The 71,118-nt window shown below is 47.6% G+C and overlaps 3 protein-coding genes across 21 annotated transcripts; 1 reads left to right on the top strand and 2 right to left on the bottom strand.

Annotated features, from left to right (window-relative positions):
* The first annotated feature begins 29,424 nt into the window (after positions 1-29,424).
* Positions 29,425-34,828, top strand: LOC102704339 (exosome complex component RRP41 homolog). Of its 6 annotated transcripts, XR_001550362.2 has the most exons (13): positions 29,425-29,645; positions 29,718-29,764; positions 29,880-29,940; positions 30,421-30,462; positions 30,540-30,607; positions 31,060-31,138; positions 31,230-31,266; positions 31,577-31,693; positions 31,773-31,858; positions 32,266-32,355; positions 32,521-32,578; positions 32,929-33,076; positions 33,154-33,510. XR_001550362.2 is itself a non-coding variant. In XM_015837601.2 (12 exons), exons 1-11 carry the CDS (start codon positions 29,589-29,591, stop codon positions 32,563-32,565), a joined length of 729 nt encoding a protein of 242 aa, XP_015693087.2. In that variant the 5' UTR covers positions 29,425-29,588; the 3' UTR covers positions 32,566-32,578; positions 34,810-34,828. The 6 variants fall into 6 exon arrangements, 5 of the variants coding, with proteins under 5 accessions (XP_015693087.2, XP_015693086.2, XP_015693085.2 ...); XM_015837601.2 differs by lacking the exons at positions 32,929-33,076; positions 33,154-33,510 and adding an exon at positions 34,810-34,828; XM_015837600.2 differs by lacking the exon at positions 32,929-33,076.
* On the bottom strand, positions 33,912-53,325 carry LOC102704062 (putative pentatricopeptide repeat-containing protein At1g19290). 14 transcript variants are annotated; one of them, XR_005811880.1, is made up of 6 exons: positions 51,641-53,325; positions 50,367-51,538; positions 49,833-50,035; positions 45,104-45,231; positions 44,483-44,548; positions 38,477-39,051 (listed from the first exon to the last, which is right to left on the bottom strand). XR_005811880.1 is itself a non-coding variant. In XM_040524181.1 (2 exons), the coding sequence occupies exons 1-2, from the start codon at positions 53,301-53,303 to the stop codon at positions 51,733-51,735; spliced, it is 1,470 nt and encodes a 489-aa protein (XP_040380115.1). In that variant the 5' UTR covers positions 53,304-53,325; the 3' UTR covers positions 51,685-51,732. The 14 variants fall into 14 exon arrangements, 1 of the variants encoding a protein (XP_040380115.1); XR_005811881.1 differs by having other exon boundaries at positions 38,489-39,051; positions 50,367-51,749; positions 51,851-51,941; XR_005811873.1 differs by lacking the exon at positions 38,477-39,051 and adding an exon at positions 33,912-34,168 and having other exon boundaries at positions 50,367-53,325.
* On the bottom strand, positions 34,888-37,768 carry LOC102719205 (pentatricopeptide repeat-containing protein 10, chloroplastic). Its single transcript, XM_040524182.1, has one exon. The coding sequence runs from the start codon at positions 37,591-37,593 to the stop codon at positions 35,209-35,211; it is 2,385 nt and encodes a 794-aa protein (XP_040380116.1). The 5' UTR covers positions 37,594-37,768; the 3' UTR covers positions 34,888-35,208.
* Positions 53,326-71,118: the final 17,793 nt, after the last annotated feature.

Below are 71,118 nucleotides of genomic sequence, written 5' to 3'. Positions count from 1 at the left end.
CGAAGAAGATCGTTTCTGACCGAGGAAGTCAGTTTACTTCAAAGTTTTGGCAGAAGCTACAAGAAGAATTGGGAACCCGACTGAATTTCAGTACGGCTTATCCACAGACAGATGGTCAGACGGAAAGGGTAAATCAGATTCTTGAAGACATGCTCAGAGCTTGCGCTCTCGACTTTGGTGGAACTTGGGATAAGAATTTGCCGTATGCAGAGTTCTCATACAACAACAGTTATCAAGCCAGTCTGCAGATGGCACCTTTTGAAGCATTGTATGGGCGGAAGTGTCGTACACCCCTCTTCTGGGATCAAACAGGAGAACGTCAAGTTTTCGGGACTGAAGTTCTAAGCCAGGCGGAAGAGAACGTCAGAATAATCCGTGAAAGGTTGAAAACGGCCCAAACCAGACAGAAGAGTTATGCAGATAATCGTCGAAGGGACTTAGCCTTCGAAGCAGGAGACTATGTGTACCTCCGCGTCACACCTTTGCGAGGAGTACACCGGTTTCAGACCAAAGGAAAGTTGGCACCACGTTTTGTGGGACCATATCGAATAGTGGAACGAAGGGGAGAAGTTGCGTATCAATTGGAACTCCCCGCAAACATGGCCGGAATCCATGATGTGTTCCATGTGTCGCAGCTCAAGAAGTGTCTCCGTGTGCCTGAAGAACAGACCAACTCCGAGCACATCGATCTACAGGAAGATCTGACTTATGTGGAGAAGCCAGCACGGATTCTGGAAACCAGTGAAAGGAAGACTCGGAACCGTGTGATCAGATTCTGCAGAGTTCAGTGGAGTCACCACTCAGAAGAAGAAGCGACATGGGAAAGAGAAGATGAGCTCAAGGCCGCCCATCCGCACCTCTTCGCCAGTGCCTCCGAATCTCGGGGTCGAGATTCCGTTTAAGGGGGTAGGTTTGTCACACCTGGAGTTTCGTCCTAAGCCTAAATCATAAAAAGAAATTCGTAAACAACAATTGGCTTAATTAACTCAGGAAGAATCCCTCTAAAAGAACCTAATTCAATTAAATCGAGGCTCGCAAATCGACTAACTGGATTTAAATTCAAATTGCAGAAGTATAAAATTTGGCCAAACAAATTAATTTAAAACTCGGCAAAAGTGGGGTTTTCCTTTTTCCCTCCTTTTTCCTTTCTTTTTTTCCCTTCTTTCTCAAATTGGGCCGAAGTCCAATTTTCCTCCCTCCTTTTTCCTTTTCTTTTTCTTTTTCTTTTTCCCCCTTCTCGGGCCGGCCCAGCCGAGCCGGCCTACTCCCCCTCGGCCGGCCCAGCCGCACCGGCCGCTTCCCCGCCCTACGCGCGCCCCCGCCTGGGCCGCCGCTCTGCCCAGCTCGCAGCGCCACGCCCGCGCCCGCAAGTCCGCGCCGCCTCCCTCCTCCCTCGCGCCACTGACAGGTGGGGCCCACCTGTCAGTGACTGTTTCCCCGCCTCTGCGCCAGCCCGCGCCGCGCCGCCTCCGCGCCGAGTCCGACTCCGCACCGCCGCCGCAACGGCCGCCGCCGAGACCGCGTCGTCCCTGACTCGGTCTCCAACCTCCGCCCGCCCTAGCCGGTGCCGCCACTCTATAAATCCCGAGTCGCCGCGCGCCATCGCCCACTTTCCGCCTCCACCCGAGCCGCCGCCGTGCTGCCGTCGTTCGCCACCGCCGGTAGATCTCGCCGTCAGCCGCGGGTCGTCGCCGTCCAAGCTCCGCACCACCTCCGCGCCGCCGTCGCCGACTTGTTGCCGCCCTCGTCGTTGCCAGGGAGCTTCCCCAGCGCCGCGTGTTCCCTCTCCGCCGGTCGCCGCAGCGCCTCGTCGCCTCGCCGTTGCCCGTCGATCTCCGTCGCCACCGCCGATCTCCCGCTCCTACCCGCGTCGCCACCTTCGCCTCGGTCTCGCCGACCCGCCCGCGCTCTCGCCGCCGCCGGTGAGCGCCTCCATCCTCCTCCCCTCTCTCTCCCCCTTCTCGGCCGACCGCCACCGAGCCGCACGCCGTCGCCGGACGGGTGTGGAGCTCGTCCTCGCCGTCGGCTGCTGCGGTCGTCGTCCCCTTCGCAACGCCGTCGTCTAGCCGCCGTCACTTGCGCTCGTGCATGCCCGCGTTCGCCGCTCGCCAGTCGTCGCCGTGTCAGCCGTCGCCGCCGTTCTGCCGGGTTGCGCCGCGTGCGTCGCCGCCTCAGCCGTCGTCGCTGTCGCGCCGTCGCTAAACGCCGGTCGTCGTCGTCGCGCCGTCGCCGTCGCCCGCCGCTCCCGCCGGCTGCCGCCGTCCGCCCGAGCCGCGCGCTCTGCTCCCCTCCTCTCTGTTCCTCTCTCGCTGACGAGTGGGCCCCACCAGTCAGTCACGCCACCGCGCCTCCCTTCCTCTCTCTCCTCCCCGGGCCCGCGTGTCAGTCTCTCCCTCCCCCCTCTCTCTCACCGATAGGTGGTCCCCACCTATCAGCCGTCAGCTTCCTCTCTCCTCGCTGACGTCAGCAGCCCCATTAATTGCGCAATAATTGATTTAGGACTTTTCTGTTTAGCTAAAAAACCCAGAAAACTTCTAAAATTCATAAGTAATTCATCTAGTCTCCGTTTAGGTCCATTCAAATTTCATTAAATTCATAAGATTGTCAAGAATCCATTAAAAATAGTTTCTTTTGCTGTTTCAGTAGAGTTTGTGCCTGTTTTATTTATTTTTGTGCTTGGTCGCTTAGATTCGGACCCCGCCGAAGAGCCGGTTTATTTCGAGATCGTCGCCGAAGTTCCCCAAGGGCCAGAGCAAGGCAAGTGACACTCATCCTTGAACATATTGAACCCATTATTGCAAATTCCCCGCTTTATTATTTCAAATATGCATTGTTTTAATTAAACTATTTACTTTATGTTATTTTCGGGTAAACCTTATTATTATGTCGTTGTTTATCCAACTTTATTCACTGCTGGACCAGGGGGTAACTTGATTAGAGTTAGGCCTAGGTCAATGCTTAGCGATGCTTAGAACATGTAGCTCATCGGATCACATTTAATCATGCTTAGTTCTGAATAGCTGAGATACTGATTCATTACCTGGTTAATTGTGATTCATTACCTAGTTCGGGTTAATGCCAACTAAAATGTTGCTAATGGTGGGTTGTGGGTGCATGGTTTTGAGAGTCGCACCCATGGCAATTAAGGACCGGTTCACGGGAAACCCTGGAACTAAATACAAGTGTACACTTCGTGCTGAAAACAACTTCGGTAGCAAAACTACCAAGCACGAACGGTACCTTTGGATTCCATCAACAACTTCACCATTCACGCAAAGTCGACCAAGGTTCAACTACGAACATTGGGATAACTACACTAAAGGTGTATCCACATGGTTTACACTTTGTGCTCGAACACAACTTCGGTAGCAAAACTACCGAGCACGAACGGTACACTTGGATTCAATCAACAACCTCACCATTCACGTAAAGTCGAGCAAGGTTCGACTATGGTGAATGGTGAAGTTGTTGATGGACTCCAAGTGTACCGTTTGTGCTCAGTAGTTTTGCTACCGAATTAGTGTTTGAGCACGAAGTGTACACTATGTGGATACACCATTTATGTAGTTATCCCAGAGTTCATAGTTGAACCTTGCTCAACTTTGCGTGAATGGTGAAGTTGTTGATGGAATCCAAATGTACCGTTCGTGTTAGAAAGTTTTCCTACCGAAGTTGTGTTCGGGCACGAAGTGTAAACCATGTGTATACACCATTTGTGTAGTTATCCTAGAGTCCATAGTCGAACCTTGGACGACTTTGCGTGAATGGCGAAGTTGTTAATGGAATTCAAGTGTATCATACGTGCTCGGTAGTTTTGCTACCAAAGTTGTGTTCGCGCACGAAGTGTAAACCATGTGGATACAACATTTGTGTAGTAATCCTAGGGTTCATAGTCGAACCTTGTTCGACTTTGCGTGAATGGTGATGTTGTTGATGGAATCCAAGGGTACTGTTCATGCTCGGTAGTTTTGCTACCGAAGTTGTGTTCATGCACGAACTATAAACCATGTGGATACACAATTTATGTAGTTATCCCGAAGCTCTGGGTTGAACCTTGGTCAACATTGCGTGAATGGTATCCAAGTGTACCGTTCGTGATCAGTAGTTTCGCTGCCGAAGTTGTGTTCGTGCAGGAAGTGTAAACCATATGGATAACCAATTTGAGTAGTTATCCAATAGTTCATAGTTGAACCTCACTAAACTTTGCGTGAATGGTGAAGTTGTTGATGGAATCCAAGTGTACCGTTCGTGCTCGGTAGCTTTGCTACCGAAAGTGTGTTCGAGCACGAAGTGTACAACATGTGGATACACCATTGGTGTAGATATCCCAGAGTCCATAGTCGAACCTTGGACTACTTTGCCTGAATGGCGAAGTTGTTGACGAAATGCAAGTGGACCGTACGTGCTCCGTAGTTTTGCTACCAAAGTTGTGTTCAAGCACGAAGTGTAAACCATGTGGATAGACCATTTGTGTAGTAATCCTAGAGTTCATAGTCGAACCATGCTCGACTTTGCGTGAATGGTGATGTTGTTGATCGAATCCAAGTGTACCGTTAGTGCTCGGTAGTTTTGCTACCGAAGTTGTGTTCGAGCACAAAGTGTAAACCATGTGGATACACCATTTGTGTAGTTATCCCAGAGTTCATAGTCAAACCTTGCTCAACTTTGCGTAAATGGTGAAGTTGTTGATGGAAGCAATGTGCACCATTCGTGCTCGGTAGTTTTGCTAATGAAGTTGTGTTCGAGCACGAACGGTAAACCATGTGGATACACAATTTATGTAGTTATCCCGAAGCTCTGGGTTGAACCTTGGTCAACATTGCGTGAATGGTATCCAAGTGTACCGTTCGTGATCAGTAGTTTCGCTGCCGAAGTTGTGTTCGTGCAGGAAGTGTAAACCATATGGATAACCAATTTGAGTAGTTATCCAATAGTTCATAGTTGAACCTCACTAAACTTTGCGTGAATGGTGAAGTTGTTGATGGAATCCAAGTGTACCGTTCGTGCTCGGTAGTTTTGCTACCGAAATTGTGTTCGAGCACGAAGTGTACAACATGTGGATACACCATTGGTGTAGATATCCCAGAGTCCATAGTCGAACCTTGGACTACTTTGCCTGAATGGCGAAGTTGTTGACGAAATGCAAGTGGACCGTACGTGCTCCGTAGTTTTGCTACCAAAGTTGTGTTCAAGCACGAAGTGTAAACCATGTGGATAGACCATTTGTGTAGTAATCCTAGAGTTCATAGTCGAACCATGCTCGACTTTGCGTGAATGGTGATGTTGTTGATCGAATCCAAGTGTACCGTTAGTGCTCGGTAGTTTTGCTACCGAAGTTGTGTTCGAGCACAAAGTGTAAACCATGTGGATACACCATTTGTGTAGTTATCCCAGAGTTCATAGTCAAACCTTGCTCAACTTTGCGTAAATGGTGAAGTTGTTGATGGAAGCAATGTGCACCATTCGTGCTCGGTAGTTTTGCTAATGAAGTTGTGTTCGAGCACGAACGGTAAATCATGTGGATACACCATTTGTGTAGTTATCCCGAAGCTAAGAGTAGAACCTTGGTCAACATTGGGTGAATGATGAAGTTGTTGATGGAATCCAAGTGTACCGTCGTGCTTGGTAGTTTTGCAACCGATGTTGTGTTCGAGCACAAAGTGTAAACCATGTGAATACACCATTTATGTAGTTATCCCAGAGTTCAAACTCGATCCTTGGTAGACTTTCCGTGAATGAAGAAGTTGGTGGAATCCAAGTGAACCATTCGTGCTCGGTAGTTTTGCTACCGATGTTGTGTTCCAGCATGAAGTGTAAACCATGTGGATACACCATTTGTGTATTTTTCCCAGAGTTCATAGTCTAAGCTTGGTAGACTTTGCATGAATGGAGAAGTTGTTGATGGAATCCAAGTATACCGTTCGTGCTAGAAAGTTTTGCTACCGAAGTTGTGTTCGAGCACGAAGTGTAAACTATGTGGATACACCATTTGTGTAGTTATCCCAGAGTCCATAGTCGAACCATGGACGACTTTGCGTGAATGGCGAAGTTATTGATGGAATCCATGGGTACCGTTCGTGCTCGGTATTTTTGCTACCGAAGTTGTGTTCGTGCACGAAGTGTAGACCATTTGTGTAGTCATCCCAGAGTTCAAACTCGGATCTTGGTAGACTTTTCGTGAATGGAGAAGTTGTTGATGGAATCGATGTGAACCGTTCATGCTATGTAGTTTTACTACCAATGTTGTGTTCAAGCACGAAGTGTAAACCTTGTGAATACACCATTTGTGTAGTCATCCCAGAGTTGGATAGACTTTCCGTGAATGGAGAAGTTGCTGATGGAATCTAAGTATACCGTTCGTGCTCGGTAGTTTTGCTACCTAAGTTGTGTTCGACCACGAAGTGTAGACCATGTGGATACACAATTTGTGTAGTTATCCTAGAGTTCATAGTTGAAGCATGGTCAACATTGCATGAATGGTGAAGTTGTTGATAGAATCCAAGTATACCGTTCGTGCTCGGTAGTTTTTCTATCGAAGTTGTGTTCGACCACGAAGTGTAGACCATGTGGATACACTAGTTGTGTAGTTATCCTAGAGTTCATAGTTGAAGCATGGTCAACATTCTATGAATGGCGAAGTTGTTGATGGAATCCAAGTGAACCGTTCGTGCATGGTAGTTTTGCTACCGATGTTGTGTTCAAACACGAAGTGTAAACCATGTGGATACACCATTGTGTAGTTACCCAATGTTCATAGTCTAAGCTTGGTAGACTTTGCATGAATGGCGAAGTTGTTGATTGAATGAAAGTATACCGTTCGTGCTTAGTAGTCTTGCTACCGAAGTTGTGTTCGAGCATGAAGTGTAAACCATGTGGATACACCATTTGTGTAGTAATCGTAGAGTTCGTAGTCGAACCTTGATCGACTTTGCGTGAATGGTGATGTTGTTGATGGAATATCCAAGGGTACCGTTCGTGCTGGGTAGTTTTTCTACCGTAGTTGTGTTTGAGCACGAAGTGTACACTTTGTGGATACACCATTTAGGTAGTTATCCCAGAGTTCATAGTTGAACGATGCTCAACTTTGCGTGATTGGTGACGTTGTTGATTGAATCCAAGTGTACCGTTCGTGCTCGATAGTTTTGCTACCGAAGTTGTGTTCGAACAAGAAGTGTAAACCATGTGGATACACCATTTGTGCAGTTATCCAAGAGTTGATTCTCGAACCTTGCTCGACTTTGCGTGAATTGTGATGTTGTTGATGGAATCCAAGTGTACCGTTCGTCCTCAGTAGTTTTGCTACTGAAGTTGTGATCGTGCACGAAGTGTAATCCTTGTGGATACACAATTTATGTAGTTATCCAAGAGTTGATTGTCGAACCTTGCTCGACTTTGCGTGAATTGTGATGTTGTTGATAGAATCCAAGTGTATCGTTCGTCCTCGGTAGTTTTGCTACCGAAGTTGTGATCGTGCACGAAGTGTAACCCATGTGGATACACAATTTATGTAGTTAACGTGAAGCTAAGTGAAGATCCTTGGTCAACTTTGCGTGAATGGTGACGTTGTTGATGGAATCCAAGTGTACCGTTCGTACTCGGTAGTTTTGCTACCGAAGTTGTGTTCGAGCACGAAGTGTAAACGATATGGATACACCTTTGTGTAGTTATCCCAGAGTTCATAGTTGAACCTTGCACAACTTTGTGTGAATGGTGAAGATGTTGATGGAATCTAAGTGTACCATTCATGCTCGGTTATTTTGCTACCGAAGTTGTGTTTGAGCACGAAGCTAAGAGTAGAACCTTGGTTAGCTTTGCATGAATGGAGAAGTTGTTGATGGAATCCAAGTGTACCGTTTGTGCTTGGTAGTTTTGCAACCGATGTTGTGGTCGAGCACAAAGTGTAAACCATGTGGATACACCAGTTGTGTAGTTATCCTAGAGACAACCTTGAACCTTGGGAGACTTTCCGTGAATGGCGAAGTTGTTGATCGAATCCAAGTGAACCGTTCATGCTCGGTAGTTTTGCTACCGATGTTGTGTTCAAGCACGAAGTGTAAACCATGTGGATACACCATTTGTGTAGTTACCCAATGTTCATAGTCTAAGCTTGGTAGACTTTGCATGAATGGCGAAGTTGTTGATTGAATGAAAGTATACCGTTCGTGCTCGGTACTCTTGCTACCGAAGTTGTGTTCGAGCACGAAGTATAAACCATGTGGATACACTATCTGTGTAGTTATTCCAGAGTTCATAGTTGAACCTTGCTCAACTTTGTGTGAATGGTGAAGATGTTGATGGAATCCAAGTGTACCGTTCGCTCGGTAGTTTTGCTACCGAAGTTGCGCTCGTGCACGAAGTATAAACCATGTGATTACACAATTTTTGTAGTTATCTCGAAGCTAAGAGTAGAACCTTGGTCAACTTTGCGTGAAAGGTGATGTTGTTGATGGAATCCAAGTGTACAGTTTCTGCTTGGTAGTTTTGCAACCGTGTTGTCTTCGAGCACAAAGCGTAAACCATGTGGATACACCATTTGTGTAGTTATACCAGAGTTCATAGTCAAACTTTGCTAGACTTTGCATGAATGGTGAAGATGTTGATGGAATCAAAGTGTATCATTCGTGCTCGGTAGTTTTGCTTCCGAAGTTGTGCTCATGCACAAAGTGCAAACCATGTGGATACACCATTTGTGTAGTTATCCCAGAGTCCATAGTCGAACCTTGGATGACTTTGCGTGCATGGCGAAGTTGTTGATGGAATGCAAGTGTACCGTACATGCTCGGTTGTTTTGCTACCAAAGTTGTATTCGAGCATGAAGTGTAAACCTTGTGGATAGACAATTTGTATAGTAATCCTAGAGTTCATAGTCGAACCTTGCTCGACTTTGCGTGAATGGTGAAGTTGTTGATGGACTCCAAGTGTACCGTTCGTGCTCGGTAGTTTTGCTACCGAATTAGTGTTTGAGCACGAAGTGTACACTATGTGGATACACCATTTATGTAGTTATCCCAGAGTTCATAGTTGAACCTTGCTCAACTTTGCGTGAATGGTGAAGTTGTTGATGGAATCCAAATGTACCGTTCGTGTTAGAAAGTTTTCCTACCGAAGTTGTGTTCGGGCACGAAGTGTAAACCTTGTGTATACACCATTTGTGTAGTTATCCTAGAGTCCATAGTCGAACCTTGGACGACTTTGCGTGAATGGCGAAGTTGTTAATGGAATTCAAGTGTACCATACGTGCTCGGTAGTTTTGCTACCAAAGTTATGTTGAAGCACGAAGTGTCAACCATGTGGATACAACATTTGTGTAGTTCTCCCAGAGTCCATAGTCGAACCTTGGACTACTTTGACTGAATGGCGAATTTGTTGACGGAATGCAAGTGGACCGTACGTGCTCGGTAGTTTTGCTACCAGAGTTATGTTGAAGCACGAAGTGTCAACCATGTGGATAGACCATTTGTGTAGTAATGCTAGAGTTCATAGTCGAACCTTGCTCGACTTTGCGTGAATGGTGAAGTTGTTGATGGACTCCAAGTGTACCGTTCGTGCTCGGTAGTTTTGCTACCGAATTAGTGTTTGAGCACGAAGTGTACACTATGTGGATACACCATTTATGTAGTTATCCCAGAGTTCATAGTTGAACCTTGCTCAACTTTGCGTGAATGGTGAAGTTGTTGATGGAATCCAAATGTACCATTCGTGTTAGAAAGTTTTCCTACCGAAGTTGTGTTCGGGCACGAAGTGTAAACCATGTGTATACACCATTTGTGTAGTTATCCTAGAGTCCATAGTCGAACCTTGGACGACTTTGCGTGAATGGCGAAGTTGTTAATGGAATTCAAGTGTACCATACGTGCTCGGTAGTTTTGCTACCAAAGTTGTGTTCGCGCACGAAGTGTAAACCATGTGGATACAACATTTGTGTAGTAATCCTAGGGTTCATAGTCGAACCTTGTTCGACTTTGCGTGAATGGTGATGTTGTTGATGGAATCCAAGGGTACTGTTCATGCTCGGTAGTTTTGCTACCGAAGTTGTGTTCATGCACGAACTATAAACCATGTGGATACACAATTTATGTAGTTATCCCGAAGCTCTGGGTTGAACCTTGGTCAACATTGCGTGAATGGTATCCAAGTGTACCGTTCGTGATCAGTAGTTTCGCTGCCGAAGTTGTGTTCGTGCAGGAAGTGTAAACCATATGTGTCACGCCCAGAAATTTACACCAAATTTTCTAACAATAGCATGTATTAAATCTCGGTCCAGGCATCAGCCCAAGTACACACTATGACAAATCAATACACAGTTCCACGACTTAAAAACAAGTAAAAACAATTATCTATCGAAATGCAGCGGAAAAGGAAAACAAACTAAACCATCTAATCTTCAGCTTCAGCTGGTGAAGACGGCTCCACACCACAGGCATTCTCGACGGCGGATTGAACCTTACTTCAACCTTCGGAACAACCTTCTTCTGACACCGGCTCTGGCACTTGCTCTGGTGGGGGAAAAATTAAGCAAGGCTGAGTACAAACCACCGTACTCAACAAGTAACACCCAAGAGGGGGAGAATAATGAATGCAACAGGGTATCAAGGATAGGCTAAGGTTAACTTGCACAAAAGCTGCAGTAATTTAGCAAAACAGTAAATAAAATAAACTGAAATAAAAGTAAAGTAAACATTTAAAATAATCATCCATTGTCCAACGTTACACCACGTTGCAACAGGCCCAGACCACTGTCGAACGTTACACCACGTAGCGACAGGGTCAACCCTCTGCCCAACGTTAAACCACGTTGCGACAGACCCAAACCACTGCCAACGTTACACCACATTGCGCAGGGTCAAACCAGTTCCAAGATTAATCAGGTTATTAAAGGGGGTTCAACTAATCCCAGTGAGTCTGTCAGTTCACCCAATAACCGCGGGCACGGCTATTCGAATAGTTTTACTCTGCAGAGGTGTACAACTTTACCCACAAGACATGGCTGCCAAGCATGTTACCATGCCCCAACGTATCACCACGATACCTCAGTACGGAAACCATGATAAGACCTTTCACCTAACCCTCCCTAGACAATCGCACCACACTTCAGGTTTCACCCCCTCCTTTACACCAAGTCGGGCAGTCCCCTCTTGTGCCTTGGTAGATCCGGAAGCAGGAGAAGCTTTCGTTACACCACGATTGCCCGTCCATACTCCATCACGCCTACCCTTGCCTGGGTACGTCGAATAGGGACAAGCTAGATTACGAGTCTCACCGTTGCCCATTCTGGCTTGTGGTTAGTACGTGTAAGACTTTCAGGGTTTCCTGAGAACCGGTCCTTAATTGCCATGGGTGCGACTCTCAAAACCATGCACCCACAGCCCACCATAAGCAATATTTTAGTTGTATTAATCCACATCGGGAGATTAATAATGATCAAAACCATTAAAGGTCTATCAAAGTTTAATCAATAATCAAATAAGAATTGGTGAGCTAGTTGAACTAAGCATGGCTAAGCATTGACTAACCCTAATTCTAGTCAAATTAACCCTGGGATGACAATAATAAATGGGAATCAACGGATATATAAGTAATTGCCCAACAGATAAATACAATAAATAGATTTGCATAAAACAATGCATATTTGAATGTAAAAGCGGGGGATTTTATAATCATGGGTTCAATATGATCAAAAAAGGGTGCCACTTGCCTTGCTTAGACCCACGAGGAACTTCGGCGACGACTTCGAGAACGAACGGCGCTTCGACGGGGTCAACACCTACGACAAACAAGGCAAAACAAACAAAACAGGCTATAAAACTACTGAAACAGAGAAAGAAACTATTTTTAATGGATTCTTGGCATTTTTCTGGATTTAATGAAACTTGAATGGACCTAAACGGAGACTAGATGAATTACTTATGAATTTTAGAAGTTTTCTGGGTTTTTTAGCTAAACAGAAAAGTCCTAAATCAATTATTGCGCAATTAATGGGGCTGCTGACGTCAGCGAGGTGAGAGGAGCTGACGGCTGACAGGTGGGGACCACCTGTCAGTGGGAGAGAGGGGAAATGGGCGGCTGACACGCGGGCCCGGGGAGGAGAGAGAGGAAGGGGCTGGCAGGGAACGGCTGACGGGTGGGACCCGTCGGTCGGCGACCGCGGAACAGAGCGGAGGGGAGCGGGGTCTGGCCGGGAGAGGGAGAGGGGCGGCGACGTCCGACGGCGGTAGACGGCGACCGGCGGAGGACGGCGGAGACGGCGAGGGCCGAGGAGAAAGGGGAGGTGGCGGTGGCGATGACCGGCGGCGCGAGGGCGTCGACGTCGGCGACATCGACCGGCGACCGAAGGGCGACGACGGCGGACGGCAAGTACTGGCGCGAGGCGACGGGCGGCGGCGCACGGCGAGGCAGGGGTCACGGCGAGCGGAGCGGTGGCGGCAACTGAGGAGGTGGCGATGGCGAAGGTGGTGACGAGAACGGCGACGACGAGTCGGCGCGGAGGAGGCGGAGATAGCGACGGGGTGCCGCGGCTCGGAGCGGCGACGAGCGGCGGGAGGGAAAGACGGTGACGGACGCCGGCACGGGGAAGAGGCGGCGACAACGCGCCAGGTTCGGCGGCGCTCTAGCGACGGCGGGGCCACCACGGCGACGGCGCGGCGACGAAGACGGCAGGTGGAGGGGCGATGGCGATGGCGCCGGAAGGTGGAGGCGACGGAGGGCGCCGGTAGCGAAGGCTTGGTGGCCGCGCGACGATGGTGGCGAAGGGCGGAGATGCAACGGCGAGCGCCGGCAGCGCCCGACACCAAACGACGGCTCGCGGGATCGGGTGGCGGCGGAGGACGTCGGCCGACGGCGAGCGGCGGGGCGCACTTGCGGCCGCACGAAGAAACAGAGGAAGGGAGGAGGGCGGCGGCGAACGGCGACGGCAGCCGGGAAGCGGGAACATCGGCGTGCGAGCAGCGGCGCAGAGGATCTAGGCGGGAGCACGAGGGAGGAGTGAGGTGGAGTCGGCCAAGCAGCGACGCAGCTTGGCGGCCGAGCAGCGGACGCGACCGGAGCGGCGGCGCAACCGGAGCAGTGGCGCACGGCGGCGATGGCGAACGGCACGGCAACAACGGCGTGACGACGATGACGAGAAGGCGACAAGCGGGCGACGCGGCGGACGGCGACCGGCACTTACTGATTGCACGGGGAGGTCGGCAGCGGCGGCGAAGAGGGAAGAAAGAGGGAGAGAGGAGCGGAGCGCTCACCAGTGGCGACGGGGAGCGGCAGCAGGTCGGCGAGGAAGAGGCAGAGGTGGAGACGCGGACGAGCGACGGCGTGCGACGTTCGGGGGCAGATCGGCCGACGGCGTCGAGACGACGGGGCACGGCGGCGGGAGGGACGAAGGGGCGGCGACGAAGCTCGGCGACCACCGGTGGCGACGAGGGCCGGCGGAAGGTCGGCGAAGCCGAGACGGAGGTGGTGACGCTGGTGGGCGGCGACGTCCAACGGCCGACGGGGAAATCGGCGGCTGACGGCGACGGAGGGGAGCTTCGGGCGGAGAGGGGAAAGTGGCGGCGGGGCGGCGGCGCGAGGATTTTATAGGCGGTGGCGCCGGCTAGGGCGGAGCGGCCGGTGGAGACCGAGTCGACGACGCGGCGAACTCGGCTGCGGCGGTTGCGGCGGTGGTTGCAGCGGCGGCGCGGCGGAGGACTCGGGGCGGCGGCGGACTCGGCTGGCGCGACGCGGCGCGGGCGCGGGCTGCTGACGGAACCTGGTCGCTGACAGGTGGGCCCCACCTGTCAGTGGCGCGAGAGAGAGGAGGGAGGCGGCGCAGACTCGCGGCGAGCGCGGGCGCGGACGCGCGAGCGAGCTGGGCCGAGGCGGCCCAGGCGGGAGGAGCGCGCGCGCGCGGGGACGGAGCGAAAGGCCGGCTCGGCTGGGCCGGCCGGGCGGGGAGAGGTGGGCCGGCTCGGCTGGGCCGGCCCGGGAAGGAGGAAAAAGAAAAGGAAAAAAGGGAGAGGAGGAAAATTGGACTTCGGCCCAATTTGAGAAGGAAGGGAAAAAGAAAGGAAAAAGGAGGGAAAAAGGAAAACCCCACTTTTGCCGAATTTTAAATTAAATTTGTTTGGTCGAATTTTATACTTCTGCAATTTGAATTTAAATCCAGTTAATCGATTTGCGAGCCTCGATTTAATTGAATTAGGTTCTTTTTAGAGGGATTTTTCCTGAGTTAATTAAGCCAATTGTTGCTTATGAATTTCTTTTACGATTTTAGGCTTGGGATAAAACTCCGGGCGTGACAATATGGATAACCAATTTGAATAGTTATCCAATAGTTTATAGTTGAACCTCACTAAACTTTGCGTGAATGGTGAAGTTGTTGATGGAATCCAAGTGTACTGTTCGTGCTCGGTAGTTTTGCTACCGAAATTGTGTTCGAGCACGAAGTGTACAACATGTGGATACACCATTGGTGTAGATATCCCAGAGTCCATAGTCGAACCTTGGACTACTTTGCCTGAATGGCGAAGTTGTTGACGAAATGCAAGTGGACCGTACGTGCTCCGTAGTTTTGCTACCAAAGTTGTGTTCAAGCACGAAGTGTAAACCATGTGGATAGACCATTTGTGTAGTAATCCTAGAGTTCATAGTCGAACCATGCTCGACTTTGCGTGAATGGTGATGTTGTTGATCGAATCCAAGTGTACCGTTAGTGCTCGGTAGTTTTGCTACCGAAGTTGTGTTCGAGCACAAAGTGTAAACCATGTGGATACACCATTTGTGTAGTTATCCCAGAGTTCATAGTCAAACCTTCAAAGACATTGCGTGAATGGCGAAGTTGTTGATGGAAGCAATGTGCACCATTCGTGCTCGGTAGTTTTGCTAATGAAGTTGTGTTCGAGCACGAACGGTAAATCATATGGATACACCATTTGTGTAGTTATCCCGAAGCTAAGAGTAGAACCTTGGTCAACATTGCGTGAATGATGAAGTTGTTGATGGAATCCAAGTGTACCGTCGTGCTTGGTAGTTTTCAACCGATGTTGTGTTCGAGCACAAAGTGTAAACCATGTGAATACACCATTTATGTAGTTATCCCAGAGTTCAAACTCGATCCTTGGTAGACTTTCCGTGAATGGAGAAGTTGGTGGAATCCAAGTGAACCATTCGTGCTCGGTAGTTTTGCTACCGATGTTGTGTTCCAGCATGAAGTGTAAACCATGTGGATACACCATTTGTGTATTTTTCCCAGAGTTCATAGTCTAAGCTTGGTAGACTTTGCATGAATGGAGAAGTTGTTGATGGAATCCAAGTATACCGTTCGTGCTAGAAAGTTTTGCTACCGAAGTTGTGTTCGAGCACGAAGTGTAAACTATGTGGATACACCATTTGTGTAGTTATCCCAGAGTCCATAGTCGAACCATGGACGACTTTGCGTGAATGGCGAAGTTATTGATGGAATCCAAGGGTACCGTTCGTGCTCGGTATTTTTGCTACCGAAGTTGTGTTCGTGCACGAAGTGTAGACCATTTGTGTAGTCATCCCAGAGTTCAAACTCGGATCTTGGTAGACTTTTCGTGAATGGAGAAGTTGTTGATGGAATCGATGTGAACCGTTCATGCTATGTAGTTTTACTACCAATGTTGTGTTCAAGCACGAAGTGTAAACCTTGTGAATACACCATTTGTGTAGTCATCCCAGAGTTGGATAGACTTTCCGTGAATGGAGAAGTTGCTGATGGAATCTAAGTATACCGTTCGTGCTCGGTAGTTTTGCTACCTAAGTTGTGTTCGACCACGAAGTGTAGACCATGTGGATACACAATTTGTGTAGTTATCCTAGAGTTCATAGTTGAAGCATGGTCAACATTGCATGAATGGTGAAGTTGTTGATAGAATCCAAGTATACCGTTCGTGCTCGGTAGTTTTTCTATCGAAGTTGTGTTCGACCACGAAGTGTAGACCATGTGGATACACTAGTTGTGTAGTTATCCTAGAGTTCATAGTTGAAGCATGGTCAACATTCTATGAATGGCGAAGTTGTTGATGGAATCCAAGTGAACCGTTCGTGCATGGTAGTTTTGCTACCGATGTTGTGTTCAAACACGAAGTGTAAACCATGTGGATACACCATTGTGTAGTTACCCAATGTTCATAGTCTAAGCTTGGTAGACTTTGCATGAATGGCGAAGTTGTTGATTGAATGAAAGTATACCGTTCGTGCTTAGTAGTCTTGCTACCGAAGTTGTGTTCGAGCATGAAGTGTAAACCATGTGGATACACCATTTGTGTAGTAATCGTAGAGTTCGTAGTCGAACCTTGATCGACTTTGCGTGAATGGTGATGTTGTTGATGGAATATCCAAGGGTACCGTTCGTGCTGGGTAGTTTTTCTACCGTAGTTGTGTTTGAGCACGAAGTGTACACTTTGTGGATACACCATTTAGGTAGTTATCCCAGAGTTCATAGTTGAACGATGCTCAACTTTGCGTGATTGGTGACGTTGTTGATTGAATCCAAGTGTACCGTTCGTGCTCGATAGTTTTGCTACCGAAGTTGTGTTCGAACAAGAAGTGTAAACCATGTGGATACACCATTTGTGCAGTTATCCAAGAGTTGATTGTCGAACCTTGCTCGACTTTGCGTGAATTGTGATGTTGTTGATGGAATCCAAGTGTACCGTTCGTCCTCAGTAGTTTTGCTACTGAAGTTGTGATCGTGCACGAAGTGTAATCCTTGTGGATACACAATTTATGTAGTTATCCAAGAGTTGATTGTCGAACCTTGCTCGACTTTGCGTGAATTGTGATGTTGTTGATAGAATCCAAGTGTATCGTTCGTCCTCGGTAGTTTTGCTATCGAAGTTGTGATCGTGCACGAAGTGTAACCCATGTGGATACACAATTTATGTAGTTAACGTGAAGCTAAGTGAAGATCCTTGGTCAACTTTGCGTGAATGGTGACGTTGTTGATGGAATCCAAGTGTACCGTTCGTACTCGGTAGTTTTGCTACCGAAGTTGTGTTCGAGCACGAAGTGTAAACGATATGGATACACCATTTGTGTAGTTATCCCAGAGTTCATAGTTGAACCTTGCACAACTTTGTGTGAATGGTGAAGATGTTGATGGAATCTAAGTGTACCATTCATGCTCGGTTATTTTGCTACCGAAGTTGTGTTTGAGCACGAAGCTAAGAGTAGAACCTTGGTTAGCTTTGCATGAATGGAGAAGTTGTTGATGGAATCCAAGTGTACCGTTTGTGCTTGGTAGTTTTGCAACCGATGTTGTGGTCGAGCACAAAGTGTAAACCATGTGGATACACCAGTTGTGTAGTTATCCTAGAGACAACCTTGAACCTTGGGAGACTTTCCGTGAATGGCGAAGTTGTTGATCGAATCCAAGTGAACCGTTCATGCTCGGTAGTTTTGCTACCGATGTTGTGTTCAAGCACGAAGTGTAAACCATGTGGATACACCATTTGTGTAGTTACCCAATGTTCATAGTCTAAGCTTGGTAGACTTTGCATGAATGGCGAAGTTGTTGATTGAATGAAAGTATACCGTTCGTGCTCGGTACTCTTGCTACCGAAGTTGTGTTCGAGCACGAAGTATAAACCATGTGGATACACTATCTGTTTAGTTATTCCAGAGTTCATAGTTGAACCTTGCTCAACTTTGTGTGAATGGTGAAGATGTTGATGGAATCCAAGTGTACCGTTCGCTCGGTAGTTTTGCTACCGAAGTTGCGCTCGTGCACGAAGTATAAACCATGTGATTACACAATTTTTGTAGTTATCTCGAAGCTAAGAGTAGAACCTTGGTCAACTTTGCGTGAAAGGTGATGTTGTTGATGGAATCCAAGTGTACAGTTCCTGCTTGGTAGTTTTGCAACTGTGTTGTCTTCGAGCACAAAGCGTAAACCATGTGGATACACCATTTGTGTAGTTATACCAGAGTTCATAGTCAAACTTTACTAGACTTTGCATGAATGGTGAAGATGTTGATGGAATCAAAGTGTATCATTCGTGCTCGGTAGTTTTGCTTCCGAAGTTGTGCTCATGCACAAAGTGTAAACCATGTGGATACACCATTTGTATAGTTATCCCAGAGTCCATAGTCGAACCTTGGATGACTTTGCGTGCATGGCGAAGTTGTTGATGGAATGTGTCACGCCCGGGGTTTTATCCCAAGCCTAAATCGTAAAAAGAAATCCGTAAGCAACAATTGGCTTAATTAACTCAGGAAAAATCCCTCTAAAAAGAACCTAATTCAATTAAATCGAGGCTCGCAAATCGATTAACTGGATTTAAATTCAAATTGCAGAAGTATAAAATTTGGCCAAACAAAATAATTTAAAATTCGGCAAAAGTGGGGTTTTCCTTTTTCCCTCCTTTTTCCTTTCTTTTTCCCTTCCTTCTCAAATTGGGCCGAAGTCCAATTTTCCTCCCTTCCTTTTCTTTTTCCTTTTTCTTTTTCCTCTCCTCCTTCCCGGGCCGGCCCAGCCGAGCCGGCCCACCTCTCCCCGCCCGGCCGGCCCAGCCGAGCCGGCCTCCCGCTCCAGCCTCCTCCGCCCGCGCGCGCCTCCGCCTGGGCCGCCGCCCGGCCCAGCTCGCTCGCGCGTCCGCGCCCGCGCTCGCCGCGAGTCCGTCTCGCCTCCCTCCTCCCCTCGCGCCACTGACAGGTGGGGCCCACCTGTCAGCGACCAGGTTTCGCCAGCGCCCCCGCCTCCGCGTCGCGCCAGCCGAGTCCGCCGCCGCCCCGAGTCCTCCGCCGCGCCGCCGCTGCAACCACCGCCGCAACCGCCGCCGCCGAGTTCGCCGCGTCGTCGACTCGGTCTCCACCGGCCGCTCCGCCCTAGCCGGCGCCACCACCTATAAAATCCTCGCGCCGCCGCCCCGCCGCCACTTTCCCCCTTTCCGCCGAAGCTTCCCTCCGTCGCCGTCAGCCGCCGTTTTCCCCGTCGGCCGTTGGACGTCGCCGCCCACCCGCGTCACCACCTCCGCCTCGTCCTCGCCGACCTTCCGCCGGCCCTCGTCGCCACCGGTGGTCGCCGAGCTTCGTCGCCGCCCCTTCGTCCCTTCCGCCGCCGTGCCCCGTCGTCTCGACGCCGTCGGCCGATCTCGCCCCCGAACGTCGCAGGCCGTCGCTCGTCTGCGTCATCACCTCTGCCTCATCCTCGCCGACCTGCTGCCGCTCCTCGTCGCCACTGGTGAGCGCTCCGCTCCTCTCTCCCTCTTTCTCCCCTCTTCGCCGCCGCTGCCGACCTCCCCGTGCAAACGGTAAGTGCCGGTCGCCGTCCTCCGCCGCCACCCGATCCCGCGAGCCGTCGTTTGGTGTCGGGCGCTGCCGGTGCTCGCCGTTGCATCTCCGCCCTTCGCCACCATCGTCGCGCGGCCACCAAGCCTTCGCTGCCTGCGCCCGCCGTCGCCTCCACCTTCCGGCGCCATCGCCATCGCCCCTCCACCTGCCGTCTTCGTCCGCGCCGACTCGTCGTCGCTGTTCTCGTCACCACCTTCGCCTCCGCCGACCACCAACCGCCGCTCTGCTGTCGAGCCGTCGCCGGCCGTCACTGTCCCCGCGCCGCCGTCGAGGCCGTCTCTCCTCTCCTCTCTCGCTGCCACTTGGCCGCTCCGCTCCACCGCCGCTCAGCCACCCTCTCCCTCCGCTCTGCTCCGCCGCCGCTCCGAGCCGCGCCACCCCGCCGCGGTCTCTGCCTCCTCCTCGCCGACGCCGTCGTCGCCCTTCGGTCGCCGGTCGGTGTCGCCGACGTCGACGCCCTCGTGCCGCCGGTCATCGCCATCGCCACCTCCCCTTTCCTCCTCGGCCCTCGCCGTCGCCGCCGCTCCCGCCGCCGCTGCTCGCACGCCGATGTCCTCGCTTCCCGGCCGCCGTCGCCAATCGCCGCCGTCCGCCGCATACCCGCCGGTCCGCGCCGCCGTCCGCCGGTCGCCGCCCGCCGCGCCGTCGCGCCGCGAGCCGCGAGCCGCGCGCTCTGCTCGCTCCTCTCTGTCCTCTCTCGCTGACGAGTGGGACCCACCCGTCAGTCGTTCCCCGCCAGCCCCTTCCTCTCTCTCCTCCCCGGGCCCGCGTGTCAGCCGCCCACCGCCCCCTCTCTCTCACCGACAGGTGGTCCCCACCTGTCAGCCGTCAGCTCCTCTCTCCTCGCTGACGTCAGCAGCCCCATTAATTGCGCAATAATTGATTTAGGACTTTTCTGTTTAGTTAAAAACCCAGAAAACTTCTAAAATTCATAAGTAATCCATCTAGTCTCCGTTTAGGTCCATTCAAGTTTCATTAAATCCAGAAAAATGCCAAGAATCCATTAAAAATAGTTTCTTTCTCTGTTTCAGTAGTTTTTTAGCCTGTTTTGTTTGTTTTGCCTTGTTTGTCGTAGGTTTTGACCCCGTCGCAGCGCCGTTCGTTCCCGAAGTCGTCGCCGAAGTTTCTCGTGGGTCTAAGCAAGGCAAGTGGCACCCTTCTTTGATCATATTGAACCTATGATTATAAAATCCCCCGCTTTTACGTTCAAACATGCATTGTTTTATGCAAATCTATTTATTGTATTTATCTATTGGGCGTTTACCTTTATATCCGTTGATTCCCATTTATTATTGTCATCCCAGGGTTAATTTGACTAGAATTAGGGTTAGTCAATGCTTAGCCATGCTTAGTTCAACTAGCTCACCAATTATTATTTAATTATTGTTGCACTTTGGTACACCTTCAATGGTTGTTATCATTATTCATTTCCCGATGTGGTTTAATACAACTAAAATATTGCTTATGGTGGGCTGTGGGTGCATGGTTTTGAGAGTCGTGCCCATGGCAATTAAGGACCGGTTCTCGGGAAACCCTGAAGGTCTTACACGTACTAACCACAAGCCAGAATGGGCAACGGTGAGACTCGTAATCTAGCTTGTCCCTATTCGACGTACCCAGGCAAGGGTAGGCGTGATGGAGTATGGACGGGCAATCGTGGTGTAACGAAAGCTTCTCCTGCTTCCGGATCTACCAAGGCACAAGAGGGGACTGCCCGACTTGGTGTAAAGGAGGGGGTGAAACCTGAAGTGTGGTGCGATTGTCTAGGGAGGGTTAGGTGAAAGGTCTTATCATGGTTTCCGTACTGAGGTATCGTGGTGATACGTTGGGGCATGGTAACATGCTTGGCAGCCATGTCTTGTGGGTAAAGTTGTACACCTCTGCAGAGTAAAACTATTCGAATAGCCGTGCCCGCGGTTATTGGGCGAACCGACAGACTCACTGGGATTAGTTGAACCCCTTTAATAATTTTATTAATCTTGGAACTGGTTTGACCCTGCGCAATGTGGTGTAACGTTGGCAGTGGTTTGGGTCTGTCGCAACGTGGTTTAACGTTGGACAGAGGGTTGACCCTATCGCTACGTGGTGTAACGTTCGACAGCGGTCTGGGCCTGTTGCAACGTGGTGTAACGTTGGACAGTGGATGATTATTTTAAATGTTTACTTCACTTTTATTTCAGTCTATTTTATTTACTGTTTTGCTAAATTACTGCAGCTTTTGTGCAATTTAACCTTAGCCTATCCTTGTTACCCTATTGCATTCATTATTCTCCCTCTCTTGGGTGTTACTTGTTGAGTACGGTGGTTTGTACTCAGCCTTGCTTACTTTTTCCCCCACCAGAGCAAGTGCCAGAGCCTGTGTCAGAAGAAGGTTGTTCCGAAGGTTGAAGTAAGGTTCAGTCCGCCGTCGAGAGTGCCTGTGGTGTGGAGCCGTCTTCGCCAGCTGAAGCTGAAGATTAGATGGTCTAGTTTTGTCTTCCTCTTTCCGCTGCATTTCGATAGATAATTGTTTTTATTTGTTTTTAAGCCGTGGAACTGTGTATTAATTTGTCATAGTGTGTACTCGGGCTGATGCCTGGACCGAGATTTAATACATGCTATTGTTCAGAAATTTGGTGTAAATCTCTGGGCGTGACAAGTTGGTATCAGAGCCAATCTTGACCGTAGGATGAGCCAAATGGAAACCCTAGGAGCCTTCTTTCATATGCATTAGATTTTGCAAAATTTGAGTCGTTTAAAAAAAAGAGTCGAGTCTTTTGGTTTTGAAAATTTAGCTGAGCATACTTGCTTCTCAAACCTTGATCTCTATAGATGTGTGTCATCCCATCGACGAGCCCGTCCCTTCGTCGCAGCAGTCGACAACGACTTCAGCTGATCAAGTGTCAAGACCGAAGAGTCAAGTTCTTCCAGAGGTGAAGAGTCAGGTCTGCGCTACTCCAAGCGTCGCTCTCAAGTTGAAGACAAGTCGTTCAAGAGTCAAGCTTTGCTTCTTCAGTCGTCGCAGCCGTTTCGAGCCGTAGACGTTACCCTAGCATCGCCTTTTAGTCGTTGCTTGGTAGTTTTTGTGTGTGTAGGTTTGTTTTGGGGTTAGCGGTTCACCATAACAAGTGGAGGCGTTATGGTCGTACCACCAGGAGTTGAGTGCTCTTTTAAGTGTTTTAATCCAGATCAGAAAATTTCACTCGAGTAATTCAAGAAAAGCCCCTTTGATTTTCTCCTCTGCCTTTGTTCTCTCCTTCTGCTCTGAAGATGGTGAACACAAGGAACAGTAACCGCAACAACAATGGAGCAACTGGAAGTCAAGAAAACCATGAAGGTTCGCGCAATGGACCGCCACCGCCGCAACAAGAGGACCCGATGATTGCCCAAGTTCTAGCCAACCAGGCTCAGATGATGACCATGATGATGCAACAGATGCAACAACAACACCAACAGGTGATGCAGCTTTGGATGAATCAGCAGCAAAATCAACACCAAGGACCACTGCCAGCACAATCAAGGTTATCAGAGTTTCTTCGAGTTCGACCACCGACGTTTGCGAGCACAACCAACCCGATGGAAGCAAATGACTGGCTACATGCAATCGAAAAGAAGCTGAATCTTTTGGAGTGCAGTGATCAAGAGAAGGTCGCTTTCGCGACTCACCAACTGATGGGACCCGCCTCCGTTTGGTGGGATAACCTTCTGGCTACTCGGACTGCCACTACAGATATCACTTGGGACGAGTTCTGCAATAGTTTTCGGAAAGCTCATGTGCCGGATGGAATAGTGGCACAGAAGAAGCGAGAGTTTCGTGATCTACAACAAGGGGATATGACAGTTACAGAGTATCTCCATGAGTTCAACCGCCTAGCACGTTATGCCCCGGAAGATGTGCGCACCGATGCTGAAAGACAAGAGAAGTTTCTCGAAGGATTGAATGATGACCTGACCAAACAGCTGATCTCAAAGGATTTCGCGGACTTTGAGAAGTTAGTGGACAAAGCAATCTGCCAGGAGGACCAGTGCAACCAGATGGATCGCAAGAGAAAAGCGGAACAAGTCAACACAGGAAAGAACCAGAAGCCACGTTTGCACTTTGGACAACAACAGGGGTCTTCGACACTGATTGTTCGTCAACACCGACCTTTCAACCCAAGCAACTACAACCCCCATGACAACGACAGCAATGGAGGACCACTGCAGCCCTTATCAGCACTGCCACCGCCAAGCCGGGCAACACCAGCTCAGAAGCCAGGGGTTTGTTTCAACTGCAACAGACCGGGTCACTTCGCCAAGGAGTGTCCACAGCCAAGACGCAACAAACCAGGATTCGTGCAAGCCCAAGTCAATCAAGTCTCAGCCAAGGAAGCTCAAGCCGCACCCGAGTTTGTTCCAGGTAAGTTCTGCCAACTCTAGGCTGCTTGTCTGCACCTCTTTAACAGCTCCTCCGAATCTCGGGGACGAGATTCTGTTAAGGGGGGTGGATTTGTCACGCCCGGGGTTTTATCCCAAGCCTAAATCGTAAAAAGAAATCCGTAAGCAACAATTGGCTTAATTAACTCAGGAAAAATCCCTCTAAAAAGAACCTAATTCAATTAAATCGAGGCTCGCAAATCGATTAACTGGATTTAAATTCAAATTGCAGAAGTATAAAATTTGGCCAAACAAAATAATTTAAAATTCGGCAAAAGTGGGGTTTTCCTTTTTCCCTCCTTTTTCCTTTCTTTTTCCCTTCCTTCTCAAATTGGGCCGAAGTCCAATTTTCCTCCCTTCCTTTTCTTTTTCCTTTTTCTTTTTCCTCTCCTCCTTCCCGGGCCGGCCCAGCCGAGCCGGCCCACCTCTCCCCGCCCGGCCGGCCCAGCCGAGCCGGCCTCCCGCTCCAGCCTCCTCCGCCCGCGCGCGCCTCCGCCTGGGCCGCCGCCCGGCCCAGCTCGCTCGCGCGTCCGCGCCCGCGCTCGCCGCGAGTCCGTCTCGCCTCCCTCCTCCCCTCGCGCCACTGACAGGTGGGGCCCACCTGTCAGCGACCAGGTTTCGCCAGCGCCCCCGCCTCCGCGTCGCGCCAGCCGAGTCCGCCGCCGCCCCGAGTCCTCCGCCGCGCCGCCGCTGCAACCACCGCCGCAACCGCCGCCGCCGAGTTCGCCGCGTCGTCGACTCGGTCTCCACCGGCCGCTCCGCCCTAGCCGGCGCCACCACCTATAAAATCCTCGCGCCGCCGCCCCGCCGCCACTTTCCCCCTTTCCGCCGAAGCTTCCCTCCGTCGCCGTCAGCCGCCGTTTTCCCCGTCGGCCGTTGGACGTCGCCGCCCACCCGCGTCACCACCTCCGCCTCGTCCTCGCCGACCTTCCGCCGGCCCTCGTCGCCACCGGTGGTCGCCGAGCTTCGTCGCCGCCCCTTCGTCCCTTCCGCCGCCGTGCCCCGTCGTCTCGACGCCGTCGGCCGATCTCGCCCCCGAACGTCGCAGGCCGTCGCTCGTCTGCGTCATCACCTCTGCCTCATCCTCGCCGACCTGCTGCCGCTCCTCGTCGCCACTGGTGAGCGCTCCGCTCCTCTCTCCCTCTTTCTCCCCTCTTCGCCGCCGCTGCCGACCTCCCCGTGCAAACGGTAAGTGCCGGTCGCCGTCCTCCGCCGCCACCCGATCCCGCGAGCCGTCGTTTGGTGTCGGGCGCTGCCGGTGCTCGCCGTTGCATCTCCGCCCTTCGCCACCATCGTCGCGCGGCCACCAAGCCTTCGCTGCCTGCGCCCGCCGTCGCCTCCACCTTCCGGCGCCATCGCCATCGCCCCTCCACCTGCCGTCTTCGTCCGCGCCGACTCGTCGTCGCTGTTCTCGTCACCACCTTCGCCTCCGCCGACCACCAACCGCCGCTCTGCTGTCGAGCCGTCGCCGGCCGTCACTGTCCCCGCGCCGCCGTCGAGGCCGTCTCTCCTCTCCTCTCTCGCTGCCACTTGGCCGCTCCGCTCCACCGCCGCTCAGCCACCCTCTCCCTCCGCTCTGCTCCGCCGCCGCTCCGAGCCGCGCCACCCCGCCGCGGTCTCTGCCTCCTCCTCGCCGACGCCGTCGTCGCCCTTCGGTCGCCGGTCGGTGTCGCCGACGTCGACGCCCTCGTGCCGCCGGTCATCGCCATCGCCACCTCCCCTTTCCTCCTCGGCCCTCGCCGTCGCCGCCGCTCCCGCCGCCGCTGCTCGCACGCCGATGTCCTCGCTTCCCGGCCGCCGTCGCCAATCGCCGCCGTCCGCCGCATACCCGCCGGTCCGCGCCGCCGTCCGCCGGTCGCCGCCCGCCGCGCCGTCGCGCCGCGAGCCGCGAGCCGCGCGCTCTGCTCGCTCCTCTCTGTCCTCTCTCGCTGACGAGTGGGACCCACCCGTCAGTCGTTCCCCGCCAGCCCCTTCCTCTCTCTCCTCCCCGGGCCCGCGTGTCAGCCGCCCACCGCCCCCTCTCTCTCACCGACAGGTGGTCCCCACCTGTCAGCCGTCAGCTCCTCTCTCCTCGCTGACGTCAGCAGCCCCATTAATTGCGCAATAATTGATTTAGGACTTTTCTGTTTAGTTAAAAACCCAGAAAACTTCTAAAATTCATAAGTAATCCATCTAGTCTCCGTTTAGGTCCATTCAAGTTTCATTAAATCCAGAAAAATGCCAAGAATCCATTAAAAATAGTTTCTTTCTCTGTTTCAGTAGTTTTTTAGCCTGTTTTGTTTGTTTTGCCTTGTTTGTCGTAGGTTTTGACCCCGTCGCAGCGCCGTTCGTTCCCGAAGTCGTCGCCGAAGTTTCTCGTGGGTCTAAGCAAGGCAAGTGGCACCCTTCTTTGATCATATTGAACCTATGATTATAAAATCCCCCGCTTTTACATTCAAACATGCATTGTTTTATGCAAATCTATTTATTGTATTTATCTATTGGGCGTTTACCTTTATATCCGTTGATTCCCATTTATTATTGTCATCCCAGGGTTAATTTGACTAGAATTAGGGTTAGTCAATGCTTAGCCATGCTTAGTTCAACTAGCTCACCAATTATTATTTAATTATTGTTGCACTTTGGTACACCTTCAATGGTTGTTATCATTATTCATTTCCCGATGTGGTTTAATACAACTAAAATATTGCTTATGGTGGGCTGTGGGTGCATGGTTTTGAGAGTCGTGCCCATGGCAATTAAGGACCGGTTCTCGGGAAACCCTGAAGGTCTTACACGTACTAACCACAAGCCAGAATGGGCAACGGTGAGACTCGTAATCTAGCTTGTCCCTATTCGACGTACCCAGGCAAGGGTAGGCGTGATGGAGTATGGACGGGCAATCGTGGTGTAACGAAAGCTTCTCCTGCTTCCGGATCTACCAAGGCACAAGAGGGGACTGCCCGACTTGGTGTAAAGGAGGGGGTGAAACCTGAAGTGTGGTGCGATTGTCTAGGGAGGGTTAGGTGAAAGGTCTTATCATGGTTTCCGTACTGAGGTATCGTGGTGATACGTTGGGGCATGGTAACATGCTTGGCAGCCATGTCTTGTGGGTAAAGTTGTACACCTCTGCAGAGTAAAACTATTCGAATAGCCGTGCCCGCGGTTATTGGGCGAACCGACAGACTCACTGGGATTAGTTGAACCCCTTTAATAATTTTATTAATCTTGGAACTGGTTTGACCCTGCGCAATGTGGTGTAACGTTGGCAGTGGTTTGGGTCTGTCGCAACGTGGTTTAACGTTGGACAGAGGGTTGACCCTATCGCTACGTGGTGTAACGTTCGACAGCGGTCTGGGCCTGTTGCAACGTGGTGTAACGTTGGACAGTGGATGATTATTTTAAATGTTTACTTCACTTTTATTTCAGTCTATTTTATTTACTGTTTTGCTAAATTACTGCAGCTTTTGTGCAATTTAACCTTAGCCTATCCTTGTTACCCTATTGCATTCATTATTCTCCCTCTCTTGGGTGTTACTTGTTGAGTACGGTGGTTTGTACTCAGCCTTGCTTACTTTTTCCCCCACCAGAGCAAGTGCCAGAGCCTGTGTCAGAAGAAGGTTGTTCCGAAGGTTGAAGTAAGGTTCAGTCCGCCGTCGAGAGTGCCTGTGGTGTGGAGCCGTCTTCGCCAGCTGAAGCTGAAGATTAGATGGTCTAGTTTTGTCTTCCTCTTTCCGCTGCATTTCGATAGATAATTGTTTTTATTTGTTTTTAAGCCGTGGAACTGTGTATTAATTTGTCATAGTGTGTACTCGGGCTGATGCCTGGACCGAGATTTAATACATGCTATTGTTCAGAAATTTGGTGTAAATCTCTGGGCGTGACAGAATGCAAGTGTACCGTACATGCTCGGTTGTTTTGCTACCAAAGTTGTATTCGAGCATGAAGTGTAAACCTTGTGGATAGACAATTTGTATAGTAATCCTAGAGTTCATAGTCGAACCTTGCTCAACTTTGCGTGAATGCTGAACTTGTTGATGGAATCGTTGTGTACTGTTCGTGCTTGGTAATTTTGTTATCGAAGTTGTGTTCGAGCACGAAGTGCAAACCATGTGGATACACCATTTGTGTAGTAATCGTAGAGTTCATAGTCGAACCTTGCTCGACTTTGCGCCAATGGTGAAGATGTTGATGGAATTTTGGTCTACCGTTCGTGCTCGGTAGTTTTGCTACCGAAGTTGTGTTCGTGCACGAAGTGTAAACCACATGGATACACAATTTATGTAGTTATCCCAAAGCTAAGAGTAGAACCTTGGTCAACTTTGCGTGAATGGTGATGTTGTTGATGGAATCCATGTATACCGTTCCTGCTTGGTAGTTTTGCAACCAATGTTGTGTTCCTGCTTTGGCTTCTTTATCCATCTCCCGAGCGACTGGGGACGGCGAATCTACGAGCAATCACGCCTTGGGAGGCCGTCGCCCTACGAGTGGCTAGGAAGCAGAAGAGAGAAGGGGGGATGGTGGCAACGGACCTCACCGGGTGTGCCTCCGCCGACCCGCGCTCCGCCCGCAGCCGCCGCGTCGAGCTCCGCCCATCGCTGTCCCGCGCTCCCCCGCAGCCTCCGCGCGGTTCGCGCTCCGGCCGCGCCGCCGCTCCGAGCTCCTCCCCGTGTCGCCCCAAGCTCCTCCCGGTAAGGTACGCCGTCGCCCTGGCTCCGCCTCGGCCGCGCCGCTGCCGGATCCGCGCTGAGAGAGAGAGGGGCGGGGAGAAATTTAAGATTTTGCCGCTGCTTAATGTTAGTTATGCTATCTCACAAATGGCTCACAAATGGGCTTCGATAAACAGTCACGTTTAATCGGGTGGGCTTCAATATTTTGCCATTTTAGCCTATTTATGGATTTTAAATTTATTTTTGTGAAATTAATTGATTATGTGACCGATTTACCCCTGTCTCTATTTTGCTGGAGCTGTGGCGACGTCGGCGTACGTGGCAAGTGAGGAGCCCGAGCACCGGCAGCGGAAGGCGCGGCGGCGGAGGAGGGTGCTGGCAGCGGGAGGGTCTCGGCGCGGGCGGGCGGCGTCGGCTGGGCCGGAGGGGGCGACGAGTTGGGCTGGCCCGAGCGTCCAGCGAGAGGCGCGACGGCGGAGGAGGGCGCCGACAGCAGGAGGGTCTTGGCGTCGTCGGGCGACGTCATCTGGACCGGAGGGGCGGGGAGTTGGGATGGCCCGAGCGCCAACAGCGAGAGGCACGACAGCAGAGGAGGGCGCCAGTAGCGAGAGGGTCTCGACGCGGGCGGGCAGCACCACCGGTCGCTGCTCTGGATCTCTCTCCTCTCGTTTATGATTTTTTGGTGCGGTTCAATGAGAAAGACGGGGGCAAAATAGTACTATTTGTAATTAATTTCATAGAAAATACATTAAAATGCATAAATGAGCTAAAATAGCAAAACATCAAAGCCCACCCAGTTTAAGCATGGCTCTTTATCGAAGTCTATCTGTGTGATGGTATAGCGAAATCTCAAATTTCTTAGGGGGAGGGGAGAGACGAGAGAGGGCGAGAGGCGGTCGGATTGAGGATTAGAGAGCAGTGAATGCGCCTGGCAGCCTAGCTGTAAGCTCGCGATCGCAACGGCTATTATCTTTTCGACCTTGGGCTGCAAGGCACGTGTTGGTGGGCCTTTTTGGACGGCCCACGGTTAGACAAGTACTCAGTATCTTTTTGCTCGCCTCTTGCCATCATCTACTCTACGCTGCGCCGCCGCCGCCCCGTCTCGCGGTTCCGCCACCGCCACAAAGGCACACCCGCACCCGCAGCGAAGAACCCTGCAAGGCGAGGCGAGCTTTTCGTCCATAACCCGTGCGGCGAATCCCTCTCGCATCCTCCCCCGCGATCGCCAACAGAGGCTGGTGACGGGATCGTCCGGCGATGGAGTACGTGAACCCTCTCACTGGCTTCCGCGTCGACGGCCGGCGCCCCAACGAGGTGACCCTCCGCCCTCTTTCCCCCTCCACTTGTTCACCCACAATACTATCTTACACTGGCCGGGTTTCGCAGATGCGGCAGCTCAAGGGTGAGGTGGGCGTCGTTGCTAGGGCCGACGGGTGAGAGAAACTCCTATGCGAATGGTTTCAGAACTATCAGATTGTAGTTTCGTTGCTGGTGTTCGTTGTGGCTTCTGATTGGAGCGTGTAATTTTGTGCTTGTTTGTTTGCGCAGGTCGGCAATGTTCGAGATGGGCAACACCAGAGTCATTGCCGCTGTCTATGGCCCTCGAGAGGTTGTTTGCTTAATCTGATTACCGTGGTTTCTCGTGCATAGACGGTAGGCCATGTGGATGACATGTTTGATGAAATGCCCACGTGGTATTTACTGTCGATGTCTAGTCTATCTTATACTCAGAATTAAGATGATTGACCGACTTTGCCGTGTTTTTCAGAATGCATGATAGGATGGCTTGATGTTTAATTAAGTTAAGACTTAAAAAAAAAACCTATAACATGTCTGAGGACTCAAAACCAATGAATTGCACTGTAAGACATGTGATATGGTTCCCCAATGGGACACTATATAGCTGAAAATGATTATCGTAGGTTGGAACCTTTTGCTAATGGATGCAATTGATACCTCCTGTGGTATTCCATTGTGTTGCTCTGCTATTGCTTTTCTAATTTCTCTTACCCCCAACCCAAAAAAGATCATGCGCACACACCTCTTTGCTAATTCATCTCATGAAATGTTTGTGCTTTTGGGCTTTCAGGTCCAAATCAAAGGTCAACAAGTCAGCAGCGAAGAGGCTTTGGTAAAGTTTCATTGTCCACACACATTCATCATCAAAACTCTTTTTCTAGGATGCATTCCTGAGAAATGTGTCTGCAGGTGCGTTGTGAGTATAGGATGGCAGATTTTAGTACTGGGGATCGAAGGAGAAAACCAAAGGGTGACAGGTATGTTCCAGATTGAATAACAAAATCTGACGAAAAGTAACTCATCTTTTCATAGTAATAGGTTGTTTTTTACTACTGAAATTTGATAGAAGTAATGGGCATGTGATGCCATTTCCAAAATATCGCAAATGCTCTTTCATGTGAAAACTTGAATATTCTAAAGAGCTCCTTACTTAAACGTTGCACTAGCTAATTTTGGTATTTTCAAATTTTGGTAAGGTTGATTTTGGCATCAAACTAAGCATGCCCAATATTTTTTGATTATTTTTATCCTGTTTCCCCAAAAGTATTCTCTAATCAAACTGTAAGTGTTCCCTTTTGGGGCCTCTAGCATATCAAATGTGGCAAGTAAAACAGTCTTAATTTGGATTGCATAAACATGTACTGGATGTCCCATTTTACACAACTTTAGTTGTAAGCTATAGACTATTAAGGCTGCAATCATGTGACAGGCGATCAACAGAAATTTCACTTGTTATCCGGCAAACAATGGAGGCAAGCATTTTAACACATTTAATGCCACGTTCACAGGTTAGTTCCTTGGATTTAGTTATTCTTCAAGGAACTTAAATTTTCAATGACATCTTGATCCACTATCAATGCTTATTGTTCTTGTTTACAGATTGATATATTTGTCCAAGTTCTTCAAGCTGATGGTGGTGAGTGCACTTTCAGATCATTCAAGCTCCGATCTCCACTCTATATAACTTGTGTTCCGTCCAATATTTATGCAAGAACTTTCTTTTTTTTTTCTTCCTTTGGCAAACTGCAAAACTATCTTCTTGTCCAGACAAGAGGCTGATAAATCTATGTTTTTCTACCAAATAACGATACATACACTTGGAAATTGGAATGCCTACCAATTCCAGTGTCTTCTTTTTTGTTGCTTAGTCCAGCTACAGCACATTTGCCTATTTATGAATGCTTTTGATTTCTGACATATCTTGAACATGACTCTGTGCTTAACAGGTACAAGGGCTGCATGCATCAATGCTGCAACACTAGCACTTGCAGATGCTGGAATTCCCATGCGAGACATCGTTACATCTTGCAGTGCTGGTTATCTGTGTTCTACTCCATTGCTCGGTATGACATTGTTATACAATCTCTCTAGAAAGAATCATTGGACATAAGAAGCCTCAATCATTTTAATATGCTATTTCAGATCTAAATTATATAGAAGACAGTGCTGGAGGTCCAGATGTCACTGTTGGCATTCTTGCAAAGATGGACAAAGTTACTCTTCTGCAGGTCACAAAATATTGTTGGTTACTTTTGATTACTGCACGTTTTTTTAATGAGATTTGTTCCGGTCCAATAAAAAGTATCTCGAGGTACCGGTACCTCGAGGTACCAAATCATTTCTCATCATTGGATCTAGCTGAGTAGGATGTGCGCTTTTAGATCCAACGATCAGAAATAATTTGGTACCGTTACCTCGAGGTGCTTTTTGTTAGACTGTAAAATTGCTCTTTTTTAATTCTCCTAGTTCTTTCATCTATACACACAAACAGCACAACCACAATTCTTCATACAATGTGCTCTCTCATGGAACACTTCTCATGCCATTTTTATGCTGAAGAGCATAGATTTTTTTTTTTTTGGGTAAGACTTCTAAGAGCTCAACGCAAGGCTAATGCTTAAAAGTTAATTTACAGATGGATGCAAAACTACCAATGGATACATTTGAAACTGTAATGGAACTTGCAATTGAAGGCTGCAAAGCTATTGCAAAATACATCCGAGAGGTAAATAATACTTTGTTCCTTAGGCCCATTATTGCTGGTTGCATTTATTTATCTTGAGCTTTTTTGCATTGACTTATCCACCCACCATTGGCACAAAGCAGCTGACCAGTTTCCTTTATGTGATAGTCAGGATTTTACTTACTCATGTCCACTATGATGAAACAGGTGCTATTGGAGAACACAAAACGGCTGGAGTGCCAGCGTGGTTAGTTAAAGCTCGCAGGTGAAGCCCTCTTCTATCGAGCTGCCTTTGACTGGTTTTCTGATAATCAGGTTCCTTAGAGATTCAAAGATTAATGATGTGATCCAAATACGTAATGAAGATAACCAACACATCACCCGAATTCAACCTATGCTGATTAAGAACAATTTCTTTCCATATATTTGCCATCGGTTTCAAAATTATATGGAGCTGGAGGTTGCAATCATCATTGCTTAACTGTTTAAATTATTCCCTTGCATTTTCTGGTCAAATGGTACAAATCCGATATGGAGTTTTTTGCTGATCATTTTCTGTTAGTACTTGATATCTCAGTGTTCATACCAGTGATGATCAAGTCTCACGTGCTTCAGGTGTTATCTTCATTATAAATTGCGTCATGCATGCTATCACGTAATTATCAGCCATTGGATATAAGTCTCAATCTATCAATGTCACGACCCAAAGTCTCAATTTATTTGTGAATGGCACTAGGCAGGATTTGGAGTTTTCAGACCCACAGTACGGTTCCATCTATTTCAACTTGCTTGTATATTGCTGATCACATAATTCAGGTCTCAGACCAGACTTTGTATCAGGTCACTTCCTGCAGCAGACATACATGTACCGTGCCATTTTTGTTGAAATCAAAGCCTACAAGGCTGCATTCGGAAGTGAGGATTGACTGGAGCTTTCTTCGTGAGGCGGATCATTAGCATATGATTAATTAAGTAAACCACTCCTGGGACTGGATGTCACCACCCCTACTCAAACATCTCATCCAGACTAGTTCCCGTGCCAATCAAATAGCAAGAATAATATGAGTATATTACACATAGCGAGATATTAGTACATTGTTAAAAATGATTACTAGTAGTTATTCATAACCATTTCATTATAAAGGATGTTAAGTATATTATCTGAGTGATTATAATAATCATCGTAATCTTGTTCCATCCGCCTATTTTTATATACGCTAATTGAAGGCTCTCCTATGTGAAATTTTTATTTATTTCTTGTACTTTTTAAAAACAATATTTTATTAATAGATCCTGCAAAATTTTATTTCAAAAACCGAACATTTTACATGGCGTGGCATTTGACTATGGCAAAAAAAATCACAGGAACCAAAATACAAATGCATGTCACAGCATCCATTCCATCTTTTTTTCCTTTTCAAGTAAAACATATATGGAGGGCTCAAAAATAAACTCAAAGGTGTACTGAATAATATTTAGGAAAAAAATTCTAACATAGCCATGTTACGACATTATATGGTTTGGTTTTATAATTAGAAATACATTCCTTGCAAAATATGAATAACTTGTTCTACTAAAGTTCCACATTGCAGCAGAAGAGATAAATAATATTATTACCACCAACTAAGGACATAATATGTATACAAACAATTGTTGTAGTATTCTTAGTCAATTTGAAAAAAAAATACAAAATTGGAACTAAAGAAACAAGTTCTCTTACATTTATCGAATATGTGGCTCCAAGAATAGGGTAATAAAAAAGAGCCAGGGACAGATGCTCCAACCCAACAACACATTACACATCCACCAAAGCTCTGCAAGACGCATTGAACATGCCCTGAATCATTCTGACATACTAAGAGACAAAATAAACGAAATAATTAGAGCTCTTGATAAGTTAGCACAAATGCAGAAGGTACAAAAAAGTAGGGGACAAATGCCTTAAAATTTTAAAAAGTGAAGGATATTCTACTCTTTGTAGCCTTGCATATGTATATGTGAGGAAGGGAGTACTTCATTATACTAATTATTTGAATATGGTAATTAATAAATTTTATGAAGTGCCTGTCAACCATGTGTAACTTTTCTCTGTTGTTCTGTTTTAGCTCTGTCAAAATAATGCACTGGCTACACAGGCTGACATTAAAAAACAATAGTCAAACAACTAATTAAGTTTTATATTTGAGGTGCCAATTTTCAGCATTTCATGACCCATATATATCACTGGACCAAATAAGCTTATTGAAGAGAGTAGCAAACTCCCTGTATGCTAGTGGGAGAGTTGGCTTGTTAACCTGAAGAGAGCAATATTACCTTCCAAAACAGTTTGGAAGAGATAGCTTGGAATACTCATGTATGTTAGTCGGAGAAACAGTTTGTATAAGTTTGTTGTTTAATTGTCAGGTAATTTATTACTCCAATATAGACTTTTATTATCATTATCAATGGATAGTTCAAAAGACCAATACAATATTCTACAACATTTTTTATAAACAGGTTTGCTGTAGAAACCCAATATTCAAGCATAAACAAGTGGCCCAGAAGTCAAAAAAACATGGACAGTTCACAGTTCAGTTCATGAGAAATTGAGAGTTTGCTGCTAACCAATTAAGCTGCACTCTATGCTCAGAACAATCGGACGATCTATCAGATTATACTTCTCCAGACACTATGCACAGACAATGTGGTTTCATAAGTACATTGTACGCTTGTTGAAGAGTGAGGAAAATCTATTTAATTTGAAGTTGTGCGGCACCATTTGCAGGTGCAGTAACATGCCACCCATGGCAAATGCAGGCTCTACACTGATATTTCCCTACCAAAACTTGGAAACTCCATGTCCTTGAAGAGCACACAAAGATAAAAATGGCATAAGATGCATTTCGGTGTAGTAGCTTATATTCCAAATTGAGCGTCCTTTATACGGGTTTCAAGCATGTGCTGAAACTTCTGATCAAAATTTCGGTCAGTATCTGAAACTTCAGACAGGAAGTCACGGGCTTCATCGTACCGCTTGGCTTTGCAGTAACTGTCGACTACTCTCCTGTAGGTCAGCTCCATAGGCTTCAGGTTGTGCTGAATCATGTAGCTGACGACCTCTCTGGCCTCATTAAACATCTCCAGGCTAGCGTATCCTCCAACTAGTGTGTGATAGGTTACAACACAAGGAGCCATGCCATCAGCGATCATCTCAGATAGGATCCTCTGAGCTTCTATGATCAGACCTTGCTTGCAGAATCCATTAATGACGGTGTTATATGACACTACGTCAGGTTTCACCTGAGAACTTTTGAGCTGTTTCAGTATTTTCTCAGCTTCCCAAGAATCGTTAGACTTGGCATACATGTCCATTAAGCTGTTGTAAGTGATTAGGTCAGGGCTCAGCCCACTATGCTTGATTGAATCGAACATTTCCGTGGCCTTGCTATATAATCCATTCTTCGCATACATTGCAAGCATGGAGTTGAATATGACAAGGTCAGGCTTGTAACCCTGTGCCTTTACCTCTTGAAATGCCTTCTCAATCCCTTCCAATCGCCGGCACTTGAAGTTGGCGATCACAAGTGTCCGCAAGATAACCCAACTAGGAAAAATGGTGCCGTTATAAACTTCTTTCTCGATAGACTCTATCCCAACTGCATTGCCACCCTTTGCATAGCACTGGAGCAGTAGTGAATATGACTGATCATTGGGTTTGAATCCATTCTTCAGCATTTTGCTTACTATGGACTGAGCAGTGGACCAATCACCTTGCCGTGACAGCACATTCAGCAAAGCATTGTATGTGGTCAGGCAAGGGGTGAAGCCAGCACTGGTCATTTCATCATACATCTTAAAAGCATTGGTCCTTGAACCACATCGACCATAGGCAGATATCAGTGTGTTGAAGGTATCTCGGCTCAGCTCAACCCCACAAGACTTCATCCCCTTGAGTACCCTCGTAACATAGTCCTCCATACCCCGCTTCCCACAGACAGCCAGCATCGTGTTCCAGGTGACCCGATTCGGTGTGCATCCACTCCTTGACATCTCCCCAAGCATCTCCAGCATTGCCGCGAACCTCGATTTCTTCCCCAGCATACCGAAGATAAGATTGTACGTGTTCACATTAGGAACATACCCATTCTTCTTCATCCGATCAAACAGCGTGAGTGCCTCATCCACCCTACCAACATTCCCATATGCTGTCATGACTGTATTGTAGGTGAACGTGTTAGGCAGCAATCCTTTGCTGGTCATTGTGTCAAGGCATTTGGCAGCCTCTTCAAAGAAGCCAGCCCTAGCATATGTCCCGGCAAGCTCGTTGTACGTGACGGCATCCGGCTGGCAGCCACTATCCTCCATCTCCTTGAGCACCCGCAGCGCCTCGGTGTAGTTCCCGGCCTTGCCAAACACCTGCAGCAGTGCATTGTATGTGACAACGCACGGAACGTGGCCACGGGCCTTAAGGTCCTCAAAGAAGGCGACCGCCTCATCAAGGAGGCCATCACGGCCGCACGCCGCGATCACTGTGCTGGCGGTGAAGTCGTCGGGCTCGACGCCGGCGGCCCGCATCTCCTCCAACAGCGCAACGATCCGCGGCCACGACCGCCCCATCCGCCCGTACACGTCGAGCATGACGTTGTAGGTGACGAGCGTGGGCGCCACGCCCTGGCGCCGGAGCTCGGCAAATAGCTCGAGCGCGCGCTCATACCGACCCGAGCGGGAGAGCGCGTGCAGCACGGTGGTGTAGGCGCGGACGTCGAGGCGGGAGCCGGGCGGGAGCGGCATTTCGTCGAGCAGGTCGCAGACAATGTCGTGCTGGCCTTCGCGGCCGAGCGCGCGGACGACCATCTCGAGTGCCGCGGCATCGGCGGCGCCCTCCGCGCGGGCCCAGCGTAGAAGCCCCAGAGCCCACTCCCAGTGGCCGGACAACTCTAGCGCCTTGAGGAGAGAGGGGAGGTCAGAACGCAGCAGCTCGTCACGGCGGGAGGAGAGGAAGGCCGGGAGCGACGGGAGCGGCTGCGAGGAGATAGCAGCCACAAGAGATTGCGCGGCGGGGGAGAGGAAGGAGTGCGGCGGGGTCGGTGTGGGGTGCGGCCGGCGCGTGGCGGGCGCCGGAGCCGGAGCCGCGGTGAGGTGGAGGAGAAGCGAGTCGAGCGGGAGCGACGAGCGCGACGGCGGCGCCGGCGGCGCGGGCGGCAGGAGCGGGGTGGCCACCGTGTGCGGAGGGGGCCGCTTCTTGGGGCCGGCCGGGAGGGTGGGCTTGTTCGGGAAGATCCCGCGGCCGGTGGCCTCCATCGGCGGCGACCGGCGGCAGAAGCACCAGAGAGGTATCAGGAGCAGGCGCCAGGGGGAGCGGAAGGGATGGGGTTGTAGGATAGCGGGTGGACTGGATTTGGCGGGAGGCGATGGCAAGCGCCAACTGTCAAACGGAATCCTGGATTCCTGATTTTTCCCTGGAAGAATATCTGAATCTGATCAGGCACGCGCGCCATTTATCTGAATCACACAACAGCACTGACTACATGAAAATTTTACTCTATATTTGCCACTCTACTCTCCAACTGTTTTACGTCCTAAATAGCACAGTGTCCATACGTTAAAATGAGGTAGAGTTAATAAAAACAATTTGACATATAGGTTTTAATTATTTTTATTCTAAAAATATAAGAGAGTCCGTTATGGGTAGGTGCAGACTTATCATTACCCTCTACCACCACTTCTCCTTTTTATATTCCTTTTTATATAAGTACAGATACATATCATTATTTTAACCTTTTGTCATCTCATGGCCTTGTGCGTATCTTCTCCTGTGAGCATAGCCGCAACCAACGGCGACGAAGGTAACAGGTGAGGGGGAGGCAACGATGGTGGTGACGAGCTATTGGTAAGCTGCACAAGCATGTACAAAAGTTGCTCGAGGTGACTCTCGCTGGAGCGCAAGAGCTAGCCGCATGGTCGGACTCACTTCGCCACAAGTTCCATGCGGTGGAGGAACATGCCTCCCAAGCCATGGATGAGTTCCGGTTCGGGGGTTCTTCATTGAGGATCCTATCTCACTAACATGGCGGCTAGCGAGAAGGGATGGAGCCAATTCAGTGTCGTCCAATGCCACCAAGATTGTGAGAGCTTGTACTACGATGAACTCTGCAGCCTGCACTAAGCACGAAGATGTCGCTGGAGCTCAACTGCTCAAGTGTTGCACAGATCCAACCAAGTTCACCATGTACATGGTCCACCATGGTTGGATTTGTGCGCACACTTCTCAAAAAGCTACATGGTGTTTTTTTATGTTTTTTAAGTTCATATACATAAGTTTATCATCTCACATTCACCCATCTACTAAGCATGCCTCTTTGGTGACCCAATGCCACCTTATATACCGAGAGACACAGTTACATATAGTCTTAATCTAATAAGATCAAGCATATCTAGCCTAGATACGATCAAATCCAACAACACATGGATATAATCCAGATATTACCAAACTCATAACTTACCCGGTACAAGATTATGTCATCCTTCCTTACTCGGGACACCCTTCCCTATGTGATAGGTACAGGTTTAGGATACTCCATATCCAGGTATCCCATAGCAACCTTCGGAGTTATACATAGCCACGCAAATCACCTATTAAAACTTTTGATCTTTAAAAGTATCTTCACACAGCATGCTTGACGTCTTCCCAACTGCTTCTTGCTCCAAGATGATTGTAGAGATTGTGGTGCATCGAGTAGATGTTAGACGGATGAAACACTTCAAACAAAAAGAGAATTGTGTATATTATATTACTAAAAGATGTATATAATGATGTTATCTATTATTCTTTTAAAGTTATATCTCATAAATTATGTAACACACGGTAATATAAAAAGCCTGACTGTTGACATAACAGTCAAGAGCCGATGCACCTAAGATGCCCAAGTGGAGTCGTCGTCCAAGGTTAGGTTGTCAAGAGCAGAACGTCTAGTCGGCCTATCTTTGTCGCTCTCGACAGCTACCTAGAATCAAAATGTAAATTTATGATTCCCTTACATCTTTGTCTAAAATAGGGATAGGAGCATGCAAGAACTCCCTTCATTCTTTTATTTGAAACTGTTGACTTTTGGATCTATATTTAATATTCAATATCATGGGTCAGATTGTCTGCAGCACAGTAAAAAAGGCCCTGAACAATGCCGAAAAATACTGTATCCATATCCACAGTAATTAGAAAATAATATATGTTATTGTATTATTTGATTTGGCCCATCCGTTTTAATCCAACGGTAAAAAGATGCTCCAATTTCCGATTACCGTAGCCCTCTGTAGTAGCATGTGCCACTTCAGAGGATCCGGATCACAGCGTCCTGCGGGCTCCTCCAGCCAACACCTTTTTCTACCATATATTCAAATAGCTTTGTTATATTTTTCATATATTTTACAATCCTATCGAAATATTATGTTTGTGCATATTATTTTGTTTCAAAGGAACATAGATGTAGCAATATTTTTTTCAATTTGGTAATAAACGATGTGATATCATTAAAATGGAGCGAGCTCAGTTAAAATTCCCAACTTTCCTTCACTGTTCTTTTCAAGTTGATATGTGCTAGCTGTGCACCATGAGCACGAGTGTACAACGTACTACGCTCAATTGACAGCAAGCTGTACACAACTTCCACATGCATATCCGCTTGCATACAAACGACAAATTTGTTAGCCTATAAATCATCAAATACACCCAAAATTCGTACTCACTTAACCATGCAACCGATAGAAAGGTAACCACCAATTCAACTCGTGAATCAAAGACTTCAAAAAAGAGGAGAAATGGGTGTTGCAATGTTGTGTAGTACTACTGTAAAGCATGCATAAAACAGAAAAAAATAGTTTTTTTTTTGGGTGCTCTATCTTCTGGACCTTGCTCAACCAATTCATGGCCTTGCTCCGTTCTCCTGAATACCTGCTACCCGGAGTAGTGACTATTTCCTAAAGATAAGGTCCAAACCCTATAACATCATCTAACCACATAGGGTTACAATTTGAACCTTGCTAGGTATTACCTCCGTCCCATGATAACTTCATTTTTCGTTTTTCCGTGTTCAACGTTTGATTATTCGTCTTATTTGAAAATTTTATTAAAAAACTTAAAAAATTAGTCACGCTTAAAGTATTATTCATATTTTATTATCTAGTAACAATAAAAATATTAATCGCAAAAAGTTCAAATAAGACGAAGAGCCAAAACAGTGTATCAAAAATGGAGGCAGTAGGCCACAGACGTTCTTTGGAGCTCCGATATTTGAAAACACCAACTCAGTCCCAAAATGATGATAGAAAGCGACTGATTGACTATTCATTGCCACTAAAAGTATAATGTCCACCCTTATAACATTATTTATAATAATTTCAATTGAACCTAATGAAAACCCTAACCGATAAATTATAGCTAACACTAAAAGTGCAATAAACTTCATATAACCTTTTTTTTTTTGCTGTTGATGAACTTTTTTGCAAACTGCACTCACATTTTTTGCTTTATTGAGTTAATATGTGAGGAACTTTTCTGTTAATGGAATGTATGTCAGGAATTAATAGAAAAGTTTATGCACTTTTTGTGACTTTTTTGGGTGTACTACTGTGTGTTAGCTGAATTTGTCTTAATGTTGTGGATAAGCTATTTTTTCACACCTAAAATGGTTGGTCTAAAACCAGTAGAATCCTTTATTATCTGTAGATAAAATGAGGCATTAAACTCAAACGACAGGGAGATTTTGATTCTGTGATTGTTTTTTTTGTCATTTACAATAACATGCATCTTTTTGTTAATTTTTAACATGTCTTGTTTCATACGTAATACAACTCTAAATTTGCAGTAACACATTCAATATTTTGTAGCAATAAATATGATTCACAATTCAACTCTTGTGTGCATTGCAGTGAAGTCAATCACAAAGGAGGGCAAGCAATTAAAAGTAATCTATGTTGCGGTTAGAGATGGCGACCATGACATGGAGGTATGTTTTGATCCTACCCAAAGTCCCAAACCCAAAGTACATCGTCAGCAGCCGAAAGGGAACATGCAGCAACAGGAGGGGTGGAGGAGAAACGGCGGCCACCAACACTAGGCTTGCAGCATAACCGCAAACAAGCTGCTCGAAGGAAAGATAGAGCAATACAATCCGATGATGAAGATTGCACGCCCGACGACGACTTCATGCCTATGACTTCAGAGGTTCCTACAAATTCATTGTTGCCGTTTTGTACATGACATATGTTTTTGCCATTTATCTTATTTGTCCTTTTCATATGTATTTTGTTCACACGCACGCAATGAGCCTATTCGAGACCAATCCGTAAGACCACAAAAGAAGCGCACTCAGAAGATTGCTGTGAAAAACAAGATTAGCACTGATGCTAATGTTGGAGGCAATAACTGGGCATTTGTGGTCAATGTCCGTTATGAGCCTACCACCATTTTGATATTAGTGACTTTGCTAAATTCGGATCAAAAGAAGAAATTACATGATAATTAGTTTGATTGGATCCTTAACTTTTAAGTGGGTAGACATGGATCAATGAAACTTTGTAAGTACCTAATGGATTGTCTTGACCCACAAACTATTCCCCCATTCCCAAACCTAAGATCTCGAGCGCCGAGCTGGAGGTGGCGGCGCGGAGTTCGAGCAGGTGGCCAGCGGCATCATATCCCCATGGTGGAGGGCTCATATATTCATCTATTTAGCAGAAAAGAGCATGGAAGATCCGAGAGTCATGTCAGGGCATTATAGAGAGGGGTTAATTTGAATGGGCCCCTAATTTGATCCATGCCATTACAAATTTGACATATTAGAAAACTATCATTGCTATTCATGATATCGGTTGTGTGCCATTACAATTTTATAAATTAGATCCATGCCATCACCGTAAGTTTTCCGTCATGCTCTCCTTTCTCCCTTCTCTTTTCTTCTGCTCTACTTCTTCTCCGTCGGCGGTCTCGTCTGACCGGGACTGGCGCTCCGAGAGCCCTGACCCTTGTGTCGTGCCATGACTGGGGCTCGAGTACAAGCCTGTCGGCGACGCAGCCTCGGCAAGCTTTTCTCTGCTTCTTCTTCTTCGTCGGCCACCAGCACCGGAACCCAAGCCCACCGGCAACGTGGCCTCCGCGAGCTTCTCTACTTATTCTTATCCGTCGGCCACCAGCATTGGAATCCAAATCGAGAGACTCAGAGATGCTTGAGGCGGAAGCACATGAAGAAGAAGCAATCATCTCACAGCTCGATTGATCTCTCATCACTACCACCATGGTCAGGTCTCGATTGGTTTCTTGGCAAGCTTGTCGGCGACGATGCCCGTCACACAACTCGACTTCGGCGTTTAGCCCAACCGCGGTGCGATACATGGATCCGCGGCAAGATCTCGCCGACCGTCCCGCCACCGTTTCTTGGCAAGCTCATCGACGACGCTGCCCATCACACAGCTCGACTTCGGTGTTGAGCCCAACCGCAGCGAGATCCCGCCAACCGTTCCGCCGCCCAAGACTGATTGATCCGTGGCAAGGTCCTGTCGTGCTCGATTTGGCCCGAGACCCAACGTCTTCTCTGGAGTGGTCACCAAGAAGAGCAACATCTACAGCTATTGTGTGCTCATGCTCAAGCTTCTCACCGGTACTCAGGAAGATGGAACTGGCAAGAAGATGGAACTAACAGGTGGGTCCCACGTCTAGGGGCATTTTGGTCCATATAAAGATAGAAAATATGACGACAATGGCATGAATTTAATTTTATAAAATTACAGTGGCATCTAGCTGATATCACGAATAGTAATGGTAGTTTTCTAATATGTCAAACTTGTAGTGGCATGGATCAAATTAACCCTATAGAAAAAGGATGATCAGAATAGGAATCAAACCAAATTAAATAAAGTGAATATGATATACTCCCTCTATTCTAAAATATAAATATTTCTAGAATTTAAATCTTCTACTAAAATATAAGCATTTCTAGCATTATTCACATCACTGCTTGTTCCACGGATACCTTACCATTCAAAATTTTCTGTTTTATCCCCGCCTGCTCTCCCATCCTCATCTATTCCTCAATCTTAATCTTTAAACAACCTATAAATGCTTATTACTCCCAATATGCGGGCATACAATATTTTCACTGTTTATTACTCCCTTCGATTTTCTTTATTTTAACACTGTTAACTTTTCGATTCATGTTTAATCACTTGTCTTATTCAATTTTTTTTTTGCAAAATGTAAAATTATAGGTCATGCATAAAGTACCTTTAATGATAAAACAAATTGCAATAAAATAATAAGTAATTATGCAAATCTTTTTAAGAGAATGATCAAACCTAAATATAGAAGTTATCCAAAAGTTAATTGTATCCAATAAAAAAACGGAGATAGTACTAGTAAAGTAGTAAACGTTCGTTGGACTACTGGGTAGATGGCAACGTTGCCCTCACCTTCTCCCTCTGAACACTAGATACAACTCAGATGGAATCGAGGCAAGACATCTGTACAAGAGTTGACTGTGATGTTCTTAATGCGAGTTGGCTTGTGACTTTTCAGGTTCTTCGGACGTGATGATATAAGATCCTCCCACCCAAAGGTACAAGAGTTGACTGTGATGTTCTTAATGATATAGCTTTCATTAGGCACACCCATGAAAGCTTGACATTTTGGAAACTACTCAAATTCAAGCAAATCACTTTGAAACCACATTTTTGTGAGACTCCATCTATCTAACCGTTTTTGGGTGTAACCAGGTGTTAACAAGATAATTACTAGAAACAAGTAAATCAATACAGGGCAAACTATATACATACCAGTAAGAATTTAATTATGAAATTCAAATTGTATTAATTAACAGCAAATGTATTCTCTATATTTAACTTCAAAACAAAGCAGTAGAATTCATGTAACAGCTCTAGCAGAAAACGCACCCCCCATAAAATATAGGAAATATGGTGAGGATATCATAATTCCAATATTCCAATATTCCATTGATATACCATTACTAAAACATTCCAGACAATGCTTTGTCAAGAATGCCTATGTGAACTGAAATGAGCAATAATATGATTAGCAACTGTCATCTTGCACTATTTAACATGAAACGAGTTTCCTTGAACAAGTTAAGCTAGAAAAGTATTATAAATGTTATAAGATTGAGGGCAATTAGAAAAACATTACCTGTTTTGACATGGGATAGGGCAGTCTGCTTCATCACCAGAAGGAATTGCTGAATGCTGCATTTCCCTGGACAATAAAGGAATATCAGCTATCAGCAAGTTCTGGACTATAAGTTTCTGACATCTGTCAGTACTCAGTATTACTAACGCAAAATCATACTGAACATCAAGATGGGGGTGTGTCACTGGTCGTACTGACCACATGTTACTAATACATTCAATTTTGAATAAATGAATTATAGATAGAGAATTTTTAGCATTACATTACCCTTTTTTTCTGTTTGAGGGAACACTACCCTTTGTTATATTGCTGTTATATGCAGCATATGAGAAGCTCATAAACCACAGCAGTAACTGGATAGTTCACAAATACTAAAGCTTCATTAAAACAGGGCGCTCTGGATGCTTACTCTCTCTTAAAAGAATCAAGGACTACTGATTATATTCCTAGAAATTCATGTTATTTAATTAAGAGGAAATGGTAGCAACTTGAAAAAGGACAGTGGACATCTGAGCTATGTAACACACTAGCCACAGAATACGATCAGCTGGAAAGTGGGATTTTTTAGGCTGACATATATTTACTAAACAAGGGAGGTAGGAAACAAAAGGGTATACTTACCATGAAATAAAATGTCATTGTAGCTTTGAGCAGCTCGGCAGAAGTGTAGTTGAAGATAATTTTCTGGACCCAATTTGCTCAGAACAAACTAAGAACATCAATCTACAAAGAGCTGTTTGCACCAGGCACTGCATCACATTGCAACATAATAAACTGTAACACACCCTTAGGTGATACAGATAAGATGCCATTTCCATCCATTTGAACTTGAGTATATTAAGGAAAATAAAGGTATAAATCAAAAGGCACATGTTTTCTATGGATTGTCTTGTATGTATTACTTTCGTAGAACTGTGCAATTGTGACTTTTTCATCAAAGCATTGGAACTATAGGACTTCATCAAAGGATTCTTAAATACAGGTCAAGTACACATGAAACAAAGAAACTGGTATTTTTCATATCATAACAGGAAAGCTGAAACCTCATTCATTTTTTAATTAAAATGTAAAAATTAGGACTGAAAAGGACTTGAAATTTGCTCCAAGACCTTCGATCCATTCTCTATTGAAATTAAATTAACAAAATTGGCTTGACGATTGCTTGATCATTTTCCTGCTCTCAAAATATTGCAAAACAGAAGATGAATTCTAAGTGTGTTTGAAAATATTAGAAAACTAGGTAAAATTGATATAAGTTAGTAATTGCATCACCTAGCTATGAGTACTATTTTGTAGAGTAAACACTCCTATTTATTATGGGAAATGGCATTGTCTTGTTCATATCATGATTGCAGAAGTTGGCATGATTTCATCAACCAATAAACATCTTGAGCCTGTATCTATACTATAATGGAGCAACTTGGGTCGACACACGGAATGTTGCCCGTCCAATCGTCAGATCAAATAGTGCATAATTCTACTGTGATTCACGCTGGTCATCCATGTGCGATTGTCACCCTTCCTCTTAATCCCGAGTGTACTCCACCTCCGCTCGTTCACCTCTTTTTGCTTAATCCCGAGTGTACTCCACCTCCGCTCGTTCACCTCTTCTTTCCTTCTGTCCTCTCTTCTCCAGATATGACCGTTGGGTGGAGTGGAATGCTTGTGGTTGCGGCGGCAACTCATGGGAGCGGCTAAACCAGTGGCAGTGACTTGCATGGATGGTCGTCTGACGACACGACACTCGGGGTCGCCCATCCACTCTCTAGCCGAGGAAGCACCTCCATCACCAGGTTCTTCCCCGTCGTCGATCTGCTCTACGAAGATTACTACCTTATTCAGAGCTCAATGCTTGTGGTGACGTCATCTAGCTAGAGCTACGCCCGAACCCGCGTGCCCCCAACTAAAGGTTGTTGGTCCCATGTGGCACTCACAGTCCATGGTGCCATGGGAGCAGGCAACTTCTAGGCAGGGATGTCCACTATAAACTATTCGCCCTCATCTCGCCGTTGACAACCACCCCGATAGATTGTCTGTTGTTCGCTATCACGTGTGCTGTGACTGCACCATTGGTGAATGTCATGTGGCAGCAGACCAGTTCAGGTATTGTAACACCCCAACCCGTTTGAAGCCTAGTAGTAGTATGGTTTACGCCCATGTGGCCCAGAAGTAGATATGTAGTAGTTTAGTATCAGCTTGGAAGTTTAGGTAGGTGAGGCCTGCTTATAAGGCTTGGTGCTCCAACCATGGTATCCCCAAGTTAATCATTTTACACAAAGCGAGGACGAAAGTGTAAGCGGGATAATATACGGACGTGGGTCCGCTCAATGTGTAGAACGGAATAATGCGGATTTTGGAGTCAGGGTGTTATAATTGGTAACTTGGTATTAGAGCATAAACCTCTATTATATGATGCATATGCTTTAGGCTATGGTCTCCACCAGAGGGGGTTCTGAGCCTCTGCCGTGTAAACGGTGAGCTACCGAGGCGTCAATCCTTAAGGGTGGTGAATGTAATACCCTAGCCCGTTTGAAGCCTAGTAGTAGTATGGTTTACACCCATGTGGCCCAGAAGTAGATATGTAATGGTGGTTTAGTACCACTTTGGAAGTTTAGGTGTGTGTCTGCTTATAAGCCTTGTTGCTCCAACCATCCGCTCAATGTGTAGAGCGGACTAATGCGGATTGTATATTTTGCCGCACAGTTTCCATGTTCTTCTCAATGCTGGTCACAGTGGTCGTATCCACAGTGCAATATGCATTGCCACATTTCAGTCAATTAGTTCTTAATGCTGAACTGCTATTGCCTAAATTATCAATTTGAATTGCAACTTACAACATTGTTCTGCAAATCTCACACTAATACTATCATAAACAATTGTATTTTACTAGTCCAGTAGTTTAATGGAAGTATTCTTAACTTCCAATTATCAATATTGTGTAATTTCATCCATTGCTACCTACTAGGAATATCTTTTCCTTTCACCCTTTGCAACTGCATTTTCAGGGTTTTTGTCATAAACAATGGTGTCAATCAGGGAGTATGCGCTTGATTTAGCAGTTACTAAGTTGGCATAAACAATCATTTTCAGGGTTTATGATTCTATAGTGTATACTTCTCTTACTCAAGAAATAATAATTCTGTAGTGCATGACTTATATTTTTGCATGTATACACAAAATTTTTAAATAAGACGAATAGTCAAACATGTATAAAAAAATCAATGGTGTCAAATATTAAAAATGGATGGAATATTAACAGAATGGTATAGTTTCAAACAATTTATGATTTATCATCACACTAAATTAGGTGAGCATAATTGAGGATTCTGCTTGCAAAGCATCTCAAGTGTATCATATGGTTTCTAAAAGAAAATAAACTACTTTTCATACTTGCTTATTGGAGTTCAAATTATGCATATGCATATAAAAAACGTATGTTTTTGAATTTTCTGAACAAATGATTGTGAATAATTTTGTTGCTTGGAGGACCATCTACTTTGCCATCTGAATTTTCATCAGGTATCTTCATGTAATCTTTGAAGAATCTAATTTTCAAAAAGAAAAACTTTAAGTACAAATGTTGACTACCTGATTAGCATGTTGAATAGCCTAAGAGACAAGGGATTGGTTCTCCTCAAGTTATTAGATGATATATTAGATCTGGATATTAGATTATATAATTGGCTGTGTATATCCTTGTGGGATGTAGAGGCTGGATTGATATCCAATATCTAAAAAAAATTACTACCTACATCCTACAAAGACTTCATTTTTAGCTTCTCTTATTTGTCCCAAAAAGACTTCATTCCTCGAGCAACTATTGTATTGGAGTTCAGTCAAGTGGGGTACAAGTGCATTGAAATTTGAAAACGTAGGAGACCAATTCATTGGATTTGAAAAAGTGAAGGGTATTATAGCCTTTGTGGCTTTGTATTGATTTGTATGAGATAGGCTAAAAATGAATTCTTTTTGGGACAGCGGGAATAAATGATATATACTACCTATAAGTGTGAAAACATTAGAAAACTTTTCAATAATAAAAGTCTTTTCTTGCTATAAGCAGTCTTTGTTTCTGCAGCATGTCAGCAATTGATCTAGCACTGGATAGGTTAATTTTCAGCCTCATAGTTTCGCTTATAATAATTATAAGCAAAACGGTATATTAGCAATTAAGAAATAATTTGTGTATAAAACTTTTAATCCGTGTTCTTATCATTCTAGAAGCAGACGGTGTAAAATAAATTATGATGAAAAAAAACCCTGAAACCAACTCCAAAATTAAGCACTAACATTCAAATTTTGGCTTATGCTTATATTATGTTGTCAAAACGATGAGGCCCTTTGCATGCACTGCACAAGATAGAGAAACATGTTCTTGGATTTGTTTCAAAGCTATTCATGCAATGGTCATGCAAATGGTCGAGCAGGAGCGGAGACTTTGGGGTTTAGTTGGCGCTTCTGCGCTTCTTAAGCTGCCTCTTTCGGCTAGGCCTGCTGGGTGCCCTAGCCTGTGCGTGTTGTGTTTGTGTGTGTTTCTAAGTGAGACCTCCAGGTTTTTCTCCTCTGTATTGTTTTTCCTTCTCCTTAATGAAATGAAACGCATACCTCTTGCGTTTTCAAAAAAAAAAACTATTCATGTAGTCTGTAATGTATATTGTTCTACAATGAATTAATGGATGGGTATCCGGTTGTATATTACAAATGAAATTATTGAGCATCTAATGTACATGTGGTATTCAGATTATGAGTATTATGGTGAAGAAAATTTGTCACTTTAAACATCCTAAACTTTAATTTTACTTATTTGGAACAATTATACTTCTATTTTACCTATTACAATTTTATACGCTACTGATATAAGTTATCATTTTGGTTTGCCTTAACTACATTATGTCCAATGTAATAGTAGTGTAATTCGAATTTTTCTTATAGCCTAATTTCGGGAAAGGTTTTCCTAGCTTCAAAATTACTCCCTCCGTATTTTAATAGATGATGCCGTTAACTTTTTATCACATGTTTAACCATTTGTCTTATTCAAAAGATCTGTTCAAATATGTAAAAGATTAAGTTATAATTAAAATACATTTGGTAATAAATCCAACAATGTCATCTATTAAAATATGGAGGTCGTATATTTTATTACCATGGCAAATGTGGTTTCCAAACTATTGAAAATGTTTCTTCTTGCAATTGATAGATGATTTTTTTTGTTGAATTCATATTGGGCCAGCGTGCATTGCACTTGCATGATTACTAGTTCTCATAAAAGACAGACAGTAAAATGCATCTGAATTTAATTGTGTTTTCAAATAAATTAATCAGTACAAAAGAGTTTCCAGGAAATTCTTACTTTTATGCAACTGCTGCTCTTTTGTGATGACCCCACTTTACATTCAAGGATCTTCTGAATCCATTCTTTCAATATGCTAACCCCCCTTTACATTCAAATGGCATGAGAAGTTCTGGTTACACTATACTTAGTAATTTTTCCCTTTCTTTTCAGACTATCTGGGGCACATATCCTGATGCAGGAAAACTTCTTCCTCAAATGAACTAGAAAGAACAGATAGAAAAAAAAAAAGAAATGAGGGATGTTATGCATGGTACTAATTATTAGAAATCTGGAACATAAAAAAATAGAACAATAAAAAAAGTTGGAACTATCCAGGGAGAGGAAAACCATGTTGCAAAGGGAAAAGGAAGAAGCCCTATTTTCAGTTCATGCACTTTTCATGCTAATGAGGAACATAAAATAAAAGATCAGTTTGCAAAATGGTGTGCCTAACATTACCCAACTTGATATGAGTAACAAAAATAAACAACTCATATAATCGGCTGAAATTATGAAGTTTTAAACAAGGCTTCCAGGCAGGGATTCACTCACCAATTCCTCTTCAGGTCGGCAGTACCCTTATGATTTGTGTTCTGCTGTTCCCACACAATAGGATCTACAAGTATGAAAAGTGTATTCAAAGATGAGCTAGCACCGACTGTACGTCTTCATATGACCTCTTTCTCTGCTCCATTTGTTTACAACAATAGGATCTGAACATTTCTCATTTCCAATCCGATTGGTGGGGACAAGTCCACGGATATGCATATCATCATAAAGCTTTGAAATTTCATTCATATTACCAGATCTAATGTAACCATGAAGCAGTGCACAATATGTAATATAATTTGGATCTATATTGTTCTCAATCATTTGGTGCAGAAGCTTGATTGCTTCGTCCATATACCCTTGACTACATAGACCATGGATCAGTATAGAATAGGTTATTACGGTAGGCTGAATACCTTCCTCTACCATCTTTTGTTTTAATTTAAAGGCCTCTGTTGTTTTACCTTCCTTGCAGTGTCCATCTATAAGTGTATTATATGTGATAACATTCGGGGATATACCCTTTGACTGCAACTTGTTGAAAAGGGTAAATGCCCTTGATAGCTTCCCAGACTTGCAGAGGCCATAGATAAGAGAATTGTATGTTATAATATTTGGAGTGAGACCAGCGCTCAACATTGCATCCCTGAGAGTAAAAGCTTCATCAATAGACCCAGAAGCAGCACAACCATGAATGAGACTAGAATAAGTGAAATTATCTGGAAGAAATCTCTTGTTTCGTAGACTCTGAAACAAACTTCTAGCATCCGCAATCCTTCCTGATTTGCATAGCCCAAAAATAATAACATTCCACATCACATTTGCAGAATGAAGATCTCCATTAGCAATAGTATCAATGACATGTGATATTTTATCAATCTCAATTGTGCTTATACTGCAACCTGGAATCATGTCAATATTTACAAGCTTTTGCAGCACCAAATTTGCCTCATCAACCTTTCCCTCCCTATAGAAACAGCTCATTAATGCACTGCATATGAACAAATTTGGAGTCATACCTTTGTTAACCATCTCAAAATACAAGTTACAGGCCTCATGCAGATCTCCTTTTTTGCACCATCCAGTTATCAGAGCTCCATAAGTGACTAAATTAGGAGAAAGTCCCCTTGCACTCATATCACCACAGATATCATTCACCTTGTGCCATTGCTTAGCTACAAAATGTCCAGTAATGAAAGAATTGAACATTTCAACTGAAGGAGCGAAACCTAAATGCTCCATCTCATTCATAAGGTGAGTAGCTCTACCTAGCTTACCTATTTTACAATAACCATCAAATAGTGTTCTGTAAGTTTGGCTCTCCGGAAGGCATCTCAATTCCTTCATCCTGTCCAGAAGCTCTTCAGCTTCAGCCAACCTCCCAACCTTGCACAAGCCATTAATAACAGTGTTAAATGTGATTACGTTTGTTGCTAAACCCCTTGCTAAGGTTTCCTTCCAAAAATTCAAGGCCTGTTCCGTTTTACCTGCCTTGAACAAACCATCCAACAAAGTGCTACAGCTAATTTCATTAGGTGCCACACCCCTCTTCAGCATCAAAAACCATAATCTAAGTGCATCATCAATAGCATGGATGTAGCAAAAACCTTTCAGAAGTGTGTTATATGTCAATGCAGTTGCTGCGAGACCATTCCTTGCCATCATACGACATATTTCAAATGCCTTGCTCATGTAACCAGCTCTGCAATACCCATCTATTAGAGTATTGTAACTGTATTTATCCAGCCTCACTCCTGTATCCTCCATTTCCTGTAAAACAATTTGTACTTCTTCCATTCTCCCCAGCTTGCAATATCCGTTGATCATTGTGTTATAGACAAATAAGTTAACATCTAGCCCTGCCTCCCTCATCTCATTTCTTACCCTAGTTGCATCCTCCATTCTCCCCCTTTGGCAATAGCCATTGATCATCATACCATAAGCCACCTCGTCAACTATAATATCCCCACTTTCCTTCATCTCCCTCACCACTTTCTCAGCTTCTTCCATCCTCCCATTCTTACAGTAACCCTTCACAAGAAGGGTATACGTAACCACATTTGGTGACAAGCCCTTTCTCTGCAGCGACTGCAATATCCTTCTCGCATCCTCGGTGTGTCCCATCCCACAATAACAATCCATCAACGCATGATATGCCACCAGGTTCACTTCCAAACCCATCCTTCCCATTTCCTCCACGAACTCCACTGCCTGTGCCACCCTCCCGCCCCTGCAGTATGCATTTACCATGATAGCAATTGTGAATTCATCCGGTGATATTCCAGCAATCCGCATCTGTTCATACACCGTGACAGCCATGCCCGCATCCCCAGCTTGCACCAGCTTATTGAGAAGGCGATTACAGGACCGAAGGGACGGGCGGCAACCGACCTTTCCCATTCCGTCGAACACGTTGAGGGCGTTGGAAAGCTGACCAGCGTCGGCATGGGCGCGGAGGAGGAGGTCGAAGGAGATAGCGGAGAAGGAGAAGTCTCTGTAGACTTGAGCGAGGTGGGGAAAGAGAGGTTCGTCAAGGGGGCGCGCAGAGAGGAGGGAAGAGAGGAGGGCGCGGGCGTCGTGGAAACGGCGGGCGCGGGCGAGGATGTGGAGCAGCTGGGCGTGGGAGACGAGGGAGGGGCGGAACGAGGCGAGGTGGAAGAGGTGGAGGGCGGCATCGGGGTCGAGGCGGACGCGGCGGAGGGCGGCGTGGAGGAGAGCAGGGGTGAGGGGCGAGGACGATAAGAGGCGCGCGGCGGCGGCAAAGCGGTTGAGGAGGAGAAGCCGGGTGAGACGGCCCAGGAGGGTGGTGTCGGTGGTGGCGCCCGCCTCGGTGCCATCGGCGTTGGCGTCGGAGCGTGGTATGGAGGAGTGGAGGCGGCGGTGTCGGCGGTGACGGCAGGTGAAGGAGGGGGGTCGAAGGAAGCGGCAGCCGTGAGGCATCTAGCGGCCGATAGGCACCGTGGTGGTTCTGGTGCAGGGGCGGCCGGCCGGTGTGGCTGTGGCCGGTGAGGAGCGGAGCGCGGCGGCCGGTCGAGGCGGGTGCGAGGAGAGACGGAGAGAGCGGAAGGAACAGGGTGGAGCGGGTTTTGGAGTGAGAAGGAAAAAAAACAGATCGATGCTAATGGAATCAAAATCTAATGCCTTTTTAGATCACAAGAATTTCATAGAAAACAGTTTAATTTCTTTAAAATTCCTGCAAAACCTAAATAAGATAAACTATAAAGCATGATACCGATGTTTATCATCAGGGATGTATGATAATAGTTAGTTGGTATTATCGTCTGGAGATGTTTGACTTTTTCGCTGGTAATGTTTGATTATTTGTCTTATTCAAAAAATTATGAAAATATTATTTATTTTGCTTGTTGTTGGCACCAAGGGATGGAATTCCCGAATACCCGGAGCGTACGTCCTATTAATCCGTCCCATGATCAGTGGCTAATGCATGCATCCGGTTATGTCATCACATCCATACATAATACACATACAAGTTCACTTAACTTAGCGAGTGCACAAGTCATACAATATAGATGGGGCCGGACCAAATGAAAGATTTTAAACGCAGCGAAATAAGAGTAGCAAAATATATAAGTTCTTTGGTATGCCCATCTACCAAACCACCACAGGCAACCGACTAGGAATCAACCTAGAAAGAACCATCCTCCAAACCTCCGGTGCCCGGTGCAAAGTACTCGTTACTAGGCATCTCATTTCCTGCATCAAAGTCTAAAAACAACAACAAGAGGTGGGTCAATACAAACGTATTGGCTAGTCCCACCCAAACCTTGGGAAGCCTATGTCTATTACAAGTTGAGATCAAATGAGACTATCTCTGTGGACTAAATTTCAGCATAAAGCAAATTTCGATTCACGGTAGTAATAGATTGGAACGAAATTTGTAAAGAAATAAGTAAATAATAGTAGCAGCACCATAGGCATCATATTAATGTCATCCTTGTGCCTTCCATGGCAGCAAGTAACCACTTTTCTTCCAGTCCACACGGGCAAAGTCATCACCAGTTTTCCACCATGCCAATTTCACAAAACACTTATTAAACCACCAACACTATACTTGTATCAATTCACCAAGTCGCTCATAATCGTGAGGACGACTAATCGATTAGTTCAACACCCTGCAAAGGTTGTGCACTTTACCCACATGACACAAACCAGCAACCATGTAGATCATGTCACGCGATACCAAACAGTACCCGATTTGCTAGCATATGACGAAGTTACTTCATTACTCAAAGCCTAACCTTGCATGAGCACGACAAGTGTATACCCACACTAGGAGCAACCCTAGTGCCGCTCGTCCAGGGGGCCCTCAAAGTACTAGCGTCCTGAAGTGAACCATCCGTTCCCTCAACGAGGCACTTAACCGTTATATTGGATACGCTTAGATGCCTAGGCACAAACCGCACTAGGTAGCTCCTATAGACCATCATTCCGACTAGTCTATATTACTACGGCCTCCCAATGCAAGGCTAGACATTAAGCAACTTCATAACTAAGGTTACCCCATAAATAACACATATGGTTGCATTGTAAATCTTAGTTGGTGACACATAGCTCGGTCCTTAATCGACTCAGACGAACATTCCCCCTATCGGTATGCAACTACCAACATATGCACACCACTTGTCGCCCAAGTCTAAAATCATAAGTTTTCAGTTTTTAGTTTCACAAATAATAGAGGCAACACCTCTGTATAATATTTTCAAATATCCCAACTTATGAAGAGTGAATGATCCACCATTTGAAACATACGAAACTCTAAGCATGGCTAAGCAATAGCTATATTAGTAGCACGAATATACCCAAATTGGCACTTGGACAGTACCACAACCATTCCTAGATGTATCAAAAGTAAGGTAATCAATAATCAAGGAGGGTAAGTGCAGCAAATAGAAGTTTCTACTAAGATCCCACATTTTGCAATGTCGCATGTAACTTATAAACAATATAGCATTTGCAAAAAAAATATAGGAGTCAACATGTTCGAAGGAGGAATTGAATAGGACTTGCCTTGCTTAGTGAACTCCTCACAAGTCTCAGGTTCCTGCACGCACTCCTCTATGGCTGCAACTTCGTTGTCTATTCAAATTTAACCGAAATTCGGATAAACACCAAATAAACACTAAAAATTAAAAATGCTCAAATATGCATGGTTATTTTACGGTATATAGGGGATGATTTTAGACGAATTTAAGTGAAAGAATCATTTGAATCTGAGTTCATATGCCTAAGATATAAGCTTTCAAAGTTTAAAATCCTGAAATTTGCAAGAACTACTACTCATTGTTTGAAAATTCGAATTTAGCTGTATATTTGCATGATATTTGTGCAATATTTGTTTTAACCATTTTAAAGGAAATATTATGAGGGTTACACAGAAATTTGGTTCACTCAAAACGAAGTTAAAATGAATTTTCTAGGCATTTGAAGTTAGCACAATTTCAGCACATGCTGAATACAATTTTCATTAAGAGCCCTCAGACTTCCTGGATATCATAGAACAGTCCAAGCTACAGCGCTTTGAGTCTTGGTTGTTTTACAAAATGGTCCCTAGCTGTAGTCAAATCCTTCACAAGAGGTCCCTGGTCGGGCTCACGCAAGGAGCAGCCATGCCTGGCTTGATCTAGGGCTCGCTGGCGGCGAACCGAGGCTCAGATGGGAGTCAAGCTCAACAGAGAAAATATAGAGGAGGTCAAGGTGAATCCATAAGGTGGTTGTGCCGACGATGACGGTGGCATGTGCAGCACCGACGACGGCGGCGAGCAGTGACCGTCGGTTGGGTGGCGCTGCATGTCACTTTATTTGATTGATTCGGCTAGTATGATGCATGAAATGGGTTCCTAGAGGTTCTAGGGAGCTTACGACGCGACCGGCTGAGGCGGAAAAGCTCCGACGATGGTGAGCGCAGCGGCGACGGTGTTATGGTTGACGCGAAGGACGTCGGAGGGGCGGCGTTGCCCGGTGGTGTTTCGTCTAAGCGCTAGGGTAAAATGGGTTCAGTGAGGGATGATAAGAAAGATGACACTAATGGTTTCTCGCGAGGCTCACCAGAGAGAGATTAATGGTGGCGTGGGCTCGCCGGCGCCGACGTGGGCACTTGCATTTCGGCCATCCCAAGGGTCTTCCTTCCCTAGGTTTGCTTGGAACGTGAGGAGGCAAGCTAGGATAGACTATTGGCGCAAGGGTAGGCTTAAAGGTAGAGTTTGGACGTGGTGCCCGTGAGCTCGGTCTATGGCCTTTGACTCTTTTTCTCCGTTCTTGAGCAGTGCAGCCATGGAATGGGATGGCTGGGCATGTCAGGAGCTTTGCTTTGTGTCCAGGAAGAGTAATGAAGGAGGAGATTTGGTCGGGACATAGAGATTTGGTCGGAACGCCTTCATCTACTCTCAATGGAGCAGTATTCGTGTGGTGATTGGGGAGAATGGTGCGAGGTGGACAATGGTATGGAGACACGGTGTTTAGGCCCACCTGCAGTGACTGGTAACGACTAGACTTCACGAAGAAGGCTTCGCTTGGCATGGTGGGAAGCTGGGTGGTGATGTTCTCCACTCCAAAGAAGATGTACACCACGTGTTCGACGAAATGCCTACAAGGACAGGGCGAGAGGGAGAGAAGGTGGGAAGGCTGGGTGGTGACCTGGGCTCACCTACTAGCTGGATGGTGGGATCAAGGAAAGCCGGACCCAATGGAAGTGAGATAGGATAGGGTGAGAGAAGGTCAAGTTGAACTTTCCCAAATTTAAATCACATACTCACATTATCTCTTTGACTAGCCATTTCGAGTGGGATACTCTAAGGTGAATTTTTCAGCAAAAATACTGTGAGTAGAGGAGTTATTAGCTGTAGCGCGATGAGGAGCTATTAGCTGTAGCGTAATGTTAGCCTGTACATCCGTAGTTGGTAAAACCATGGCGATTGTGGTGTTCCCTTACTAATATAAAAGGAGGCCCTGCCCAACAGCCAAAGGGGACCGAAAAAAAGGACAAGAAAAGGAGGAGAACATTCCTTCATAAGCTTGTAGTCATTTACTCGGGTAGTGCTAAAGCAACATGAGTAGGGTATTACGCCTTGCGACAGCCCGAACCTGTATAATTTCTCCTGCGTACTCTCTTTCTCACAGGGCTTTTCTAGACCCAACCCTTCACCCCTAGGCCGAACTCACAAAGGGGGTTTAGCGAACTCCTACTTGAGGAGCTCAGTCTCTGGCGGATTCCTAGTTTATCTCTAGGTTTTTCTCCTATAAATAGACCCCCTAAACCCCATTTTCCCCTCCCGCTTTTGTCTCCCGTGCCCGAGCTCTGCCACCGCCATCCCTAGCCGTCGCGGTCCTGGTAGTCGATGTCTTCCCGTGCGCGGGTTCATATCGTTGTCGCCTCCTGCCGAGCAACCGCCAGTTCTGCCGCAGCCGGATCAAGCTGCCAGACTGTCTCCTCTGGGCCCCTGCTGCCCGTTCCCTCAGCTGACAGCGAGCAATAGCAACAATTCATCACCAATCTCTCCACTGAATTTCAGGTTCGCATACATTTTACTCATGTGAATCAATCTATCTTTGATAAACCATTTAATTATTTAGGTTTTCTAATCTATTAGCTAGCGCGAGATCGATTTTGTCATGCCCTGACCCTAGGAACCCCCCTAGGCCGGGCCCGTGCTCTAGGAGATCAAGACTTCCCTCACACAACCAACACATGTCTTTTCTACACACTTTGTCCTCACTCATGCGCACCCGGGAACGGGAATGGCCCCTGCTGCCCGTTCGCTCAGCTGGCAGCGAGCAATAGCAGCAATTCATCACCAATCTCTCCACCGAATTTCAGGTTCGCATACATTTTACTCATGCGAATCAATCTCTTTGATAGACCATTTAATTGTTTAGGTTTTCTAATCTATTAGCCAAGATTACTTTGGGCCAAGCACGCTTAACCTTGGAGCTCTCTCGAGATAAGCTTTCGAAAAAGAAGTTGCAACTTGTTGGTATGAGTATCTATCAAATCCTATTAAGCCTTGGGCTGGGATGTTACATACACCTACCCTTAAAGGACCCGACGTCCCCATCAGTCCAACATACCCACACTTGGGCAAACAACCAAGAATGTTCCCCTCTTGGCCACGTCCCCACAAGGGCAAACCAACCGGGCAAGAGCCAAGCTGCAAGAGAAGAGATCACTTACTGCCCTCACCACCCCCGGCAGAGCAGTGACCACACAAGAAGCATAACTCATACCCGGAATCCTCACCTGGAAATGTAGACACCGGATTAAGTACAAGATTGTACTTGCAAGTCTTACCCAAAACTATATATAAAAGGGAGAGAGGAGTATGCAAGGTTCGCCCAATAACCGCGGGTACGGCTATTCGAATAGTTTTACTCTGCAGAGGTCTACAACTTTACCCACAAGACATGGCTGCCAAGCATGTTACCATGCCCCAACGTATCACCACGACACCTCAGTACGGAAACCATGATAAGACCTTTCACCTAGCCCTCCCTAGACAATCGCACCACACTTCAGGTTTCACCCCCTCCTTTACACCAAGTCGGGCAGTCCCCTCTTGTGCCTTGGTAGATCCAGAAGCAGCAGAGGCTTTTGTTACACCACGATTGTCCGTCCATACTCCATCACGCCTACCCTTGCCTGGGTACGTCGAATACGGACAAGCTAGATTACGAGTCTCACCGTTGCCCATTCTGGCTTGTGGTTAGTACGTGTAAGACCTTCAGGGTTTCCTGAGAACCGGTCCTTAACTACCATGGGTGCGACTCTCAAAACCCTGCAACCACAGCCCACCCTAAGTAATATTTTAGTGGTATTAATCCTCAACGGGATATTAATAATGATTACAACCATTAAAGGTCTATCAAAGTGTAACAGATGATTAAATAATAATTGGTGAGCTAGTTGAACTAAGCATGGCTAAGCATTGACTAACCCTAATTCTAGTCAAATTAACCCTGGGATGACAATAATAATGAATGGGAATCAACGGATATATTGGTAATTGCCCAATAGATAAATACAATAAATACATTTGCATAAAACAATGCATGTTTGAATGTAAAAGCGGGGGATTTTATAATCATAGGTTCAATATGATCAAAGAAGGGTGCCACTTGCCTTGCTTAGACCCACGAGGAACTTCGGCGACGACTTCGAGAACGAACGGCGCTGCGACGGGGGAAAAACCTACGACAAACAAGGTAAAACAAGAAAAACAGGCTATAAAACTACTGAAACAGGGAAAGAAACTATTTTTAATGGATTCTTGGCATTTTTCTGGATTTAATGAAACTTGAATGGATCTAAACGGAGACTAGATGAATTACTTATGAATTTTAGAAGTTTTCTGGGTTTTTAAACTAAACAGAAAACCTTAATGAATTATTGCGCAATTAATCGGAGGCATGACGTCAGCACAGGAGTGAGAGGAGGCTGATGGCTGGGTCCCACTGGCAGTGAGACAAGAGGAGAAGAGGGGCTGACAAGGGGGCCCACGAGGAGAGAGAGAGAGATCGACTGGCTGGGCCCGCTGGACAGAGGAAGAGAGCAGAGGAGGGAGGGGAGAGCGCAGGCGCGGCAGGCGGCGGGGCGGCGGCGCGAGCGGCGACCGGCGACGGTGCTCCGGCGTCGGCGAGGTTGCGTCGGCGACGGCGAGGTGGGTAACGGTGGGCGGAGGGGCGACGGTGACGTCGGGGGCACGCACACGCGTGGCGGTGGTGGCGACCTTAGCGACATCGTGCGGAGGGAAAAAGAGAGGGAAGGGGGACAGCGACGGCTTACCGGCGGTGGGAACGACGGCGGTGAGTCGGCGTCGTGGCGGGACAGGTGGTGACAGCCGGCGCCGCACAGTTGGCGAGATCGGGCGCGGCGGCGAGGTGGCTAGGCACGGACAAGCGGGCGGAGAGGGGAAAAGTGGCGGCAGCGGGATGGGAGGCGAATTTTATAGGGGCGGCCGGCTAGGGCGGAGGCGGCGGTTAGAGACCACGTTGCACACGCGGGCGCGGCGGACGGCGGCCGTTGCGGGCGCGGGAGATGGAGTCAGCGGCGGCTTCGGCGCGGGAAATCCGGAGAGCGCGGCGGCGCGAGGCGGCGGCTGGCGGCTGGGAGAAGCGGGGCGGTGGTTACTCCGGGTAATGGATTTGGCGGCGACCGGGGAAAGCAGAGTGGCGGTTGTGCCGGCGTGAGGGAGCGGGGCGGCGGTGCACGGCGAGGCGTGGCAGCGGCGCAGCACGATGGTGCCGGCGCGGTGGCAAGCAGAGGAGGTTGGACGGACGTAGCGCAGCGGCGCGAGCGCGAGGGCGACGCGGCAATGGGCAACGCATCGTGGGTACTCGGCTTGTGCCGTGGCGGTGAGGGGTGCAGGCAGAGGAGGGCGGCGGCATCCGGCGCGGACAAGAGGGCGGCGCGGCTGCATAGCTCGGGCGCGAGCGTAGCCAGCGCGGGCGAGGCAGCAGCCGCGACAAGCTTGGCGCGGCACGGCGAGGCGACGCGGTGATGACGGCAAGCAGCGGGAGCACGAGGGAGGAGTGAGGTGGTGGTGTCGGCCAAGCAGCGACGCAGCATGGCGGCCGAGCGGCGGACGCGACCGGAGCGGCGGCGCACGATGACGGCGCAACCGGAGCAGTGGCGCATGACGACGGCGCAACCGAAGCGACGGCGACACAGGCACGGTGAGGGAGAGCAGCAGCGCGATGGCACCGACGCGGCGACACGGCGAGGTGCGGCGTGACGGGAGCCACGGCGAGGCGGCGGAGAGCGGTGGCGTGCGACAGGGCAGCGGCGCAACGCGGACGTCGTGGCGGCTAGGCGCGACGACACGACGTCGGGCGGCGCGGAACGACGCGACGGCGGGCGCCGAGGGAGAGATTGAGGAGGAAGGGGAGAGCTCACCGGGTGGACAACGACGACGGTGGGGCGGCGGACGACCGACGATGGCCGATGACCGGCGGGCGAAGGCGCAAAGGTCGAGACAAGCAAAGATGGCGGCGCGGCGATGCAGTCGCGGGCGCGACGCGCGCGGGCGCAGGCACCGACTGGAGGTGGAAGATGGGGCTGACTGGTGGGGACCACCTGTCAGCGTCCCGGGAGGAGAGGGGAGGCGGCCTGGACTTGGCGCGCGCGTGGTGGCTATGGGCCGTGGCTCGGCCCACGCACGGGAGAGAGGAGAGGCGGATGGGAGAGAGGCTGAGGCGAGCTGAGCGGGCCGGCTGGCTGGGCCGGTGGCCTGCTGGCCGGGAGGAGAGGGAGGAGGAGTGGGCCGAGGGAGGCGATGCAGACTTTGAGCGCCGGTTGGGACACGACTCGGGAAATTGCAGACAGTACACGCATTCACACGACAGAACCAAATCATGCACGAATTAGAGATCCGTACGACAAATTAGATCTGATATGTGGACCCGTGAACTGTTAGCGGAACAACGGCAGGAGTTAACGACCCGTTAAATTGAGATTTAACGACTCGCTAAACTAGAATTAGATGACTTTAACGTTAAACCAATCTACGTGTACGAAATTGAATTCCGCACCGTAGATCAATCTCACGCTAGCTAATAGATTGGAAAACCTAGGCAATTACACGGTAGATTAACGATAGATTGATTTGCATGAATAAAACGTATGCAAACCTGAGGTTTGGTGGAGAGATCAGCAACGGATTGCGGTTGTTCCTTGCTGTTAGGCTAGAAAACCTGAACAATTAAACGGTAGATTAATTTAGATTGATTCGCAAGAATAAAATATATGTGAATCTGAGATTTGGTGGACAGAGACCAGCCGGTGACGTGCTGCGAACAAGGATGCAGCAGGGCTGCTGCTTGCTGCGCAGCTGCTGGGACAGAGGCGGCACAGCTGTAGCGGAGGCGGAAGAGGCGACTGGAGATGCACGGGAGAGGGAGACGGGGAAAAGAAGCAAGACTCTAGGGGGTATTTATAGGGGGAAGCTAGAGATAGATCTTGTTACCCATCTCCTATTAACAAGGAATAGATAATGTTTCAAGGGGATAAGATTTAGAATTAATTGGAATTGATTTTTTTGGTGGAGATAGAGATGAGGCTGCATGGCTTGGAGAGGAGGGGGAGAGGATCATACAGTCCAGGGAGGAGGAGGAGGAGTTCGGCCAAGGGAGAGGAAAAAGGAAAAGAGAAAAAGAAAAGGGAAAAAAGGGAGAAGGGAAAAAGAAAGGAAAAAGGAAGGAGGGAAAAAAAGAAATTGCCTCCAATTTTGCCAATTTTTATTAAGTTGATTAGAGCAAATTTTATTGACTGCAATTCAAATATAAATCCTGTTAATCATTTAAACTGCTTTCGGGACATTTTAGAACATCCGAAAAGCTTCCAATTAAATTAAATTAATTTATACACTGAGTTTCTCCTGAACTTTAATTAACAAATTATTTTTAATGCATTATTTAATTATTTCTTGGCTAGGGTAAAACTCAGGGCGTGACAACCCTCGACCAACATAGGCACCCGAGGCCCTCCAAAGGGCTACCTGCCCTCACGAACGTGGTATAAATAATCACAGTAGAGCTAGTAAAGAACAAGCCGGTCTCAAATAAGGCATGTGGTAAGTACGAAGGGTACTTGAATAGATGTCAAAATGTTCGGTCCTTAACGACCCAGACGGGGCTACTTGCATCAGGGGAAACCAACCTCCCTTCATCGCCCTGCCACCTGTCCAAGTCCAACATATTTCATCAACCATAATTTAGTGTAAGTGCTCAAGTTTTATGCCCATTAATACAAGTTGTCTATACACCACAAATGATAGTATTGTCAATCTTTATACTTCTATTAGCACTAAGCATGACTAAGCATGAATGAAGTAAATAAGCCTAACACTCCTATACGGTGGTGACAAGGCATAAGGTCAGTAATATAACAGGGAATAAATGGATAATTAGGATCTACCGATCCACCCAAAACCGACATTTTAATATCTAGGCAACACATGCATATATATAGTTATAGTTTTGCAACCAAAATATTTATTGAGAAAACATAGAATCTATATGCTTAGGTGCTTGTCTTCCTGCTGAGGGTAGTCACTATCCTCCTCTGGATATGGCTCGATACTCTCCGGATTCTCCAAATCTACAGAAAAGAAGCAATATGCGAATAAGAGGCAAATAAACATGCACATGCAAAATGATCAATAAATCATGAAATAAATACACTGAGTAGAGCACATGTTAACTTGAATTCAAGTGAAAGATTATCACTTATTGATTAGGAGATATGAAAATGACAAGCTTTCAGGTCAGATAATGACAGCACTTTAATAATTAAGTCTACTTTAGAGCATTATAAGTAACATGCAACTCAAACCAAGTTTTTACATGTATAATTATTTTTAGTGGGCAGTACATTATTCACAGGTGCTAAGAAAAATTATTCCATAGCTTTATGTATTGTCATAATTTATTTATGGATCTTAGAAGTTAAAATCATCGGAATGCTAAATACACTCCTAAACATGATTTAAGGGGAGTATTGTCAAGCTTATTTTCTCAACAGCAAAGATTAACAAAATATAAGCTCAACAAAATTGGTTTCACAATTTTAGCTTTTACCAATAATTTTTTATGAATCTATTACGAGCTAGACCACACAAGGGAGACATATAGCTATTTATATTCCTACAGAGAAAAACAGTAAAAAGTTGGTCATTTTTATTTTACAACAATGAAGAGATCTGTTTTATGAATCAATAAGGATTTGTTTCACTGAAATCGGAGTTCATATGAATTAGTTATGGATTTTCAAAGTTTACTCATTTTTCAGCCAAAACAGCACGTGTGGATGGCTCGATCTATTGCATGAATACCAAGAGCATCACATGCAAGAAAACATACATTAAGGACTTGATCCTTCCGCTAAGAAGACACTTTTTAGCTTGAGTTGAAGAAGCTGAAAACTCACCAAAACAGGGAAGCAAAGAAGACATCAAGCTGTTGTCATGAAGAAGAGAAAACAGCTTGCAGCGTGCTACTAGCCTTCAAATCTTGAACTGGTGACCTATGGAGAAGACTAGGAATGCTCAGCATGATGGGGAACCTAAGAGAGTAGCTATGGATGGGAAAGAAAGCTCACCAAGAGGAAGAAAACAACTGCTGCTGCTGCTGCCCTGCACCAAGCAGCAAGCTTCTCTTTTCTTCTCGATCTCCCTCATCAACCGATACATGTGCAAGCTATTTGGATGGATGGAAAGCTTACAGCTTTGGGGATCTTGTGGTGTGACATGCAGGGCTTGATCCTTGCATTTTTGTGAAGATTTGGGGAGGGGGAAAATGAGGAGGGAGCTCAGCTCGTGGAAGAACAAAACAGCAACAAGAAAAGAATGGGAGGGAGATGAAGGGGTTTTCTCTGCCCCTCCCCCTTAAATCCTGAGGTGGGAGCACGCTGAAGAGGGTGTGTGGGGCTAAAGAGATACCCAAGGTCAATGACAAGTGGGCCCAAGTCATGGCTGTTTAGGAGGGTGAGAGAGGTGGGTGAAAAAAAACTGAGTATAGAATGATTTTTTTGCAGTTTTCAGGATTTATTTTCTTTCCCTCCCATGGTAAACTAATTTGACCTAGCTACAAGAGTGTGAAAAATATGTGTTCTGGTGTTGAGATAGATTGACTTACCTAGTTTCCATTTTTGAAAGTTTCACATATAAATTCCAAGTATTTTAAATCTGGTGAAAAGATTAAATTGATTAGGCTGAAACTTGGTTTGAATTTTTAGGAGGCCTAAACAGAGGGCTAAAATTCAACAAAATTTATATTTGTTGATGATAAATAAACTAATATTTGAATAAAATATTAAATAGGTATACTGCTGTTCAAGTTATTGCTCAAATAGAAGTGGTTTCGGTTTTAACGATTAGAGTTAATTTGGTTATCGCATATGATCAATTTGCAATAAAGTAAATGTAATCTAAAGGACAACAGATGCATTTCTAAATACCTGGTTATGAGCCTAGGGCTGTTACAGCTAAGAATGGTATCAGAGCAATGCCGACTGTAGGCTAGAGCTAAGTTGGCAATTTGAAAATGATTTACAAAATATTCAACTTGACTCGATTGCAAAAATCTTAGGATGTGTGAATCCTTTTTACTACTCATCTCATTCTAGAATTCTTTCTCACCTTATTCCTAGATTTTCACTCATCTTATCTGTCACGCCCAGAAAATTTACACCAAATTTCTTAACAATAGTATGCATTGAATCTTGGTCCAGGAATCAGCCCGAGTACACACTATGACAAATTAATACACAGTTCCATGACTTAAAAACAAATAAAAACAATTATTTATCAAAATGCAGCAGAAAAGAAAAACAAGACTAGAACCATCTAATCTTCAGCTGGCGATGACGGCTCCACACCACAGACATTCTTGACGGCGGACTGAACCTCACTTTAACCTTCGGAACAACCTCCTTCGGACTTCTGACTCAGGCTCTGGGACTTGCTCTAGTGGGAAAAAATTAAGGTTGAGTACAAACCACCGTACTCAACAAGTAACACCCAAGAGAGGGAGAATAACGAATGCAATAGGGTACATGGATAGGCTAAGGTTAAATTGCACAAAGCTATAGTGATTTAGCAAAACAGTAAATAAAATAGACTGAAATAAAAGTAAAGTAAACATTTAAAATAATCATCCACTGTCCAACGTTACACCACATTGCAACAGGCCCAAACCTATCCAGCGTTACACCACATTGCAACATGGTCAACCCTCTGCCCAACGTTACACCACGTTGCAACAGACCCGAACCACTGCCAATGCTACACCACATTGCGCAGGGTCAAACCAGTTCCAAATTAATCAGGTTATTAAAGGTTCAACTAATCCCAGTGAATCTGTCAGTTCGCCCAATAACCACGGGCACGGCTATTCGAATAGTTTTACTCTGCAAAGGTGTACAACTTTACCCACAAGACATGGCTCCCAAGCATGTTACCATGCCCCAACGTATCACCACGATACCTCAGTATGGTAACCATGATAAGACCTTTCACCTAACCTTCCCTAGACAATCACACCACACTTTAGGTTTCACCCCTCCTTTACACCAAGTCGGGCAGTCCCCTCTTGTGCCTTGGTGAATCCGGAAGCAGTAGAGGCTTTCATTACACCAGGATTGCTTGTCCATACTCCATCACGCTCATCCTTGCCTTGGTACGTCGAATACGGACAAGCAGGAGAGGGAGTATGACGGGTGGGGTCCACCCGTCAAAGGAGAGAGAGGGGAGGGGAGGACTGACGGGCCAGGCCCACTTGACAGAGGGGGAGAGTAGAGGAGGGGGAGGAAGCTCTGCTCCAGCCGAACAGAGGCAGGGAGCGGGCGACCAGGCGGCGGTGGTGGCGGGGTCCGGTGACCAGCAGCGGCGGACGCCCGACGATGGTCAGTGACTGGCGGTGGCGGAGGTGAGTGGAGCCGCTAAGCGGTGACGACAGAGGAGAGGAGAGGCGGCGGCCTTGACGGCGGCGCGTAGGCGGAGTGGGCGAAGCGGCGGCGAGTCGACCGGTGGCGTGGGCATGCTCGGGCATGGGCGGAGGGAGCTCAACGACGGCGACGGCGTGCATGCGCGATGGCCGGCGCGGCTCATGGTGGCGAGCCGAGGGAGAGAGACGGAGGAGGAAGGGAAAGGAGAGCGGGACCTCACGGGCGACGAGAATGACGGCGGCGAGTCGGCATGGAGGGGGCGGAGGTGGCGACAGGCTTGGGTGGCTCGGAGCAGCGGCGAGGGGTGAGATCGGGTGGCGGTGGCGTCGGCGCTCAAGCGGCGATGGCGAGAGCTGGGTGCGAGTGAGGCGGAGAAGGGTGGCAGCACGGGGAGGTGGAAGAGGGAGGAGGCTTGGCCGATGGGGAGGTTAAGTAGGAGCGCGAGGCGGCGCCCGTAGGAAGGGCGGGGAGGTGCTTGGCGGTGGGTGTGGGAAAGGGGGCGGCGCCGGGAGAAGCGGGGGTGGTGGTTATGCCGGGCGACGTATTCGGCGGCAATCGGCGCGAGGAAATCAGTGTCGGCCGTTGTACCGGCGCGGGCGGCGGGACGCAGCGGTAGCAACGGAGGGTGGCCGGTGGCGCGGCGTAGTGAGGTAGAGGTGAAGCGGGTCGGTGACGCGGCGGATGAACTCGCGGGCGCGAGGGCAGCGGCGATGGCGCGACGCGGTAGCAGCGGAGAGCGGACGTGGCGTGGCCGATGGGCACACGACGGTGCAGCCGAGAGGGGACGGAGGGGCGGTCGGGATGCGATGGCGGCGACGGCGCAAGGCCGCAGTGGCGAGGCCGAGCAGAAGCAACACGACATAGTTCGCAACGAGGCGGCAGTCCTGGCGAGGGCGCGGCCGGTGAGGCGAGCGAGCACGGCGCAGCGATGGGGACACGTCGGCTGGCGACGACAACCACGGCGGCTAGCCGGGGAGGAACGGAGGAGGAGGCGGCTACCACGGCGGTGGAGATGGCGACATCGGTCGAGCGGCTCGTGCGATGGCGGCGAAGACCAACGGCGCACGGGCGACGAGGGTGGCAGGAAGGAGGAGTGATGAAGGCGGCACTCTGCGGTGATCGACGACGTCTCGAGGCGGCGGCGTCGGCGCTAGCGTGGCGGTGAGCGCGAGGCAGAGAAGCCGGCCGGGACGCGACGGTGCGGCGGCAAGGGCACGATAGGCGTGGATCGGCCGTGAACATGGCGTGGCACGGTGGAACGGTGGAGGATGGCCGGGACGGGACAACGGCCGTGGCGCGCGACACGGCGCGGGCGTGCGACTGGAGGGAGATGACGGGGCTGACAGGTGGGGACCACCTGTCAGTGTCCCGGGAGGAGAGGGGAGGCGGCCTGGACCTCGAGGCGCCAGCGGGCTGCGGCCTCGGCTGGGCCTCGACTAGGCTGGCCCAACGCGGAAGGAGGGGAAGGAAGAGGGGGGAAAGGGAGGCGGGCTAGCTGGCCCGGCCGAGAGGGGAAGCAGGCCGAGGGGAGGGAGCGGGCTGGCTGGCTGGGCCGGTTGCCTGCTGGCCGGGAGGAGAGGGAAAAGGAGGAGTGGGCCGAGGGATGTGATGGGGACTTCAAGCGCGGGTTGGGCCGTGCTCGGGAAATTTGCGAACAGCACATGTATTCACATAATATAACCAAATTGTGCACGAATCAAAGTTCGTACGATGAATCAGAACTAAAACGCGAACCTATGAACTGTTAGCGGAACACCGACATGAATTAACGACCCGTTAAATCGAGATTTAACGACTCGCTAAACCGAAAACAAAACGACTTTAACGTAAAACCAATCTACGTGCGAAATTCGATTCCGCGCTATAGATCAATCTTACGCTAGCTAATTAGATTGGAAAATCTAAGCAATTACATGGTAGATCAAAAATAGATTGATTCGCATGAGTAAAACGTATGCGAACCTGAGATTTGATGGAGAGATCAGCGACAGATTGCTGTTGTTCCTCGTTGTTCGGCTGAAAAACCTAAATAATTAAACGGTAGATGAATTTTGATTGATTCCTAAGAATAAAATATATGCGAACCTAAGATTCGGTGGAGAAAACCGACGAATGACTGCTGCGAACAGGGAGCAGCAGGGCTGGTAGCGACTTGCTGCTGCTTGCTCGCTGTTTGGCCGGGACAGAACAGGAACGTGCAGCGGGGAGCACAATCGACCGGTGCACGGGAGTTCGGCCGGGGACAGCGCGACTGAAAAAGAACGGGAAAAGTGGGGGCTTGGGGGTCTATTTATAGGAGAAAACTAGAAAACTAGAGATAAATCTAAGAATCAATCCCCTATTAAAAAGGAAATAGATAAAGTTTCAAATGGATAAGAATTAGAGTCTAATTGATTAGGAATTGATTTTACCGTGAGAGAGGAGAGAGTTGGGGCGTGCACAGCTGTGGAGAGGAAGGGATACGCGCACAGAAGGGGGTGGAAAGGAGGAGTACGACATGGGGAGGGATGGAGGAGATCGTACAGCAGGGGAAGGTGGATGTGGAGTTCGGCCAGGGTGGGGTGGAGATGGGATCACACACAGGGAAGAGGCAGAGGGGAGTTCTGTCACACCCGGAGTTTCGTCCTAAGCCTAAAATCGTAAAAAGAAATTCGTAAGCAACAATTGGCTTAATTAACTCAGGAAAAATCCCTCTAAAAGAACCTAATTTAATTAAATCGAGACTCGCAAATCGACTAACTGGATTTAAATTCAAATTTGCAGAAGTAAAATTTGACTAAACAAATTAAGTTAAAACTCGGCAAAAGTGGGGTTTTCCTTTTTCCCTCCTTTTTCCTTTCTTTTTCCTTTCCTTCTCAATTGGGCCGAAGTCCAATTTTCCTCCCTCCCTTTTCTTTTTCCCTTTTTCTTTTTCTTTTTTTCCTTCCCGGGTCGGCCCAGCCGAGCCGGCCCACTTTCCCCGTTCGGCCGGCCTAGCCGAGCCGGCCTCCGCCCACGCACGATCCTCCCTCCGCCTGGGCTGCCGCTCGGCCCAGCTCCCGCGCCGCGCTCGCCCCCGAGTCCACGCCGCCTCCCTCCTCCCTCGCGCCACTGACAGGTGGGGCCCACCTGTTAGCGACCGCCTCCCCGCCAGTGCCTGCGCCGCGCCGCGCCGAGTCCGAGTCCGTGCCGCCGCCGCAACCGCCGCCGCCGAGACCGCGTCGCGCCCGACCCGGTCTCCAACCTCCGCCCGCCCTAGCCGGCGCCACCACCCTTTAAATCCCGAGCCGCCGCGCGCCGTCGCCCACTTTCCGCCTCCGCCCGAGTCGCCGCCGCACTGTCGTCGTTCGCCGCCATCGGTTGATCTCGCCGCCAACCGCCGGTTGTCGCCGTCCAGCTGCGTCACCGCCTCCGCGCCGCCGATGCCGACTGGTTGCCGCCCCCGTCGTCGCCGATGGACATCCCCAACGTCGCGCATTCCTTCGCCGCCCGGCCGCCGTCGCGCCCGGCCTCCTCGCTATCACCACTCAATCTCCGCCGCCACCGCCGATCTTCCGCTCCTACCCGCGTCGCCACCTCCGCCTCGATCTCGCCGACCCGCCCGCGCGTTCGCCGCCGTCGGTGAGCGTCTCCGTCCTCCTCCCCTCTCTCTCTCCCTTCCCGGCCGACCGCCGCCGAGCCGCACGCCGTCACCGGACGCGTGCGGAGCACGTCCTCGCCGTCGCCCGCTGCTGTCGTCATCGCCTTCGCGACGCCGTCGTCAAGCCACCACTGCCTGCACCCGTTCACGTCCGCGCTCGTCGCCTGGTCGTCGTCGTCGCGCCAGTCCACTGCCACCGCCTTGCTCGGTTGCGCCGCGTGCGTCGCCGTCTCGGTTGTCCGCCGCGCATCGTCGCCTGTCGCCGGTCGTCGCCGTCGTGCCGTCGTCGCCGTCCGTGCGACGCCGCTCCCGCCGCCGCCGGCCGCACTCTCCGCTCTCCTCCTCTCTGTTCCCGTCTCGCTGACGAGCGAGCCCCACTCGTCAGTCGCCACCGCGCCCTCCCTTCCTCTCTCTCCTCCCCGGGCCCGCGTGTCAGTCCCTCCCTCCCCCTCTCCCTCACCGACAGGTGGTCCCCACCTATCAGCCGTCAGCCTCCTCTCTCCTCGCTGACGTCAGCAGCCCCATTAATTGCGCAATAATTGATTTAGGACTTTTCTGTTTAGCTAAAAACCCAAAAAACTTCTAAAATTCATAAGTAATTCATCTAGTCTCCGTTTAGGTCCATTCAAATTTCATTAAATTCATAAAATTGTCAAGAATCCATTAAAAATAGTTTCTTTTGC

This window comes from Oryza brachyantha, chromosome 5, assembly GCF_000231095.2.
Source record: "Oryza brachyantha chromosome 5, ObraRS2, whole genome shotgun sequence".
Classification (NCBI taxonomy): Eukaryota; Viridiplantae; Streptophyta; class Magnoliopsida; order Poales; family Poaceae; genus Oryza; species Oryza brachyantha.
Note: the sequence above shows the minus strand (reverse complement) of the source record. Positions and strands in the feature narration are given on the sequence as shown.

Bases quoted from the DNA above. Each gene is read 5' to 3' on its own strand.
- LOC102704339 (XM_015837601.2), top strand. From the start codon at position 29,589: ATGGAGTACGTGAACCCTCTCACTGGCTTCCGCGTCGACGGCCGGCGC. The intron at 29,765-29,879 runs GTGAGAGAAACT...TTGTTTGCGCAG, and splicing joins GTCGTTGCTAGGGCCGACGG to GTCGGCAATGTTCGAGATGG. The intron at 30,608-31,059 runs GTATGTTCCAGA...ATCATGTGACAG, and splicing joins AGAAAACCAAAGGGTGACAG to GCGATCAACAGAAATTTCAC.
- LOC102719205 (XM_040524182.1), bottom strand. From the start codon at position 37,593: ATGGAGGCCACCGGCCGCGGGATCTTCCCGAACAAGCCCACCCTCCCG.
- LOC102704062 (XM_040524181.1), bottom strand. From the start codon at position 53,303: ATGCCTCACGGCTGCCGCTTCCTTCGACCCCCCTCCTTCACCTGCCGT.